The 72,089-nt window shown below is 42.8% G+C and overlaps 1 protein-coding gene and 1 long non-coding RNA gene across 2 annotated transcripts; both read right to left on the bottom strand.

Annotated features, from left to right (window-relative positions):
- Positions 1–29,802: 29,802 nt before the first annotated feature.
- Positions 29,803–31,499, bottom strand: LOC119315153. The gene is made up of 2 exons (XR_005152597.1): positions 30,757–31,499; positions 29,803–30,301 (listed from the first exon to the last, which is right to left on the bottom strand). It is a non-coding gene; the product is annotated as an uncharacterized LOC119315153 (long non-coding RNA).
- Positions 31,500–39,258: 7,759 nt separating this feature from the next.
- Positions 39,259–46,911, bottom strand: LOC119315152. Its single transcript, XM_037589824.1, has 8 exons — positions 46,780–46,911; positions 46,263–46,522; positions 45,571–45,745; positions 44,764–44,835; positions 43,747–43,849; positions 40,014–43,062; positions 39,759–39,929; positions 39,259–39,670 (listed from the first exon to the last, which is right to left on the bottom strand). Exons 2-6 carry the CDS (start codon positions 46,468–46,470, stop codon positions 43,042–43,044), a joined length of 579 nt encoding a protein of 192 aa, XP_037445721.1. The 5' UTR covers positions 46,471–46,522; positions 46,780–46,911; the 3' UTR covers positions 39,259–39,670; positions 39,759–39,929; positions 40,014–43,041.
- Positions 46,912–72,089: the final 25,178 nt, after the last annotated feature.

Below are 72,089 nucleotides of genomic sequence, written 5' to 3'. Positions count from 1 at the left end.
TACCTAACATATTTATCAATGTAATCTTCTTTATTATGGCTAGAATATTCAGATCCATAAGATTCAAGACAAAAGTTTAATATTGACATAAAAATAATAATACTTCAAGCATACTAACAAAGTAATTATGGCTTCTCAAAATAACATGGCCAAAGAAAGCTGTCCCTACAAAATCATATAGTCTGGCTATGCTCCATCTTCACCACACAACATATTTAAATCATGCACAACCCCGATGACAAGCCATGCAATTGTTTCATACTTTTGATGTTCTCAAACTTTTTCAATCTTCACGCAATATATGAGCGTAAGCCATGGATATAGCACTATAGGTGGAATAGAATGGTGGTTGTGGAGAAGACAAAAAGGAGAAGATAGTCTCACATCAACTAGGTGTATCAATAGGCTATGGAGATGCCCATCAATAGATATCAATGTGAGTGAGTAGGGATTGCCATGCAACGGATGCACTAGAGCTATAAGTGTATGAAAGCTCAACAAAAGAAACTAGTGGGTGTGCATCCAACTTGCTTGCTCACGAAGACCTAGGGCATTTTGAGGAAGCCCATCATTGGAATATTCAAGCCAAGTTCTATAATTAAATATTCCCACTAGTATATGAAAGTGACAACATAGGAGACTCTCTATCATGAAGATCATGATGCTACTTTGAAGCACAAGTGTGGTAAAAGGATAGTAGCATTGCCCCTTCTCTCTTTTTCTCTCATTTTTTATTTGGGCCTTTCCTCTTTTTTATGGCCTCTTTTTTTAGTCCGGAGTCTCATCCCGACTTGTGGGGGAATCATAGTCTCCATCATCCATTCCTCACTTGGGACAATGCTCTAAAAATGATGATCATCACACTTTTATTTACTTACAACTCAAGAATTACAACTCGATACTTAGAACAAGATATGACTCAATATGAATGCCTCCGGCGGTGTACCGGGATGTGCAATGACTCATGAGTGGCATGTATGAAAGAATTATGAATGGTGGCTTTGCCACAAATACGATGTCAACTACATGATCATGCATAGCAATATGACAATGATGGAGCGTGTCATAATAAACGGAACGGTGGAAAGTTGCATGGCAATATATCTCGGAATGGCTTTGGAAATGCCATAATAGGTAGATATGGTGGCTATTTTTAGGAAGGTAATGGTGGGTGATATGGTACCGGCGAAAATTGCACGGCACAAGAGAGGCTAGCAATGGTGGAAGGGTGAGAGTGCGTATAATCCATGGACTCAACATTAGTCATAAAGAACTCACATACTTATTGCAAAAATATATTAGTTATAGAAACAAGGTACTACGTGCATGCTCCTAGGGGGATAGATTGGTAGGAAAAGACCATCGCTCGTCCCCGACCGCCACTCATAAGGAAGACAATCAATAAATAAATCATGCTCCGACTTCATCACATAACGGTTCACCATACGTGCATGCTATGGGAATCACAAACTTCAACACAAGTATTTCTCAAATTCACAACTACTCAACTAGCATGACTCTAATATCACCATCTCCATATCTCAAAGCAATCATCAAGTATCAAACTTCTCTTAGTATTCAATGCACTTATATGAAAGTTTTTATTGTATCCCTCTTGGATGCCCATCATATTAGGACTAAATTCATAACCAAAGAAAATTGCCATGCTGTTTAGGACTCTCAAAATAATATAAGTGGCGCATGAGAGTTCATCTATTTCTATAAAATAAAACCACCACCATGCTCTAAACAGATATAAGTGAAGCACTAGAGCAAATGACAAACTACTCCAAAAGATATAAGTGAAGATCAATGAGTAGTCGAATAATTATGCAACTATGTGAAGACTCTCTAACATTTAAGAATTTCAGATCTTGGTATTTTATTCAAACAGCAAGAAAAACTAAATAAAATAAAGTGACGCTCCAAGCAAAACACATATCATGTGGTAAATAAAAATATAGCTCCAAGTAAAGTTACCGATGAACGAAGACGAAAGAGGGGATGCCTTCCAGGGCATCCCCAAGCTTAGGCTTTTGGTTGTCCTTGAATATTACCTTGGGGTGCCTTGGGCATCCCCAAGCTTAGGCTCTTGCCACTCCTTGTTCCATAATCCATCGAATCTTTACCCAAAACTTGAAAACTTCACAACACAAAACTGAACAGAAAACTCGTAAGCTCCGTTAGTATAAGAAAATAAATCACCACTTAGGTACTATTGTGAACTCATTCTAAATTCATATTGGTGTAATATCTACTGTATTCCAACTCATCTATGGTTCATACCCTCCGATACTACTCATAGATTCATCAAAATAAGCAAACAACACATAGAAAACAGAATCTGTCAAAAACAGAACAGTCTGTAGTAATCTGGATCAAATGTATGCTTCTAGAACTCATAAAATTCTCAAATAAATTGGTGGATCTGAGGAATTTGTCTATTAATCCTCTTAAAAAAGAATCAACTTAATAGCACTCTCCAGTAAAAAAAATGGCAGCTAATCTCGTGAGCACTAAAGTTTCTGTTTTTTACAGCAAGATCACAAAGACTTCACCCAAGTCTTCCCAAAGGTTCTACTTGGCACAAACACTAATTAAAACATAAAACCACATCTAAACAGAGGCTAGATGAATTATTTATTACTAAAAAGGAGCAAAAAGTAAAGAACAATAATAAGATTGGGTTGCCTCCCAACAAGCGCTATCGTTTAATGCCCCTAGCTAGGCATGATGATTTCAACGATGCTCACATAAAAGATAAGAATTGTAACAGAGAGCATCATGAATAATATGACTATCACATTTAAGTCTAACCCACTTCCTATGCATAGGGATTTTGTGAGCAAACAACTTCTTGGAACAAGAATCAACTTGCATAGGAAGGTAAAACAAGGATAACTTCAAGATTTTCAACGCATAGAGAGGAAACTTGATATTATTGCAATTCCTACAAGCATATGTTCCTCCCTCATAATAATTTTCAGTAGCATCATGAATGAATTCAACAATATAACTAACACATAAAACATTCTTTTCATGATCTACAAGCATAGAAATTTTATTACTCTCCACATAAGCAAAATTCTTCTCATTCAGAATAGTGGGAGTATCATAAGAGACTCGAATACTATAAATTGTTGCCACATTAAAAGAGTACTATTCAGGAAAAGGGTAATCATAGTCATGACAAGTTTTAATATAATCATCACTACTTTTTATAGCATATGTATCATCACAATAATTATCATAAGCAGCAACTTTGTTCTCATCATAATTGATTGAAACCTCTTCCAAGATAGTGGAATCATCACTAAATAAAGTCATGACCTCTTCAAATCCACTTTCATCAATATAATCATCATAAATAGGAGGCATGCTTTCATAATAATAAATTTTCTCATCAAAACTTGGGGGACAAAAAATATCAACTTCATCAAACATAGCTTCCCCAAGCTTGTGGCTTTGCATATCATTAGCATCATGGATGTTCAAGGAATTCATACTAACAAAATTGCAATCATGCTCATCATTCAAATATTTAGTGCCAAACATTCTAATGCATTCTTCTTCTAGTACTTGAGCACAATTTTCCTTCCCATCATTTTCACGAAGTACATTAAAAAGATGAAGCATATGAGGTACCCTTAATTCCATTTTTTGTAGTTTTCTTTTATAAACTAAACTAGTGATATAACAAGAAACAAAAAGATTCGATTGCAAGATCTAAAGATATACCTGCAAGCGCTAACCTCCCTGGCAACGACGCCAGAAAAGAGCTTGATGTCTACTACACAACCTTCTTCTTGTAGACGTTGTTGGGCCTCCAAGTGCAGAGGTTCGTAGGACAGTAGCAAATTTCCCTCAAGTGGATGACCTAAGGCTTATCAATCCGTGGGAGGCGTAGGATGAAGATGGTCTCCCTCAAACAACCCTGCAACCAAATAACAAAGAGTCTCTTGTGTCCCCAACACACCCAATACAATGGTAAATTGTATAGGTGCACTAGTTCGGTGAAGAGATGGTGATACAAGTGCAATACGGATGGTAGATATAGGTTTTTGTAATCTGAAAATATAAAAACAGCAAGGTAACTAATGATAAAAGTGAGCGTAAACGGTATTGCAATGCGTTGAAACAAGGCCTAGGGTTCATACTTTCACTAGTGCAAGTTCCCGCAACAATAATAACATAATTGGATCATATAACTATCCCTCAACATGCAACAAAGAGTCACTCCAAAGTCACTAATAGAGGAGAACAAACGAAGAGATTATGGTAGGGTACGAAACCACCTCAAAGTTATACTTTCTGATCGATCTATTCAAGAGTCCGTAGTAAAATAACATGAAGATATTCTTTCCGTTCAATCTATCATAGAGTTCGTACTAGAATAACACCTTAAGACACAAATCAACCAAAACCCTAATGTCACCTAGATACTCCAATGTCACCTCAAGTATCCGTGGGTATGATTATACGATATGCATCCCACAATCTCAGATTCATCTATTCAAACCAACACAAAGAATTTCAAAGAGTGCCCCGAAGATTCTACCGGAGAGTCAAGACGAAAACGTGTGCCAACCCCTATGCATAGGTTCATGGGCAGAATCCGCAAGTTGATAACTAAAACATACATCAAGTGGATCAATAGAATACCCCATTGTCACCATGGGTATCCCACGCAAGACATACATCAAGTGTTCTCAAATCCTTAAAGACTCAATTCGATAAGATAAATTCAAAGGGAAAACTCAATTCATCACAAGAGAGTAGAGGGGGAGAAACATCATAAGATCCAACTACAATAGCAAAGCTCGCGATACATCAAGATCGTATCACCTCAAGAACACGAGAGAGAGAGAGAGAGAGAGAGAGAGATCAAACACATAGCTACTGGTACATACCCTCAGCCTCGAGAGAGAACTAGCTCCCTCCTCGTCATGGAGAGCACCAGGATGATGAAGATGGCCACCGGTGAGGGTTCCCCCCTCCGGCAGGGTGCCAAAATGGGTCTAGATTGGTTTTCGGTGGCTACGGAGGCTTCTGGAGGCGGAACTCCCGATGTATTCTGCGCCTTGTAGTTTTTTAGGGTATATGGGTATATATAGGAGGAAGAAGTACGTCGGTGGATCTCCGGGCTGTCCACGAGGTAGGGAGCGCGCCCCCCACCCTCGTGGGCAGCCCGGGACTCTCCTGGTCCATCTCCGATACTCTGTGGGCTTCTTCTGGTCCGAAAATAAGTTTCATGAAGTTTCAGGTCAATTGGACTCTGTTTGATTTTCCTTTTCAGCGATACTCTAAAACAAGGAAAAACAAAAACTGGCACTGGGCTCGGGGTTAATAGCTTAGTCCCAAAAATAATATAAAAGTGTATAATAAAGCCCATAAACATCCAAAACAGATAATATAATAGCATGGAACAATCAAAAATTATAGATATGTTGGAGACATATCAGTAACGGCCCGAATACTGGGTGGCGTCGAGGTTAACTCACCAACAACTGCATAAAAGAGATTTTCGATGTCAGCGAACTCAGGTATTCCAGAACTGCAACGATAAAATTGTGACAACAACACCTCGGAGCTCAACTCCCCGGGACACTGCCACAACCCCTAAATGTCAGGAGGCACCAAGAACAATGTTCTCGTCACAAACCATTGGAACGATTCAATGATACCCGTGTGATCCCAAAAAAATCGTGAAATTTGAGGAGAGAAGAGTCAAAACTCTATGTTAGGAGGCCTCACCAGAGCGACGAAGGGACTGAGGAGTAAAAAGAATCCTACTCTCCAATATATATAATCCTAAGACTCAAAACATTTTGTTCTAGACTCAACAACGTCAGCGATTCGATCAAGCAGGGGGCTCCTAAGTCGGGGAAGGCTCTGATTACCAACTTGTAACACCCACGATGCAGTTATATCTCCCACGTGTCGGGGCACGACTTAGAGGCATAACCGCATGGTAGGCATGTCGCAAGAGGGGTAATCTTTACACATCCCATGTACTGAATAAGAAAGGGCTAAAGAGTTGGCTTACAATCGCCACTTCACATAATACATAAATATGTCATACATCATCCAAAATACAATCAAGATCCGACTACGGAACCAAAATAAAGAAAGACAACCCCAAATGCTAGATCCCCAATCGCCCCAACTGGGCTCCTCTACTGATCATCCGAAAAAGAAACATAGTAACGGCCCGAATCCTCGTCGAACTCCCACTTGAGTTCGGTAGCGTCCCCTGCACTGGCATCATCGGCACCTGCATCTATTTGGAAGTATATGTGAGTCACGGGGACTCAGCAATCTCACACCCTCACGATCAAAACTATTTAAGCTTAAGGGTAGGAAAGGGTGGTGAGGTGGAGCTGCAGCAAGCACTAGCATATATGGTAGCTAACTTACGCAAAAGAGAGCGAGAAGAGAAGCAAAGCACGGTCGAGAAGCTAATAAGTGATCAAGAAGTGATCCTGAAACTACTTACGTTCAAGCATAACACGAGACCGTGTTCTCTTCCCGGACTCTGCCGAAAAGAGACCATCACGCCTACACATGCAGTTGATTCATTTTAGTTAAGTGATGTGTCAAGTTATCTACAACCGGACATTAACAAATTCCCATCTTTCCATAACCACGGGCACGGCTTTCGAAAGTTCAAAACCCTGCAGGGGTGTCCCAACTTAGCCCATCACAAGCTCTCAGGGTCAATGAAGGATATTCCTTCTCGTGGGAAGACCCGATCAGTCTCGGAATCCCGGTTACAAGACGTTTCAACAATGGTAAAACAAGACCAGCAAAGATGCCCGATGTGTCGACAAATCCTGATAGGAGTCGCACGTATCTCGTTCTCAGGGCACACCGGATAGGTCAAGCTACGAGTAAAACCAACCCTCGAGTTGCCCGGAGGTGGCCCCGCAGGCTGCTCGTTTCGGACCAACACTCAGAGGAGCACTGGCCCGGGGGGTTTAAAATAAAGATGACCCTTGAGTCTGCAGAACCCAAGGGAAGGTATGTGGTGGTAGGTAGGCAAATGGTAAAACCAAGGATGGGCCTTGCTGGAGGAGTTTTATTCAAGGCGAACTGTCAAGGGGTTCCCATAACACCCAACCGCGTAAGGAACGCAAAATCAAGGAACATAACACCGGTATGACGGAAACTAGGGCGGCAAGAGTGGAACAAAACACCAGGCATAAGGCCGAGCCTTCCACCCTTTACCAAGTATATGGATGCATTAAAGTAAACAAGATATAATAATGATATCCCAACAATATCCATGTTCCAACATGGAACAAACTTCATCTTCACCTACAACTAGCAAAGCTATAAGAGGGGCTGAGCAAAGCGGTAACATAGCCAAACAATGGTTTGCTAGGAAAGGTGAGTTAGAGGCTTGACATGGCAATATGGGAGGCATGATATAGCAAGTGGTAGGTAGCGCGGCATAGCAATAGAATGAACAATTAGCAAGCAAAGATAGAAGTGATTTCGAGGGTATGGTCATCTTGTCTGCAAAGTTCTCAGAGTTGACGAAAGCTTGCTCCTCGTTAGCGTACTCAACAGGTTCCTTGATCACGTACTCGGCTCCCGGCTCTACCCAAGGAAAGAACACAAGCAAAGGAACAACAATCAACCATGTTGCAATGCACAAGCAACATGATGCAAAACATGGCATGACATGCGGGATGTGATATGCAATGCATATGCGTGCTTTGGAAGGGTAAGATTGAACCAGGCATCAACTTAGCAAACCAAGTGTGCCGCTGGAAATATGAGATGATTTCGGTCGAAATCGATATAAAGATCACCGGAATCGGATGCACGGTTTGCAAATGACAAGCAAAACAAGAATGGCACAATTCTGCTATTAACAGCATGATGCCACCTAGAATGCAACAAGAAACTAAGCTACTGCACTCCAACATAGCAACAAGGCATATGGCAGTGATGTACTCAAGATGCTTGACAAAACATGAACACTGAGCTACGGCTAAAACACACAAGAGTAGGTTCAAACAAGCATGGCAAAAGTGCAAAATATATCAGCTTCACAGCCTTGGTGAAAAAAACTAACATGCCAGAAATTAACATCAAGAAGCAATGTTTAGAGCAAGCAAACAACATGCTACAGGAACAGATCATAGCAAACAAAGGCATGGAATGAAACAACTAAATGCATAGAACAAAAGTCCCTTACTGATCATGAGCCAAAAGGGCACAGAAGATATGATGGCACCCATGTAAACATAGCAAGTTTAATTAACAGATTCAGACTTAGCAGAAAACTGAGCATGGCATAAATAGAGTTATGAAGGCATATTTGCGAGCTCGATTCACTCACCACAAGACATTGCATGACAAAAAAAGCATAGAATAAGCAAGAATACATGTTCATGAAGCTAATCATGGCAAGATAAAAATCATAGCATGCTTGGATCAACTATAACAACCATGGCAAAATTGATTAACATGTAAACAATCTGCTAGGAACATTTTATAGCAAAAGTAGAGCAAGCTAAAGACATGCTAGAGCACTCCATAATTGCAAACAGGGGCATGGATGGATGGAGCACAACCATATGACCAAATCATCCTTACTGAATATACTCAAACAAAGCATGGATCTCACTGTAGCATCATGGTTACATGGCATAAAATAACATCAGGAAAAGGACTTAGCAAAATCCTAAGTCCCTGAAATCAGCAATATCACGAAGGCTACTTTGCATGCTTGTGCTAGTCACCACATAGATCACAAAAATACATGGCAAACACCCCTGGAAAGATGGCATGGCATAGATCAAAACACATGTAGAGCTCATGTCCATATGAATCACACAACAAATGTGACAAAAATGACAAATCAGCATAACCTGCTAAGTAACAGCACCTAACAATTTAAAGCACTCTTGCATCAGTGATTTGGGCATCAAGATGGACTCAAACAAGCATGCCACAATGGAATGAATTGAAGAGCATCTCACAATGAACATTTTGATATATCATGCATGTATAATGGAGCAAAATGCACATAGATATGCTATCATGAACATGCACTCATGAGATGGATTTTTTCAGACTTAGACAAAATTACATGGGCGCAGGATAGCTAAAGTGTGCACGGGCGAGGACTTAGGTGGGCTCGCTCACCTTGGGCCACTTGGGCCAGAGAGGAGGGAAAGGCGGATCGGGCTAGCACGGAGCAGGCCGGCGGGGATGGGCCGCGGGGCCCACGTGGCCGACTTCACGTGTGCCCGCACGCAGGGACGACGATGGAGCCGCGATGGTGAGGGAGCTCGGCGAAGGCGGAGAAGAGAAGGCCGGGGCAGTGGGGAGCCGGCAGATTCGGCCGCGGGGATGCGTGATCCGGCCGGATCCGGAGCAGGACGGTCGGCGGCGAGCATTGACGCCGAGGCACGGCGCGGGCTCCAGTGGGGAAGCGAGGCGGCGCGGTGAATGAGGCGGCGGGGCGTCGCCGGAGCGGAGATCCGGCGTGGGGGCGCGGCTCGGGGAGCCCGCGGGCCGGCAGCGACCGAGCGCGGGCCGGGGAGGGCCCTTCCGGGGCCCCGGCGGGCTGGCGTGCGGAGGCGCGGTGATGTGGGTGCGGGCGGCGCAGCGAATCACGCGCTGACACATGGCGGTGGTGGAGGCAGCGGACACATCCATCGGTGGGGAAGAAACGTCCAGCGGTGTGGGGAAAGGGAGAGCTAGGGTTTCGTCCGCGAATTTGAGGAGGGGTGCACATATATATAGCTAGGAGGAGGTAGGAGTGTCCAAACGAAGTGTAGTTTTCGCCCACGCAATCGTGATCCAACGATGGAGGACATGGGAGTGGTTTGGAAGGGTTATTGGGCCGTTTTGGAGGGGTGTTGGGCTGCAACACAAAAGAGGCCTTTACGGTTCCCCGGTAAACCGTTGGAGTATCAAACGGACTCCAAATGGCATGAAATTTGACAGGCGGTCTACTAGTGGTGTACCAAGGCCGCTTGGCAAATCTCGGTCCATTACGAGAATGTTTAACACCCGCTCACGCAAAGAGACAAAAGGGGGGCGCCGGTGCACATAGGAGTGTCGGATTGCAAAATGGACAAAGGGAAAATGCTCGGATGCATGAGACGAACACATATGCAAATGAGATGCACATGATGACATGATATGAAATGCATGACATGAACAAAAGCAAAACAAAGACAAAACCCAACCACAAAGGGAATATCATAACTTAGAGCCGACAATGGCCTGAGTCGGAGTAGAAAGTTGCATCCGGGGCGTTACAACACTCCACCACTACGAGAGGATCTCATCCCGAGATCTAGGATGGCACCGGAGGAAACGGAAGAGGAAGAGAAGAGGTAAAACTAAGTTGCTTCTTTGACAAACGCGTGAAACCAAAGAACCTTGAAAGGTTAAACCATTTTGAGAAAAGAATACAACGGAGGTAAACGAAGTTGACAATCTCCGTTAGAAAAGAGGAACAAGGAAGAACAAATTCGGACAGCACTCCGGTTGAAAAGAGATGCAAGACTTGATAAGGAGAAAAGAACTTGATCAAAGGGCACAACACTTCGGTTAAATGGATAAGCAAAGGAAAGAACATGATCTTCGTCAAAAAATGGGATGACGGGTCGAAGAGTGCAACATCACAATGCCTCTGGAACAAAAGATAGAACGGATTGGAAGTAACAAAGAAGAAAACAACATCTTCTACCTCGAATGAATTTGAAAGCATCCTTCCAAGAAGGTTATAACGGAGTTGTTGGAAACCAACAATGAAAAGAGTAAGCTTGTTGTGGGCTTATGGAAAACATCTTGAAATCTTGAGGTGAAATTCTGCCACTAACGGAAACGATAGATTAGATTGATATGAACAAGGAGATGACAACTCCTTTCGCCGAGAGGATAGGAGAAAAACTTGGATCATTGATAGACACCACAATAAGCAACATTCCTTAGGGAAGGCTTTAGGTGAAATATAACCCAAGATAACTCCAATGAAGAGGTTGACGGGTTACAAAGCATCTCTTGAACGAAGAGAAAATGATGGGTTTAAAATATCTCATTCTTAACAACTTGTGAATCATGAAACATGAAAGAAAATTGTCAAGAATGGCATATCACCATCCCAAAAGATAAGATAGAAAGAATTTCACTTCGGAATGCAAGATGAAGAATACTTGAGCTCCTTTGAAAAGAATCTCGATCAACACTCGGAGAAGGAATTAATCCTTGATGAGTCATCATGTAGAGCCTCCATGAAGAACTCCGGTAATAAAAGGATGATCAAACAGAATGAAGGATGAAGAGAATAAGGTTGAATCCTTGCAATGATTAGATGGATCGACATGATGATGAGAGCTCGGAACTCCGGGAAAAAGAAAAGATGAAACAACAAAACCGAGAATTTGATGAGCCTCCGGAATAAGGAATTAATCACTTGGATGAACAAGAATAAGAATTATGTTATGTGTATCCTTCACCAATTTAAATTGATGACAAACAAAGGATTTGACATACTACTTATTCTCGTAGAAAGGATTAAGATAGATATAGCGCCAACTTGGGAAGATCTTCTGTGAACCACCGGTAGGATTGGGAAGAACGAATGAATTGATACAATAGCAATGGAATAGAATTCTTGAATGAGCCATCGTAAGAATTAAAAATGAAAGTAGCAAAGGCACAAATCACTGGAAAGAATTGGAAGACGAATGAAGATACTTGAGGGGATTTTGATACAAGTGAACGAAAAGATCACGAGCTGATTAGATAAAACTTGAATGATGCACGGTAAGATTTGGAGAATAAGAGCTGAAAGCAGTAATGAATAATTCTGAGATGATGGGCTCTAGAGAAGCAAACTAAAAAGACTCCTGAATTGCTCCGGGTGGGTGAAAAGAATATCTCACAATCGAAAATCATTGTGAGGATGGCATCAAGCTAGAATCACAAATCCTTGAAAGAATGGATAAGATTTGGAGGAAAACTCTTCTTCGGTCTTCAATTCTAAGAATGATGACGAGAAACACCACCATGCATTTGTTGAGACACTCCGGAATGAAAATTAGAAAGGTTGAACCAACGATGAAAAGAATTTGAAGGATCTTGGAGAAAGACATTTGACTGATGACAAATCATTCTTACGTCAAACTTTGAAATGAATTTTAGAATAACTCCGGAAAAAAATTAGAAGAGTCAGATAAGATCCTGGAAAAAGACCTGTGGGTTAGGGCCCACTCAAAAGATACACCGTTGAACGATTACTTGAAAGGGAGATTGCGTCGGTTGAATTAAATGGCTCAAAAGAGATAACATCCTCGAAAGAGCTTGAATGAATGCAGAGTGGAAACACGAATCTTCGAGATATCTTCAGCACTCCGAAACAATGAATAGCGAGAAGTGAATGATTAAGAGGTGCACCAGCATGAGGAAGCATTTGAGATGAGGCAAAGATATGATCGACAAAGCTTGAATTGAACCCACCGGAGGATAAATAGAACGAAGAATGATGAACTTGAAGCTCCGTTAGTATCTTCCTGAGAATCACCGGATAAGAACATTGGCGGAAAAGAATGGAGAGACTTCTCATTAATAAAAGGACATTTGATTAAGAAATCTGAGTCCTTGAAGAAAAAGGGGTGGGAGGGCGGGAAAAACAAAGACAACTTGGGAACGGATGAAACAAACAATGTTGGGAAAACTGAGAGGTGATCTTGCGAATGTTGAAAGGATCGGATCCACTTGAAGAGAAACACGCCGGTTGAAAAGGATTGACATGAAAATCTCGATTATCATAAAGGATTGGTATTCACATAGGCGTATAAGAACAACGCTTAGGAAAGGTATGGAATCAACACTTGACTTCGAAGCACCTCAAATACCACAAACCAAAACAAAAACAAAGGATTGACTTAGGAAATAAGCCAGAAACAAACATATGGTAGATCCCATATTGTAACATGTGTCTGTTGGAAAGATATCCTACGTGATACTTGAATTCCCACTTATAAAATCCCAAAACTTTCTGGTTATGCAATCAGGTGTTGGGGATACAGGGGAAGCATAATATCTCACCCAAAACTAACAAATCCTACATCCAGCTGTATCCATCCTTCAACACATAACCAAGAAACCTTCAGAAATCATTTACCTCAACCTTCGAAAAGCATTCGTTATACGAGTTATGGCGATACTAAGGAACTCCCACCCTAGTACTGGGTGGCGTCGAGGTTATCTCACCAAAAACTGCATAAAAGAGATTTTCGATGTCGGCGAACTCAGGTATTCCAGAACTGCAACGATAAAATTGTGACAACAACACCTCGGAGCTCAACTCCCCGGGACACTGCCACAACCCCTAAATGTCAGGAGGCACCAAGAACAATGTTCTCGTCACAAAACCATCAAAACAATTCCAATATACCCGCGTGATCTCAAAAAAATCGTGAAATTTGAGGAGAGAAGAGTCAAAACTCTACGTCAGGAGGCCTCACCAGAGCAACGAAGGGACTGAGGAGTAAAAAGAATCCTACTCTCCGATATATATAATCCTAAGACTCAAAACATTTTGTTCTAGACTCAACAACATCAGCGATTCGATCAAGCAGGGGGATCCTAAGTTGGGGAAGGCTCTAATTACCAACCTGTAACACCCACGATGCGGCTATATCTCCCACGTGTCGGGGCACGACTTAGAGGCATAACCGCATGGTAGGAGTGTTGCAAGAGGGGTAATCTTTACACATCCCATGTACTGAATAAGAAAGGGGTAAAGAGTTGGCTTACAATCGCCACTTCACACAATACATAAATATGTCATACATCATCCAGAATACAATCAAGATCCGACTACGGAACCAAAATAAAGAAAGACAACCCCAAATGCTAGATCCCCAATCGCCCCAACTGGGCTCCTCTACTGATCATCCGGAAAAGAAACATAGTAACGGCCCGAATCCTCGTCGAACTCCCACTTGAGTTCGGTAGCGTCCCCTGCACTGGCATCATCGGCACCTGCATCTATTTGGAAGTATATGTGAGTCACGGGGACTCAGCAATCTCACACCCTCACGATCAAAACTATTTAAGCTTAAGGGTAGGAAAGGGTGGTGAGGTGGAGTTGCAGCAAGCACTAGCATATATGGTAGCTAACTTACGCAAAAGAGAGCGAGAAGAGAAGCAAAGCACGGTCGAGAAGCTAATAAGTGATCAAGAAGTGATCCTGAAACTACTTACGTTCAAGCATAACACGAGACCGTGTTCTCTTCCCGGACTCTGCCGAAAAGAGACCATCACGGCTACACATGCAGTTGATTCATTTTAGTTAAGTGATGTGTCAAGTTATCTACAACCGGACATTAACAAATTCCCATCTTTCCATAACCACGGGCACGGCTTTCGAAAGTTCAAAACCCTGCAGGGGTGTCCCAACTTAGCCCATCACAAGCTCTCACGGTCAATGAAGGATATTCCTTCTCGCGGGAAGACCCGATCAGTCTTGGAATCCCGGTTACAAGACATTTCGACAATGGTAAAACAAGACCAGCAAAGCCGCCCGATGTGCCAACAAATCCCGATAGGAGTCGCACGTATCTCATTTTCAGGGCACACCGGATAGGTCAAGCTACGAGTAAAACCAACCCTCGAGTTGCCCCAAGGTGGCCCCGCAGGCTACCCGTTTCGGACCAACACTCAGAGGAGCACTGGCCCGGGCAGGTTTAAAATAAAGATGACCCTTGAGTCTGCAGAACCCAAGGGAAGGTATGTGGTGGTAGGTAGGCAAATGTTAAAACCAAGGTTAGGCCTTGCTGGAGGAGTTTTATTCAAGGTGAACTATCAAGGGGTTCCCATAACACCCAACCGCGTAAGGAACGCAAAATCAAGGAACATAACACCGGTATGACGGAAACTAGGGCGGCAAGAGTGGAACAAAACACCAGGCATAAGGCCGAGCCTTCCACCCTTTACCAAGTATATAAATGCATTAAAGTAAACAAGATATAATAATGATATCCCAACAATATCCATGTTCCAACATAGAACAAACTTCATCTTCACCTGCAACTAGCAACGCTATAAGAGGGGCTGAGCAAAGCGGTAACATAGCCAAACAACGGTTTGCTAGGAAAGGTGGGTTAGAGGCTTGACATGGCAATATGGGAGGCATGATATAGCAAGTGGTAGGTAGCGTGGCATAGCAATAGAACGAACAACTAGCAAGCAAAGATAGAAGTGATTTCGAGGGTATGGTCATCTTGCCTACAAAGTTCTCAAAGTTGACGAAAGCTTGCTCCTCGTTAGCGTACTCAACAGGTTCCTTGATCACGTACTCATCTCCCGGCTCTACCCAAGGCAAGAACACAAGCAAAGGAACAACAATCAACCATGGTGCAATGCACAAGCAACATGATGCAAAACATGGCATGACATGCGGGATGTGATATGCAGTGCATATGCGTGCTTCGGAAGGGAAAGATTGAACCAGGCATCAACTTGGCAAACCAAGTGTGCCGCTGGAAAGATGAGATGATTTCGGTCGAAATCGATATAAAGATCACCGGAATCGGATGCACGGTTTGCAAATGACAAGCAAAACAAGAATGACACAATTCTGCGATTAACAGCACAATGCCACCTAGAATGCAACAAGAAACTAAGCTACTACACTCCAACATAGCAACAAGGCATATGGCAGTGATTTACTCAAGATGCTTGACAAAACATGAACACTGAGTTATGGCTAAAACAACAAGAGCAGGTTCAAACAAGCATGGAAAAAGTGCAAAAGATATCAGCTTCACAGACTTGGTGAAAAAAACTAACATGCCAGAAATTAACATCAGGAAGCAATGTTTAGAGCAAGCAAACAACATGCTGCAGGAATAGATCATAGCAAACAAAGGCTTGGAATGAAACTACTAAATGCATAGAACAAAAGTCCCTTAATGATCATGAGCAAAAAAGGCACATAAGATATGATGGCACCCATGTAAATATAGCAAGTTTAATTAACAGATTTAGACTTAGCAAAAAACTGAGCATCGCATAAACAGAGTTATGAAGGCATATTTGCGAGCTCGATTCACTCACCACAAGACATTGCATGACAAAACAAGCATAGAATCAGCAAGAATACATGTTCATGAAGCTAATCATGGCAAGAGAAAGATCATATCATGCTTTGATCAACTACAACAACCATGGCAAAATTGATTAACATGTAAATAATCTGCCAGGAACATTTTATAGCAAAAGTAGAGCAAGATTAAGACATGCTAGAGCACTCCATAATTGCAAACAGGGGCATGGATGGATAGAGCGCAAACATATGACAAATCATCCTTACTGAAGATACTCAAACAAAGCATGGATCGCATTAAAGCATCATGGTTACATGGCATAAAATAACATCAGGAAAAGGACTTAGCAAAATCCTAAGTCCCTGAAATCAGCAATATCACGAACGCTACTTTGCATGCTTGTGCTAGTCACCACATAGATCACAAAAATACATGGCAAACACCCCTGGAAAGATGGCATGGCATAGATCAAAACGCATGTAGAGCTCATGTCCATATTAATCACACAAAAAATGTGACAAAAATGACAAATCAGCATAACCTGCTAAGTAACAGCATCTAACAATTTATAGCACTCTTGCATCAGTGATTTGGGCATCAAGATGGACTCAAACAAGCATGCCACAATGGAATGAAATGAAGAGCATCTCACAATGAACATTTTGATATATCATGCATGTATAATGGAGCAAAATGCACATAGATATGCTATGATGAACATGCACTCATGAGATGGATTTTTCCAGACTTGGACAAAATTACATGGGCGCAGGATAGCTAAAGTGCGCATGGGCGCGGACTTAGGTGGGCTCGCTCACCTTGGGCCACTTGGGCCAGAGAGGAGGAAGAGGTGGATCGGGCCAGCATGGAGCAGGCCGGCGGGGACGGGCCATGGGTCCCACGTAGCCGACTGCGCATGTGCCCACACGCGGGGACGACGACGGAGCCGCGACGGCGAGGGAGCCTGGCGAAGGCAGCGAAGGGAAGGCCGCGGCAGTGGGGAGCCGGCGGATCCGGTCGCAGGGACGCGGGATCCGGCCGAATCCGGAGCAGGACAGTAGGCGGCGAGCACTGACGCCGAGGCATGGCGCGGGCTTCGGTGGGGAAGCGAGGCGGCGTGGTGAACAAGGCGGCGGGGCGTCGCTGGAGCGGAGATCCGGCGCGGGGGCGCGGTTCGGGGAGCCCGCGGGGCGGCAGCGACCGAGCGCGGGCCGGGGAGGGCCCTGCCTAGGCTTTCTTCATGACTTATACATATTCCTTTAGCTTAGCATAATGATCGTTGAGTTTTATTGTTATTGCTTTCTTCATGACTTATACATATTCTTTTGACTATGAGATTATGCAACTCCCCAATACCGGAGGAATACCTTGTGTGCTCTCAAACATCACAACGTAACTGGGTGATTATAAAGATGCTCTACAGGTATCTCTGAAGGTGTTTGTTGGGTTGGCATAGATCGAGATTAGGATTTGTCACTCCGAGTATCGGAGAGGTATCTCTGGGCCCTCTCGGTAATGCCCATCATGATAAGCCTTGCAAGAAATGTGACTAATGAGTTAGTTGCGGGATGATGCATTACGGAACGAGTAAAGAGACTTGCCGGTAACGAGATTGAACTAGGTATGAAGATACCGACGATCGAATCTCGGGCAAGTAACATACCGATGACAAAGGGAATGACGTATATTGTCATTACGGTTTGACCGATAAAGATCTTCGTAGAATATGTAGGAACCAATATGAGCATCACGGTTCCGCTATTGGTTATTGACTGGATAGGTGTTTTGGTCATGTCTACATAGTTCTCAAACCCGTAGGGTCCGCATGCTTAACGTTCGATGACGATTTTGTATTATATGAGTTATGTGATTTGGTGACCGAATGTTGTTCGGAGTCCCGGATGAGATCACGGACATGACGAGGAGTCTCAAAATGGTCGAGAGGTAAAGATTGATATATTGGATGATAGTATTCAGACACCAGAAGTGTTTCGGAATGTATCGGGTACATATCGGAGTACCGGGGGGTTACCGAAACCCCCCGGGGGAAGATATGGGCCATATGGGCCATAGGAGGGAGGCACACCAGCCCACATAGGGGTGGCGCGCCCCCCACAAGGGAGGAGTCCGAATTGGACTAGGGGAGGGGCGGCGCCCCCCTTTCCTTCTCCCTCTCTCTCCTTCCCCCTTTCCCCCTCCGATAAAAGGAAGGGGGGCCGAATCCTACTAGGAGCCCAACTAGGAGTAGGACTCCTCCTACTTGGGGCGCGCCTAGGGCCGGCCTCCTCCCCTCTCCCTCCTTTATATACGAGGGTTGGGGGCACCTCTAACACACATCAATTGTTCCAAGTCGTGTGCGGCGCTCCCCTCCACAGTTTACGCCTCCAGTCATATTCACGTAGTGCTTAGGCGAAGCCCTGCGCGGATCACTTCACCATCGTCGTCACCACACCGTCGTGCTGACGGAACTCTCCCTCGACACTTTGCTGGATCAAGAGTTCGAGGGACGTCATCAAGCTGAATGTGTGCAAAACTCGGAGGTGTCGTACGTCGGTGCTTGATCATTTGGATCGAGAAGACGTTCGACTACATCAACCGCGTTAAGCTAACGCTTCCACTTTCGGTCTACGAGGGTACATGGACACACTCTCCCCCTCTCGTTGCTATGCATCTCCTAGATAGATCTTGCGTGAGCATAAGAATTTTTTTGAAATTGCATGCTACGTTCCCCAACAAAGGGGAGGGCATTGCAGGAGTCCACCAGCTTGCAGCACTCGTAACAAGGCAGGAAGGAGAGGGAGGGGTGGACGAGAGCCCCGCATCCCTGCTCCGGGAGGAGGCTGGCGAAATGGCGTACCTCCTAGGGGGAGTGCCACTCGCCCCTGGTGAGGTAGAAGACGCCAGCGAGGGTCTGCGGGAGCCTCCTGCGGTGGTGGGGGTCCGAGATGAGGCGGTGCCAGCGCCTGGACACGCACTTGGCGCGACACAGCGGCCTAGTGAAGGAAATATTCCCTAGAGGCAATAATAAAGTTATTATTTATTTCCTTAAATCATGATAAATGTTTATTATTCATGCTAGAATTGTATTAACCGGAAACTTAGTACATGTGTGAATACATAGAGAAACAGAGTGTCACTAGTATGCATCTACTTGACTAGCTCGTTGATCAAAGATGGTTATGTTTCCTAACCATGGACATGAGTTGTCATTTGATAAACGGGATCACATCATTAGGAGAATGATGTGATTGACTTGACCCATTCCATTAGCTTAGCACTTGATCGTTTTAGTTTACTGCTATTGCTTTCTTCATGACTTATACATGTTCCTATGACTATGAGATTATGAAACTCCCGATTAACAAAGGAACGCTTTGTGTACTACCAAACGTCACAACGTAACTGGGTGATTCTAAATGTGCTCTATAGGTGTCTCCGATGGTACTTGTTGAGTTGGCATAGATCGAGATTAGGATTTGTCACTCCGATTGTCAGAGAGGTGTCTCTGGGCCCTCTCGGTAATGCACATCACTATAAGCCTTGCAAGCAATGCAACTAATGAGTTAGTTGCGGGATAGTGCATTATGGAACGAGTAAAGAGACTTGCCGGTAACAAGATTGAACTAGGTATTGAGATACCAACGATCGAATCACACGCAAGTAACATACCGATGACAAAGGGAACAACGTATGTTGTTATGCGGTTTGATCGATAAAGATCTTCGTAGAATATGTAGGAGCCAATATGAACATCCAGGTTCCGCTATTGGTTATTTACCAAAGACGTGTCTTGGTCATGTCTACATAGTTCTCGAACCCGTAGGGTCCGCACGCTTAACGATCGGTAATATGAGTTTATGTGATTTGATGTACCGAAGGTAGTTCGGAGTCCCGGATGAGATCGGGGACATGACGAGGAGTCTCGAAATGGTCGAGACGTAAAGATCGATATATTGGACGAATATATTCGGACATCGGAAAGGTTTCTAGTGATTCAGGTATTTTTCGGAGTACCGGGGAGTTACGGGAATACGGGGAAGAAGTATTGGGCCTCATGGGCGAAGTGGTGGAAGAGATGAGGCAGGGCGCGCGGCCCCTCTAGCCCAAACCGAATTGAACTAGGGGGCCGGCCCCCCTTTCCTCCTTTCCTCCCTCTCCTTCCTTCTCCCTCTCTCCTTCCTTTCCTCCTCCTAATAGGAGTAGGAAAGGGGAGTCCTACTCCTACTAGGAGGAGGACTGCTCCTCCTGGCGCGCCCTACAGGGGACGGCTAGCCTCCCCCCTTGCTCCATTATATATGGGGGCAGGGGGCACCCTAGAACACACAAGTTGATTGTTCCAAGACGTGTGCGGTGCCCCCCTCCACCATAATTCACCTCGATCATATCGTAGCGGTTTTTAGGCGAAGCCCTGTGTCGTTAGCAACATCATCACCGTCATCACGTCGTCGTGTTGACGGAACTCTCCTGTGAAGCTCTGCTGGATCGGAGTTAGTGGGACATCATCGAGCTGAACGTGTGTTGAACCGGTGTCGTGCGTTCGGTACTTGGATCGGTCGGATCTGAAGACGTTCGACTACATCAACCGTGTTCTCATAACGTTTCCGCTTACGGTCTACGAGGGTATGTGGACGATACTCTTCCCTCTCATTGCTATGCATCACCATGATCTTGCATGTGCGTAGGAAATTTAATTTGTGGACTTTTTTTTCAAATTCGTGAACTTGTTTTCAAATCAATGAACTTTTTTGTTTTTTTTTCAAATTCGTGAACTTTTATTCTAATCGATGAACGTTTTTCAATTTCGCGAATGTTGTTCCTCCTTGGAGCTGGGAGTGTTCGTGTGTTCCAGGGCCAATCCATCAAAATCGAGGTCCCTGTGTCAAAATCTAAGTTGGCCCTATCTTGTTAGAGAAAAATGTCCGACTGGATCAAGTTGTCGTCTATGGCAGGTTGCGTGCATAAAAAGTATTTTGAGGTGTTCTTTTTAATTGCTTTAATATAGATCTTTTCAAAGTATTTTGATGAAACGCCTCCAAAATGCGAAGGCTTCACTTTCCTTACCTGCCTCAAGTGAATGGAGGCATTTTGGCATTTTAGAAAATATCTCCACAAATGATAGGAATCCTACTGTTGATAATTTTATATACTTATAGAATGTTGAAGTCATAAAGGTTATTTCACTTTCTCTAACCATAAACTACTGTCTAGTTGGTCGCCCCAAGTTTTTTACAAGCTTTATTATTCGAGAGGTCAGTAGATCAAGCCCTTAGAAGTGCGCATAAAACACATAACGTTTTCTTGGGAGATCGGGATTGATGGGCCGATGGACTGGTCTTACGCTTCGGCCTAGTTTGTTCTTATAAATTTTGCGCTATTTTTTAACAAAAGAGCAGCGTAGTGGAGCGGCAAAGCATCATGCCCATCATTATAAAGGGGTATAGGATAATCACAGCCGTGTGTTTAGGGGGGTATCGAAGCGGAAGTGTATATATATATTGATTATTCTTCATGTGAAGTAATTTCCGATGTGCATAGATAGATATTCTCAACGGTGCACCATATCTTTCCAGCACATGGCAATACATGTAATTCATTACTTTTCGCAGCAGCACATGCCGCCATTATCTGGTGAGCAATAGCTTTTATCCTTATTATAACGTTGGCCTACACAATAAGCCTTGCACAGAATGTTGCCACTTGGTTGGATTGGGGGCGCACAACCTTTTGCGGCTACACACAATTTCGTAAAAGTGCTTGTTATACCCAGACCTGTTGTACCTATGAACAATGGCGTGATAACCACGTTAATGCATTTATATTGCATAGCAATCGATTACCAGGGTGCTTCCGTCCTTCCAGAAAATAGTTATAATTCCAACTTTATCTTAAGTCAGACTTCTTTAAGTTTGACCAAGTCTATAGTGAAAATTTCAACATCTACAACACCAAATTAGTTCCATCATAAAATATGTATCCATAGTATATATTTGATGTCGTAAATATTAGCATATTCCTCTATAAACTTGATCAAAATTGAAAAGATTTAACCTTGGACAAAGCTAGAATTTTGATAAAGTTTTTTTTTGATAAAGCTAGAATTTTGATGAATTTAGATTGAAGAAAGTAATTCATTTTGCACATGAAAGAGAGAATAAATACACCACGTGGCAAGCGTGGTAAAAGCATTCTATGATGACTTTTTCTGATTTAAATATATATGGGTGCATTTTAATATGTTTGCTCACTTATTTCAGTCTGTATGTAGTATGCATAAAAATATATATAATATGTTACATTTGTGAATGAAGGGAGTAGGTACCTGCTGCATGCAGGAAATGATGGTGGTAGACATGGCCACGAGAGCCATCAAGCACAGAACGCGAGTGTTGTCTCTGGTGCTCGTCATGTTGGGATACTTCTCTTCGTAGCGTTGTTGTCCTTCTGTAGTAACGCTGTCACCGGAATAGGGCGTGCTAGTCTTTATATAGAGATCGGAGAATGGATTTAATGTCATTTTATTATTTCCTATATTAATGTTTTGGCCAATACTTTATAATCATTTTTTGCCTATTGTATCTTCATGTATTTATTCTTTCCTTATCAAAATGTTCTAGAAGTAATTTTTACCTATTATATCTTCATGTATTAATCAGTTCCTTGTTAACGCGTGGGCAAATGAGATAGCCTCCTGGATTATGTCTTGCATTTTTTTAGTTACTGGTTAAATTGTCCTCTCCCGCAAAAAAAAGTTAAATTGTCTGTGCGTATCAATGTGGGGCATACTTATTTTAGTGGTTCAAATATCAATCGTGTCTATCGTATAATAGGCATTGGTGGGGTTCTTCTTTGACACAAATAGTAGCAAGTTCTATTCAATAAAACCACCTTAGTGATTGTAAACAACGTAACTCTAAGTCCAGTGACCAAACTGAGTTTTTCGTCCAAGTTGAGTGAACATCCATGTAAGGTAATCAAAACTTTCGTGATGCTTTAGATTTTTGTAATCTTAAAGACCTTGGTTTTGAGGGTGATGTTTTCACATGGAGGAATAACAATTATCGCATTGATGGTTATATCCGTGAGCACCTTGACAGAGTGGTGGCTACCCCAACGTGGTGTGCGCGTTTTCCCCACTATAAAGTCGTTAATGGTTATCCTGAACACTCGGACCATAGACATATTTCTCTATGGGTTGATGGCAGTAGGCGGATGATGAATAAGGGAGGTGGTACATAGATGAAGCGATTTGAAGCCCGGTGGTTACTTGAGGAGGATTGCGACAACTTGGTTCGTCAGTAATGGGAGAGAGCTTCTGGTCCTTCAGTGTCTAGAAGACTTGCAGCCGTCAATAACGCATTACATGTATGGAGTCGGGATGTTTTGGGTGATTTACAAAAACGAGCAAGGATTCTGAAACTGGAACTATAGGAGATCCGGCGGCTACCTTTGTCACAGAATATGATTCGGAAGGAGCTAACAGTCAAATACAAGCTTGAGAGACTTGAGGAACAGATTGATGTGGCAAGCCGGCAAAGGGCACATGCCGATTGGTTGTCTAAAGGAGACTGCAGGTGTATGCGTCTGAACGAAGGCGGAAAAATACCATAACCAAGCTGGTGAGGGAGGACGGGGTGGTGGTGACTGGGGAGGAGGGCTTGAAGGCCCTCATTACTAATTATTTTTCTAGCTTATTTACCCCCATTGCAGGTGCTGACGCTGCGGTAATTCTAAATAACATAGCACCAAAAGTCTCTGCCCAAATGAATGAGTACTTAACGGCGGATTTTACTGCAGAGGAGGTTAAGAAGGCTCTAGATAACATTGGTGATCTCAAAGCACTGGGCATTGATGGCTTACCAGCGATCTTCTATAAGCACTATTGGCAGCTGATTGGTGATGATGTTGTTGTGTGCGAGGTTTTACAAGTATTACGAGGCGGCAGTATTCCGGAGGGATGGAACGACACCCTTGTGGTGCTTATCCCAAAGGTCCAGAACCCAAAAAGATTGAAGGATCTACGCTCTATTAGCCTTTGTAATGTTGTGTATAAGCTCATGTCCAAGGTTTTGGCCAACACACTGAAGTGCATACTGGGAGATATCATATCACCAAACCAGAGTGCATTCGTGCACGGCAGGCTCATTTCTGATAACACTATTTTGCCTTATGAGATGATGCACTTTTTGAAGAGAAAGAGAACTAGAGCCACTAGCTATGTGGCACTCAAACTTGATATGAGTAAGGCCTACGACAGGGTGAACTGGGATTTTATGGAGAAGATCATGACACGGTTGGGTTTTGATAGTGCCTTTGTGGAACAAATCAGCAAGTGTATGCATATTGTACGCTACAGATTTAAGGTAAATGGGTCTTGTATCGAGACGGTTATTCCAAGACAAGGTTTGAGGCAGTGAGACCCAATTTCTCCATACTTGTTTCTTATTTGTGTTGAGGGTTTCTCCGCTTTGCTTGATCATGACGAATCCATTGGTTCGATTAGAGGCATCAAAGTAGCACCTGAGGGCCCTACCGTCACACACCTGCTTTTTGCCGATGATTCCTTGCTGTTGTTGGAGGCCACCGAGGAGAGTGTGTCCATAGTGAATGAAATTCTTGAAGTATATGAGAAGGGGTCGGGCCAAATTATTAATCGGGACAAGTCTTCTATGCTCTTCAGCAAGAACATGTTGCAGCTTAGGAAACAAACCTTACTGCATCTTCTCGGCCTACAGAATGAAGGTCAACAGGGCAAGTATTTGGGGCTGCCTCGCTATGTGGGCAAGGCTCGTCAAGCCTGCTTTTGAATACCTCCGAGACAGAATCCGGGACCTACTTCAAGGTTATAAAATCAAGATGATGTCAAAGAAGGGTAAGGAAATCCTAATAAAAACGGTTGCCCAAGCAATTCCAGCCTATGCCATGGCCTGTTTTGATCTGACAAAGTCCTTGTGTGAGAGTATAAGCCACATGATCTGCCGTTTTTGCTGGGATAACCAAGAGATGAGCATAAACATCACTGGGTTGGCTGGGAGAAGATGACCCATCCAAAGGAACAGGGAGGGCTTGGGTTTAGGGATCTACACGCATTCAATATTGCAATGTTGTCTCGCCAAGTTTGGAGGTTGATCCAGGCACCAGACTCGCTCTATGCTCGTGTTCTACGTGCTAAATACTACTCGGACGGTGACATTTTTGCAGCTACAGCGACCCGGGCATCAGTTATGTTTGGCGGAGCATCCTTCAAGGGGTGTCCGTCATGAATGAGGGGATGGTGTGGAGGGTGGGTTCGGGTGAGCATACCCGGATCTGGCAGGACCCCTTGCTCCCTGCTGGTGTTGTTCGGTTTCCAAGGTCTCCCCATCGCAATACCATCCTGACTAAAGTCTGAGAGCTTATCGACCCATATACACACTCCTAGGATGAGCTGTTGGTTAGACAAATGTTTAATCCGGAAGAAACTGATATAATACTAAAGATTCCAATTTTTGAGCAACATGAAGACTTCTTGGCTTGGCAATTCGACGGCAAGGGCTTATTTTCAGTGAGGTCTGCGTATAGAGTTCACCTTGACATGAAGAAACAGCTTACCCCTAGGCAGCAGGCTGAGGGCGTCGCCGGTGATACAGCTTATGGAAAAATGTGGCAGAACCTCTGGAAGATTAGATGTCCCGGGAAAGTGCATCATTTTTTGTGGAGAGTCGCTCATAATAGTCACCCTATGCTGAGGAATATTGAACGGATTGGGATCGAACTCGATACTAGCTATGTCCTTTACCATAGATTACTGGAGGATGGCGGACATCTTTTTTCAGATGTAAGGAGGTCAAGAAGATTTGGCGTGTGTGTGAGCTGGAGTCGTCCCGGTTAAACCGGCTGCAATGTCAGTCACCGAGCGAAATCCTCACCACCATATTTGCCCTTTCAGAGGATAGGAAGCTAAGAATCATATGCTTTCTATGGCTGTGGTGGACGGAGAGGAATAAAGGCAATCATAAGCAAAAGAGAGCTACACCTGAGGAGTTCTGCTTCCTTTTGAGAAGCATTTTGCTGAATGGTGTGTATTTTATGCAAAAACAAAGAAAGCGCAGATTTTGAGCAAACCTCTGTGGAGTAAACCGATGGTGGATAAGGTTAAAATAAATATTGACAGTGCTTTCGATGTTGCTAAACAGACCACGGGTTGGGGCTCTGTGGCTCGAGATCATATAGGTGAGGTGTTGTTTGCTGCTGCTAGAAGGCTTGTGCACATAAGTGAAGCTCTGCACGCTGAAGCAACTGCGCTATTGCATGGCATACACTTAGCTGAGGAGCATGGTATTTGGCGTGTCATTTTTGAGACAGGCTGTCTTGGACTTGCTCAAGCCATTAACTCCACGGTGCATGACCGCTCCAACCTTGGTGTTGTCTTCCGTGAGGCTACATATCTCCTACAACGAGTTTTAACAAGTGGAGCATTGTTCACTTCCCAAGAGATTGTAACAAGCCTGCCCATGAGTTGGCAACTATAGGTAGATGCATCGAACAGCGGCTGTGGCTATCAGATTTCCCTCACAATGTAACTGTGGCTATGACCGACAATTTGGTCGGTCCAACGTAATTTGAAATGCAAGGTGTTCCAGTTATATATATATATATATATATATATATATATATATACATAAACACTATTCTGATCACGGGATCAGAATAATATTCTGATCACAACCTGACCTGCCCCGCTAGTAGTACGTTGAACTTCCCTGTGAACTAGGTTGAACTTCCGCCAACATTGCCCAAATGGGGCTTGCGATATACCGTTGGAAAGCTATGGACACCAATATCATGACCCAATTTAAATTTTTCGCAAAATATAAGCGGTTTAAGAGCAGTTTTGAAAACCGTTTTTTTCTTCGCACAAAAACGTGAATCGTATTTTCGATCGCATTTCTAAACCGTTTATCAGAATGAGGCATATAATATGACGTTGGAAAGCTGCTGCAAAACCGCTCCTTCCACATGTTGAAAGTTTTCTCTAACTCCCTATGGTTAAAGAGTAATTTGAAAAAACGTAAAATTTCGTAAACCAAACAGCTGAGTTCGTTTTTTCGATGACATTTCTAAACAGCTAATCCAATGGAGGCATATGATACGGCGTTGGAAAGCTTATGAAAGTGCGCTACTTTTTCATCTTGAAAGTTTTTTCTAATTTTAAATGGTTTAAGAGTAATTTAGAAAATGGTCCCAAGTCCTACCGAGTTCGTATTTTTAAGCTAATTTTTTAACCGTGTGTCCGATTGCAGCAAATGATATGGCATTGGAAAGCTTGAACAAATACGAAACTTTTTTGTATGTGTTGTTTCTCCCAATTCTTTACGTTTTTAAGTCAGTTTTGAAAATGGAAAAAAACGTATTTTCGTCATAATTTCTACAAACTTTATCGAAATGGGGCAAATAATATACCGTTGAAAAGCTACAGAAAATGCGAAACTTTTTCATGTTGATGGTTTTCTCTGATTCCTAGCAGTTTTCAAGTAATTTCAAAAACGGCGGGATCATGCGTTCTGCCTTTATCGCGAAACAGATTCTTCGAAAATGCACCGCGTGAAGAACCTCAACTTCTCGGCACGTGTACCTGAACTTCACTCTGTTTTTCACATGATTTTTTTTGCTCGTAGGTCTCCATCCACTGCTCGTAACTCTCCATCCATTCACCGTAATTGAGCAGGTGATATACGGATGGAAAGATGTTGTAAGCACGCAAGTTTCCCGTGTTGATCATCTTTTCATACTCGCGATGATTTTAAAAGTTTTTCATCTAAAATTCATTCAGCATAGTAGTTGAACTTCCTGCTGTTTTCATGTTGAACTTCTGTGATGTATTTTTGTTTGTAATTTTCTCATCCATTCGTTAGTGTTACACAAATAATATTCCTTTTGTACAAACGTCTCTCACAATAATTTTTAACTTTCTCCGACCGAGGACTTGAACTTACACAAATGATATTCCTGTCGTTTTGAGGTAAATTAAAAAATGGCGAAATCATGATTTATGCATTCATCGCGAATGAAAATGCACTGTGTGAAGTAGTTGAACTTCTGGGGCATGTTTGTTTGAACTTCACTATGTTTTTGACATGTTGTTTTTTGCACCGCGTGAAGTAGTTGAACTTCTGGGACATGTCTGTTTGAACTTCACTCGGTTTCACTTTATTTATTTTTCTTATATGAAATACACACCATGTAGTACATGAACTTCTGGTTGTTATCACTTTGAACTTCTCTCTGGTTTGAGAGAATTATTTTAAAACACAAAAAACTACATTTTTTATGTATTTTGGACATCTAAATTACATGGTGAACCTCTCTCACAAGAATTTTTTGAACTTTTCCTCGCCGAGCACTTGAACTTCTAGCAACCATTTTTTCCGTTTATGAGTTGTTTTTAAAAGTGCAAAAAATGGCGTTGTGTTTTTTATTTTTTGAACAGGTAAATCCTAGGTTTTAATAAACTCCGAACTTCTGTGTTATTTCAGTTTGAAGTTCACCTTTTTATATTTTGATTAAAGAATTGTATTCGATTTTTATACGAAAAAAATCGAGCATGGAAATACAAGGTGAACCTCTCGCACAAGAATTATAAATTTTTCTCGGGCCGATCACTTGAACTTCTAGCAACAAAATTTGTAGAGTTTGCCTTTTAATTCTTCCTTTTGTTCTCGTTTGAACTTCGTCTTTTTTTAATGATGAACGATGTGATAATTTCTTCCTTTTGTTCTCGTTTGAACTTCATCTTTTTTTAATGATGAACTTCTTTCTGATTATTAGTGACGTGATACTTTCTTACTTTTGTGCTCGTTTGAACTTTGCCTTTTCTAATGATGAACTTCTCGCGTGAATTTTACATGGCTTTTCCCATGTGTTTAGAAGTGAGAGAGTGAATGAAATCTGCTTGTTTATGTCATTGAAGTTTTTGACTTTTTTGAACATTATTTTTCTTCTTTATTGTCAAGTATTACATATCTTGAAATTTAACTATTCTTGTTTTTGAACTGTAAGTAGTGAAAATATTAGAGCAAATAATTTCAAATTATTTTATAAAGTTCTAGTGTGAATCAGAGTTAAGAAAAGTTCAAGAAGTTCAAGCTTTATAGCTGATCGTGAGCACTAGGTAAATAGAATGTTACTTTTTCTCTAAACCACAAGTTATTTTTATCACTGAATAGTAACACACATCCCTTATCCTCTCACACACCACATCTTTCATATCCACACCATGTAGGCACTCTACTCTTGTATCTCTTTCACTCCATAATTTTCTCTCTTTGTCTTCTTCCTGGTAACGCCCAAATTGGTTGTGCAAGCTAAAACAAGCAGTAGCAACAGTAGCTCGGTGCTGGCCTTTCTTCTCCTCTATTGGCGGTAGGAGAAACACATAAATTAAAACAATTTCAAGAGGAAAATGGTCCTGCCGCCGCAGCCTACACCGCACAGCGAAACGTTGTTGTTGCCTTTTCTGAACCTGAAGATGTAGTAGAAGAGCAACAACAACAACATGATATCTTGGTCTTCCTTGTGGTGTGGAGGAGGGGTGCAGTGAGACGCTGGCAGCAGTGGGGCACCACCTCGGTAGGCTTCGATGACCGGCGCAGGCAACCCAGTAGATCATACAGTCTAGAACTCCAGATTTAGACGACCTGAAACAACCTGACAAATTGTACATGTTTCTAACCCAATAGAACTCCGAACCTTCTGAAGAAAAATCACTGTTTGAACAAGACTGTACGATAAGCTGAGTTCGCCTTAACCCAATAAAACTCTGAACCTTCTGAAGAAAAATCACTCTCCCACGGTCCCACACAACACAAACACAGAAAGCACACCCAGTTCGCCATCTCACCTGGCATGCGGCAAAAAATGTATTACATGTTGAAACAATTTATCGCGGCGCAAACTGAGCCCAGGGCGCATACAAGATTACTCTCGAAATTACTTGCTAATCCTGATGTGTTCCCGACGCCATATCTCGTTCCATCAAGTGATGCAGCAGCTCAAGATACACAAGGATGTTGTTTCTCCGTGGGTTTGTCTATTTGCGGTCTTGAAGCTTCATCAGGCACTGTGGTTAGTCTGGGTACAAACAACATCAGCTAGGTAGTGGAAGGAACCAATCTGGCATGCACGCCTACTTATGTGCTATAGAAGATGAGTCCATGACGCTGCATTGATTTGTCCAGGAACTGCAAAATGGGTACAAGAAATGAAGGAGATCAGTACTTGGCGAACAAGTAGGCCGATAACAATCAGAATTCAGAACATCCAACCACGTATATCTAAGCATTCCAACAAGGAGTAACTAATGGAACTTATCATGCTTTGCTTGAAAGTATACACTAAAAGTAACTTCTGAGATGCTTCACTCAGCTGATCAGCTACAAGAAACCAAAAGTAATACACAGCAATCTAATATTTTCATGTTTAGGGGAGTAACATCTAAACACTAGGAAGTGCATAAACCAGAAAAATTTGTCAGCCACAAGTGTTTTTGTGTTCCCCTACATACACACAACAATCATCATCTTCCATATACATGGACTTCATTTTTCTGACAACATGAAATTTGTTGTTGTCGCTGTATATGAACTTCTCCTGTAAACAAAGAGAGAGAATGCACTGAGCCAAGGTAGAATCTTACAAAGAAAACACACTTTTTGTTTGAGGCATATACACAAATAGCTTGTGTGCACTGCCAGTTGAAGGAGAGGGCAGCTCAATGCGGAGGCTATGGAGTGCGGGGGCAGAGTCGAAGGCAGCAGCAGCATGGAGGAAGAGGGCAGCAACAGCATGGAGGAAGAGGGGCGCTAATGCTGACTAGTGTAGTGCGCGGTGGCACTGCTCTGTACAGGAGCGCCGGATCCAGGAGGTCGACCGGGAGGAGCAAGGTGGCAGCGTGGGGTGGCGTGGGTAGCTCTTAGGCCAGCGATGGAGGGAAGAGAGTGAACTCAGGGGGAGGGTCACCGGTGGGGGAACGTGCATCGCGTCGCCGATCTGGGGAGGCACGTGAGGGAAGAAGGCCGCAGTGGCAGAGGTGGAAGGTCGCGGCAGCAGAGGAGGAAGGCCGCTGAGGGGCGAATTCCGGCGACGCGGGAGGTGAGTTGGTGGCTGTCGCCCGACGGCAGGATCCCGACGATGGGAGGTTGGGTTGGTGGCGGTTGTGCAGCGGCAGGATCCCGGCGGTAGGGAGGTGGATTGGCAGCTGGATCCCGACGGCGGGGCGGTGGATTCGTGGCTGGATCCCGGCGGCGGGGGAGGTAGGTTGGTGGTGTTCGCCGACTCACCGTTGGCTGGATCCCGGCGGCGGGAAGGTGGGATGGTGGAGTTTGGGACGGGAGGTGGAAGAGATGGGGTGCGGGGACAGTGGGGGCGCTGTTTTTTTTCTTTCCCACCGTTCGGGAGTTCGGGAACACCTAATCGGCCCTATATATGGTGATCGTGATCCAAATAGTTATTCTAATCCTGGGATTAAAATAGTGCTACTATATATATATATACTAGCACATATGCCCGTGCTTCGCTACGGAGGAAACATGATTGCTATGAACCAGGCGATAATGTAATGAATTAAACACATGATTAAAAGCAAACACAATGTCTATAAACAAGAGCATTTATTATTCCAAATCATAATATTTATCCTTCACGAACACTCTCGATGAAGAATTATAGCGTGTGGCAGCCCTAGGATCGGCTGGCATCCGTTTCATGTCCGTGAACTGCACGGATCATGGTGCGTGCGGTCAACAACAATAATATAATGATTGGCGATGTCTAGGAGGTTGGCAGAATCTAGATGAGTAGATGGATGCGAGCAATTGGAAAAATCTCTCACCGATAATGTTGTAGGCTTTGGTTAGTGTAGATTAAACGGTGAAATTCGTCCTTCACAATGCATTGAACTGCTCATAAAATATCCGTGCTATTTATTTTCTTATTCATCCTAAAAAAAGCTAATAGTTGTAAACATATATGTATGAGCGCTTGCGTCTGTACTGTGTTAAAAAAAATCAATCAGTGCGTGTATGGATCAGAAAAATAAAACATTCATAAACTCCTTAATCATGCTTGAGTCACAAATGCAACCACGAATGCTTACCCAATTCAATGGCTAAAGAACATGCCAGTGGCACATCTGGAAGCTTTTCTGCATAAATGGACGAACAAATACCATCAAATGTGCAAACAAACCCGACGCAAGAAGCATAATCATCAATGGGCTCATCAGAGTTAAAAAAATAATCAATGGGCTCATCAGCCATGGGACACTCCTGTTGCTCCTCGACAATGGGAGGCTCTTGTACAAATTGTATCCTCGATCATGTGTGCTTAGCAGCTTAGGGATTGGCCAGTTAATGGTCACCTTCCGCTGGAGCGGCCGCTACTACCTCGCCTCAGGCGGCATCCTCATTTCCTTTTTTCCGGGACAGCTTCTTGATATGTGGAAAACTTAAAGAAGTATATAAATTGGATGAATTATATGCAAGGGGGCAATGTGGGACTATTTAAGAGTATTGACCTTCATCTTTGAACATAACGTTGCCTAGGTCAATTGGCAGCTTTGTCCTGTATCGACCAGGTGGTCATGAGTTCGATTCTTCATAGCTGCTCTTAATTTTTTGCCTCCGCTTGGCTCATCAGGAAAGGTGGACGTGATTTGTTGGGCCACTGGCCACAGTAGATGGGCCTGTCTCAGAAATAGGAAAAAACCGGCCCAGGCACCCAGCAACGGACAAAAAATTTAGATCAAGGAGCGTTTAGTACCACCTCGTACGTGAGCAAAATAGAACGTACGATCCAGCAAAAATTAACGGAAAAAAACTAATCGTGGGACGAAACCAAGAATATCACCTTGCTTTAATAGTAGGTATAGATATAGATTGGGAAAATCATACCTATTGTGTTTCTCTCTAGAGATGGCAATCTCAGCCACATACTCGTCTTGGGATATGGTCTCATTTCTTTCCCTCCAAACTTTTCCATCATTTTGAGAGTGTGGAATTTATTTTCTCTTTGGGCTGGTAGTGGTCCACAAATGCATGTATATATACATATATATATACACATATACATATATATATATATAGTAAGTTAATTGTGGTAAGAGGCAGAAAATAGGCCTATTAGAGGCTTCTTTAGAATCATGAAGATTTCATAGATGCACATGTTTCTCCTTAGGTGTCGTTCTAATAAATCTTCATAGCCGCTAACCTACGCGAGCTAACCTAGTAGCGGCGTCGCTGCCGCCCGCCGCTTCCTTCCTTCCTCTCCCCTCCGACGCCCCTCGCGCTGGCGGTTGAGGGCCCCCAACCTTAGTCACCGGTCACTCCCCCTCCCATCCCTCCCCTCTCCCGCCGCTGGAGGAAGCAGCCGGGCTAAGCCCGGTGGCTGATGGCGGTGGCGGAGGAGACTCTCCTTCTCGCGCACGAGGGTGGCACGGGGCACCCGGGCGAGCGGAAGTGCACCCTGGATCCGAGCCTCCGCGGCGGATGGCCGTGGCGTTGTGGCACCTCGGATCGGCGGCGGCGTGGAGGGCTTTGGTGCACTGGTCGGTTGCAGACATGGTTGGCCCTTCGATCAGATCTGATCTGTCCAGAGTGGCTTGATCGCTCCGAGGCGACGGAGATCGGTCGTGGTCTGTGCGCACGATGCGAGATGGAGGTTCGTCGAGCAGATCCGAGTGAAAACCTAGTCCTCGTCTTGTTGCCAAGACCGGAGATGGCGGCACTCTTTCGTGTCGTTATCTTCTTGAAGGCGTTGCCATGGAGAAGCTCCAGACCTCTATCTGCTACCTCCGGGGGAGACCCTAGATCAGTAGATTGGATGACGGCGGTGCTCTGGTGTCGTTTCCCCCTTGGGGGCGTCATTCATGGAGGTGTAAATGAGCTTGAGGGACCAGTGGACGGCTTCTTTAGTGGAGTGGTGCTTCATCTTACTCATTGATGGCGGCGGATATCGACGGTGTGGCGCAGTGGAGACTCGGCATCCGATGCACAGAGATGGACTCGCGCAGGAGGAGGACGTTGTCTGGCGTCATGGTGGCGTCGATGACAGAGAGGCCTGGCAAAGTCGGTGCGTTAGTTTCTGCTCTAAAGATGGATTGGTGGAAGATGACGACGATGACACATGAGAGTGCGTTGGACCGGTTTGTACCCCAAACCCAGTATGTGGCTCGGTTGGGGCCTTTGCTTTAGATATTAGGCTTTGGCGCGATGTCTATTTGGTATTAGGCTCGGACTATCGACATCCCTTCATCAAATGGATAGGAGTAGCGACAGTTGTTGCTAAGATAGTGGTTTCAGACTACCTGATGTACTACTTTATAAGGTCTTTGTGAAAAATTAATGAAATAGTTGCATGCATCACCCAGATGCAGAGGCCAGGGTGATCCTCCTTTTCAAAAAAAAACATGTTTCTCCTTAATTTTTTAGATGGTTGAAAAATTGCCCAAATGGACTGGTGCGCTTGGACTCCCTAATTTCATGTGGTTGAACATTGTTATTGGTGTGCGTTAGCTATGGCTGCTGGGAACTGACACCTCTAGACCTTACAGCTTGTTTGGCAATCCAAGGGAAAGGGAATGAGAGTTAAATGCTAATTCCCTTTCTCCATCTGAATTACCAGGACTCCCCCAGGTAAGTAATTTGAGGGAGTTTAATACATGAATTCCCCTCCCTATTCCCTCCTTAACTCCCGTTACCCCTAAACAATCACAGCGTGTTTGGTTGGGAGAGTTGGGGGTAGGAAATGGGAGTTTAAGATTAGTAAGACTAAAAATACGTTGATTGGTTCAGGGGTTTGGGAATTAGCAAGGGAAGGGGAAGGGGAATTAGGAGGGCCAACTCCCATCGATCTCTACCCAGGGGCACCTTGGTAATTCAACGGAGGAATGGGAATTATACGTCTAAAAACATATCATTACATATTTGGTGGCCCACCTCCCGCAACAAAATTCCTCCAAACTAACCGGCCAACGCTAACTACTCCCTGATCTGCAGATGCAACGCCAAATAGGAGCACATCTCACGTAACCTACCCTTTATTTTCTTTGTTCATGGAAATTATTCCCATAAATAACCCCACCCCATACCAAATTACTGGGACTAACTTGCCACTTCCCAAGCCTAATCCCTCAGCCAACTCCCTCTCATAAATTCCCAATCCCTTTCCCTTAAACTACCAAACACGCTGTCAAAGGATTAAAAGTCTTCACACCCAAAACTCCCACTTCCTATCCCAAGATGGTAGATCATCGTTCTTTTCGGAAGACATGAGATTGCATGGATTTTGGTTCCAGGAATTCGGCCCACGCCTTTACAAGAGGATCAAACCTCGGGTGCGGGCCACCAGGATAGTTCATGACACCGTGCACCTGGCATGGCCGCTTGATTTGGGGCCAAATCTGGAGGCCACGAAGCTAGGAGAGTAATTTTCATTGAGGGACGTAATCTCCCCAGTGGTTCTTCATGAGTGAATCTAGGAATTGGTGCGCTAGACTTGGGAACCCTCGGGATCTTAATCTGCTCACTTGCCAATCTAGAGGGCCCCTGTGATGCAATTTCTTCTCCGAGCTTGCCCTCCCTAACAGGTTTTGGACCTCTGATCGACTAGCTAGCCGAGGACTTCGCATCAGGAAGCTTGCCCGCTTTGTGACAAGGAACAAGAAAGCATTGACCACCCGGTGGTTTCCTGCGTCTTTGCACGATCGATCTAGTATGAAGTGATGTCGACTTGGGTAATAGCGAATAGACACGGGGATGGATGATTGCCTGTTGGGACGCTGAGCCCCATGCAGAAACTCAAGAAAAATCGATAGACACTCATGACCCTGGTGATGTGGGAGATATGGAAAACATCGGAAAAATATTGTGTTTGAGAATGTCTCGCTATTTGTGGTCGATGTCATTGATAAGGTCCTAGTGGAGGAGTTGTGTCAATTAGCGGACAAGTTCAAAGAGGATTTGAAACTGGTTTTTCATCGGCTGTCTAGGTGGATGTATTGCGAGCAGTCGCACTATTGTAAACTCGTGGATGGGTGTCTATACCCTCTTCATTATATAAATGTATGATATGCTTTTTATGTGTATTCGGAAGAAACAAAGGTTTCTCCTTGTTTTAATGTTGTTTTGGCTAAACTTGATCAAAACTCTAGCTTTAAATCATATGGTTGTAATTCATTCTATATATGTACATAGAAGCATACAGTTTCTGCATTACTATACGCCCTAATCCAGGGTTCATGATCAGGAGAAAAATGTCATCTGAAAAGTGCAAAATAAACCAGGATTGTTACTAACTGTTGGTAGTGTGGTGCCTTTTGAAGAGGATTTGGTATGTAATAAATTCCATGTCCATCTTCTAGCAAAACAATGGAATTGTGACTCTGTAAAGCCCCATGGATTATACTTACCATCTTGTCTATTCTAGACTTCTAGTATAAAAATTAGTATCCTCTTGTAGATATCACACACATGAATTGTTCCTATAACAATGGTTGGATGGTCAGAGGGACTGTGGTATCCCCATCCCATCAGGGTTCAAGCCCTGGTACTCGCATTTGTTCCTGAATTTATTTTAGGATTTCCGACGATGCGCATTCAGTGGGAGGAGACGCCCCCGTTGACGACGAGGTGCCTACGGCGACTTCGGAAATTTCAAGATAATATGTCGGCTCAATCTTTCGGAGGTGCTCATAGGGGTAGGGTGTGTGTGTGCGTTCATAGGGGTGGGTGTATGTGCATGTATATGAGCGCTTGCGTCTGTACTATGTTACCGAAAAAGGGTTTTCCCCCACTTTATATTATAAAGCAAACATCATCGAGTACATCCGAGATACCGAACAACGCACACACCGCACACACCCAAGGCAAGACACAAAGGTGCCAGGCACCGACACACCACCCCACCGACTACCAATAGAGAGGTGAACCGGACCAAAACGAAGCCAGGCCTCCAAAGCGGTGCCTCCAAGAAGGATACGACCATGGATAGCCGCCACCGCCCGATCAGCGAAGATCAGGTTTTCACCCGAAGCAAGACGACAAGAGTGGAAATGCCGCGACGGAGCCTTCAGGAAGGGTACGGCGGCAAAGGCCACCGCCACCGTCGGCCAGTCAAAGTACTGGATAGGTGGTGTACCCCGGCACTCACACCCCGCCGTCGAACCTGAACTCCGCCAACCACCCGCAACCACGCCACCCACGCGGCCATGGTTGCCTGCCCGCACCTGAGACGCACGCTCCGCCCACGAACGTCGCGCCTCCCGCCGCCAGAGCCGCCGCCCTACAACCAGACAACCCCAAGACCTACACAAAGGCCCCAGCTTTGGACCAACCGATGGCCCTCGACTGACGAAACCACCCACAGACACTCCGCTGGTAAACCTGCGCCAACCCGCCCGCGGCTGAGGAGAGGGGGAGAAAGGGGAGCGGACGAATCCGAACCGGCAAACCGTGCCGGCGACGGGTGACGCGACCACATCGAGTCCACCCATCCCTCCAACCAAGCTCCCCGCCGAACAAGGGGAAAGGGGAAGAAGGAGGAGCGGACGGATCCGGACCGGCAAAACGTGTCGGCGATAGGTGGCGCGACCGCATCGAGGCCACCTATCCCTCCTACCAAGCTCCCCCACCAGCACCCCCATGTCGCCCCGCCATGGTAGCCGACACACATCTCCACGAGGCCATCGGCAACCGCGAGCCCGCCGACGAGGGAGACCAAACCGACCCGCAGCTGCAGCCATGAGAGCTCACCGGAGATGTCTCCTCGCGCCGTCCGCCGACGTCCGAGCGCCCGACCAGGAAGAATCTGACGCGGACTCAACCAACACACCCCGCCAGCCACCACCACTGCGCCACCACCCCCACCAGCCCGAAGCCAGGGCAGGGGCGGCCGCCCGCAGATCCTTATCGCCTGCGACCCACACCACCGCAGCGCCTAGCCAGGAACCGGCTCAGGCCACCGGAGCCCGCCATCGATGCCCTGCCTCAACGGGACCGCCGTCACGCCAGATCCGCCCGCCGCTAGGACCGCCCGCACCAGCCGCTCGCCGCCCACGCCGCTCCATGCACCGACGCGTCCTCCAACGCCCAGCCCGTCGCGCCACCGCCACGCACAGCGCCATCACCATGCCGCCGCGCCGCAGCGCTGCCTCGCCCTGGGATAGCGAGGCACCCCGATACAGCCGCGTCGGCCTGCGCCAAGGCCGCTGGGAGGGAAGACGAGGAGGAGGGGGTGGGGATTCAAAAAAAATAACATGGAGTAATCCCATCACATATTGTCCCTCTAACCAAACAAAAAAATGGATATCACCATCCATGTAGACTTGTACATATCAGCCAAGAGATTCCATTGGCTCAGAACCATCTTTACCTTCACTGCAAAGCAGCTTCAACATTCTAGGGTAAAATGGAGCAAACCTCCAAGATGAAATATTAAGGTGAATGTTGACGCCTCCTTTCATCATGAAACATTCGGCGGTTCCACAGGTGTGGTGATTCGAGATAGCTATGGTGTGTTTATTGCCGCTGCATGTTCCTTGTTGCCCCATGTACCTGATGCTTATACAGCAGAAATATTAGCGATGAAACAGTGTCTCATGCTAGCAAATGAGATGGGGCTACACTCAATCCAAATTGAATCAGATTCGGTGGAGGTCATTAACGCATGCTCAGGTCAGGACAGAATCTGGAATGAAGCTTCAGCAATATACGCGGATTGTTTTATCCTGGCTGGCATGATAGGTTTAGTTCAGTTTTCGCATTGCTTGAGGGAAGCCAGCGTAGCAGCGCATAGTTTAGTAAAGAATTCTTTTGATAAGAATGTAGCTTGTAAATGGGAGGATGATCCCCCAGACTTCCTGATTGAATGCCTTGTAAATGATGTAACTATATTACCTATGTAATAAAGTAGCCATGATGGCATTCCCTCAAAAAAAAGCTTCAACATGCTAGGGCCTAACATCAAGGTAGAAACAAGTATCAGGTTGCAGTTACTGGAACATGAAAAACAAAATAACAACAATGAAGAAATTATTGAAAATGATCATCCAAGTGCAGTTTTGGTCCTTAGTTGGAAACAAATTGGGCTTTCAGTTTTACACCGACAGTAGGCATTAAAACGGTGAACAAGGCCGAGTCTAGTATAGTAATATGTGAAATGAAACTCACTATTTTGAGCTTGTAACATCATAACATAAATCTAGAAGATCACAATATGACTCCATACAAGTTTCTCCAAGGGCAAACGCTATACAGTTCTATTATGCATTCAATACATTTTTGTTATTTTATGAAGCATTTACACTATTATATACACCTCGAATAGCTAAGAAATACAATAACAATGGAGTCTGGCAACTAACTACTCTGTAGAAGGCACCCGGTGGAGCTTTCAACTGGCAAAAATAGTGCTCGGTATGCAACATTAGGTTCTAAAATATAGAATATCTAAACACCAGAATTTATATCTCAAAAGCCCAGAATACTTCTTTATGAGCAATGCATTTTTTCTGCAACAACTGATGCAAGCTTCCCATAACAAAAGTAAATCCAAACCTGAAAGTTCGAGCATATAAATTAAGCATTAGCATAGAAAATTTCAACCAATTTAAGGAAATAAACATGATTTCAAATGCTTGCTTACTTTCCATGACCCCCTTGGAATCACGTCCTTACAACGAGAATAATTATGGATAATGCATCAACATGAATATCCTCTTCTGAATATTGGACGTGATAACTCCAATGAAATAAGCTTACCCTTCTGAGCATGTTAAGCTATGCCAATTTTTTATTGGACAGAGTTTGGTTTTACCTATGAGAGCACAATCAAAGTTATGTCGAACAAGTATGTTTTTCAAGCCTCACAATATTGCATGACCAATAGCTATAGCAATACCTTGCAATCAAGTTCTTGAAATCGTCAACATGACCATCCTGAAAACTGAAGAAAACATGTTCATCACAAAGCCTAAGGAGTAGCCAAGCTTACCTTGGACATGTGCTTGGAGGTGAGTTGCACAGCCTCGTCATAGTGGCCACGTCCCTTTGCATGGTGCATGAAGCCCTAGGCGCATGGTGATCTCGAGACATGTCTGTCAGTTGTGGATCAGAAGGCTGGCAGTGGCAGCGGTGGATCGCCCTCAGCGTCGAGCTCTCGAGGATAGGAGCATCATCCGGACCAAATCCTGCATGAGGCACGCCCACCCACCCGATCTCACTGAGACACCAGTTCACGCAAGGCGGGAAGAGGGAAAGGGTTACAATTGATAAACATGTGAGAAAACAACGTTTCGGTAAGAAAAAAATTGTAATCATGGGAGGTGGTAAAAAATCCAAACGGGTTGGAGGCGGAAGAAAATGAGAACGCAAGACCGGAAGGGAAACCTTGGATTCCTTTTAAGTAGTAGAGATAGAGATAGAGATTTGTATTTCTAATAGGCATAGCTATAATTTATATTGGGCCGAGGATAAAATTACAAAATAACACCATAGTTGGGGATAGGATTAAAAAAACACCAATTATTAGGCATGGTGCTTCATCAAACCTTACCTACGTTTTCCTCTTCCTCTCTTTGTTTTGATTTTCCCCCTCTGATCTCTTGTTTTTACCGGTTTTTCTTGAAACGGTCTTAACTATCCCACATTTTATTGACTTACCAAATAAATTTATGTTTTTTTGTTAACTCAGTTAGTTCTTACCAAATAAAATACTAAATTTATTTAGATAGGTAAATTATGACATTGATTTGATAAACATTTATTTACATAATCACATCAATATGAGCAGGTAAATCCTGAACTAACATACTATTAGAATATTTATATCCTTACAAGGCACAGGCAATTATCTAGTTTTGTTTAAAAAGGTATAGTGTAATAGAAAAAATTCAAGTCGCGCGTTACTGGCCACTAAGCGGTCTTTGACACGGAAAAGTAGTCGTTGTGTGACATAAAGTCTGTCCCTCAGATGGTTGTTTCAAATATGTGCATTTTCATATATGGCTATAGATGTTACGATAATTTAAAACATGTATTGCTTGAGATCTAATGTTCTAATATATTTTCATAAATATGAAAAACATAAATACTACAACTTAAAAATCTAGCAGCCCAATTGTAAAACATGTATTGCATGTGCAATTGTACTTGCGTGTGGCCAATGAGGAATGTGCAATTGTAGTTGTATGCGGACACTCGCAAAAAAGAAGTTGTATGCGGACGGCAGGTGTACAACTATAGACTGTAGTTGCGCCCAGCCAACAAACGTGTACAGTTGCGTGCTCGCCCGACTTCGTGTGTAGATATAGTTAACCTCAGCCGGAGTGTGTCTGCCTTTCATGCACACTAGGGGTTGGGGCGCCACCTAGTGGCGCCTCTTGAGAGAAATCTGGGCGGTGCCAGGTTGAAAGCGCCCATTCCACTTACTTTGGCGACAAATTTCGGAAGAGCTAATAAATGACGCTTAAATACAAGGGAGATTAGGGCATCTGAAACACAAAACACTGATGGCATGAGGTAGAACCAGAAAGACAGAGAGAGTTCACACATACTCATTATCTAATGAATCAGTATATGTTGCAAGTTTCTGCAGTGGTAAGAATTCAACATTCAACCAGAAAGACAAAAAGAGCTCACACATACTCATTATCTAATGAATCAGTATATGTTGCAAGTTTCTGCAGTGGTAAGAATTCAACATTCAACCAGAAAGACAAAAAGAGCTCACACATACTCATTATCTAATGAATCAGTATATGTTGAAGTTTCTGCAGTGGTAAGAATTCAACATTCAGTTGTGACATGAAGTGCTACACCAAAACAATAAGAGCACAACGACGGAAAGTTTAAAGGGTATTCAAGCTGAATGCTCAAATTAAAATCACCATGAAATGTGAGGAAAATGCCACTCGGTTCTATGTGGATTCTACGACATGTCTTGCACGTAACCATATCATTCAATAAGCCAGAAATTTTGTAGACATCAAGTGGAGTCAAAAAGTGCTTGCAATGCTAACCGTCCGAGGAAGACAGTCTTCAGCATGTCTCCTATGAACAGAGAAACCACCACGGGTACTTGTATCCGAGGTTGCTAGTGCACTGCAGAAGGAATGTATGACGACTTTCTCGAGCTCTTGTGGTTTAGGACCCAAGCTTGTGAGATCACCTTACTAATTAAGGGGGTTCAAACGGGAAAATTAATGAACGTACATGTAAACAGAAACATGGAACATTACTAACAAAGAAGACTGCTACATGAAACAGAACTGATATTATATGTGAAGAAATGTACATAGGAAAGGACAAGGCTATGTTACAAGGTATCTACCATTATGTTTCAGAAGAGTGTCAGGTTGTAGCTCTCATTTTGAAGCTTTGCCTCAATAGTCTCAGACAATAAAGAAGGGTATTATGACTATTATGAGTAAGTCCTCTAGAATATCAACCACTACTGTGGGTACTGATGTGCAGATAATGGAATGGAAAGCAGTACTCTAATCTATCAGCACAAGAGTTACAGAATATGTAGTGTGCCTAAATCAATTCATTAAGAACTTAATTAGACCAATGTACATTACAAGAGGTCCAAAAAGGCCAAAAGGGAGTGCGGGATGATGCTTCCGTATATTCATACATTTGGATAGTCAAATTGTAGGTGACAGGTAACAAAGGTAACACAGATATACTGAGCTTACATCATATGAGAAACACACAGAGGAGGGAATACGTACCAGAAGAGCATTAACACAAAGAAAGCATTCTGGTAGAAGTTATAGAGAATCATGTATGTCATAGACCGATGGTTCCAGTGCTTGTGCGCAAGAAGCGCTCTATTAAAAAAACTGCCCCATAACAAATCTGAGGCCATCACTACTTGACAACCTTCTTGACCACATATATACCAAAACTAACATCAGCCATTTGTATCATTGAAATATAATTTGCCCCTGCAAATAGAAAACAAGATCATAGAAAACCAGACTGTCAAGATGAACATGGGAAGATGCCAAATAGTGGAGAAAATAGTTAGTCATGTCTCCAAAATTAAAGGTGACAGTAAAACTGACAAGCTCAATGTACATCAAAAACTTATATTGGCATAATTCTGCAGTATTGTTTGTTTGATCTTCAATTGTCAGAAATGACTTGTCCCTCTGTACTAATTGTGACGTTCAAAAGATAGGGAGCTTATTATTGTATAAAGCCTTATCAGTATATAACTGGATTGCACAGACAAAAATGCAATGCACATCATGTGATTCCACTCCTTCCTCTTAGTCCAGCCCCCTCTTTTCCATAACCCTCTCTCAAATACACATGTCCTCCCTTGAGGGGAAAACATAAATTAGTACGAAAACCATAGATATGGAAAGGAAAAGGAACAAAACATGTATATGGAATTTTGAAGCCATGCCTTCATAGACCTGCTTCTAACTATAGTGCTATGTGTACAATTATTTTCCTATAAAGAACAAGCCCACAAAAACTACAATATCATTGAATGTATTGTATTTGGAGAACCATAATGAGCAGATCTAGAAGAAAGCCTTTTCGCATCGGTATTTGGAGACAATATGAGGAACAGACACAGCCAGATGTCGAGAATGAAGAGTTAGTACCAAAGAGCATACCTCACATGTCGGCCGCTGCAGCAGGCGCCTGCTTGAGGTGGTCCAGGAGCCCGCCGCCACCAAGGCTGAGCTAATCGGCACTGGCAGCGATGACGTGGTCAAGCTGCAGCGAGCGTGCCGCATTTCAAGAATAATGCATTTTCTTAAGAATGGATCTAACAAAACATGCTATAGCCAAGTATTCTGGTGCATATGAGTTGCACCCAGATCAACCGCGTGCTTATCATAAGGGATTTAAGGCAGTTTCTTCCTTGACAAAATGTCATTCTTTCCAACTAAATATACCATACTTTGAAGAAAATGCATCATATATCCAGTTCATGTTTTCTTCAAAATTGTATGAGTTGAGGGTTCACAATATGTACTAGTGGGCAAGGGCACTCCGCCGCGCCAGGAAGTTACCCAGATGTTTTTTTGGCTTTTTTTGAAAGGGAAGGTTGTTTGGTTGCCTATATATTATTTTAGCTCTATAAAAAGTATTTAGTTGTCCATCACTTTGATGAGCTGGTTTATTTAGCAAATGTGGCATATTCTTAGATAGAAAACATGGCACACTGATAGGTGAAGAACACCACAATAGTTCATTTTTAGAGAGCAAAATATACGATATCCACTGTCATTATTGGAAACAAATGTTCACTGCCATTGTCTTAAAGAGAAGTTCTCAGATGAAACTAAAATTATAATATTATATGCCTAATTTAGCAAGTTACCAGCATGTTAGGCAGCTTTTGAACTGAATGCTTGCTCACAAGAAGTACTACAATTTGTAAAATTTAGCCATTTCTACATTACTATACCCTTGAGAACAGAAACCGAAGAAATATTTGCAACATGAATGTGTACAATTAGTCTTAAACAAAGAACAGACATAATCTTCACAAGGTCCAGTGTGGCAAACCATGTCTACAGTTCTCAAATAAGACGTTGCAATATCATCACCGACTTGTTGTTCCAGCCATACATTAGAAATTCCATCCATTAGCATTTGACAACATGACTCAAAGATTACCTTACCTCATCAAATCATCGTGACACCTTGTATCCTGCATGGTCAAGTAGTACACCTTCTGATGGCAATAACAAATTCTGGATAAGATTAAGGAAAAATTAGCATGCTGATCTTTTCCAGAAAATAAATAAAATATGATTCCTTGGTCTTCAAGGAAAATAGAAATCATGTTCCATAATTCCAATATGAAACGACTTTATTTGTAGAAGTAAGCAAGGCAAGCAACTCAGCCAAATGGATGCGGTATATACATGAATACATACGTAGCAAAAGGAAATCATATATGCATGGGACATGGGCACAACACAAAAAATTCTTTATGCATATTTCACATACATAACTAAAGTTAATGATCATCTCATGCAAAAATAGTCACTAATTAATTAAATCAATTCATCCAACATTATACTGCTAGTCTGATACAACTTGTACCGAGGATTATTATAAGAGAGCACTTCTAGAATTATGCAGATATAAACTGTTTGACATTTATGTCAACAAACTACAAACCACCATGCATGTTGTCTGGTCAAGTTCTAACGGGATGACTGTAAAACGATTTACCTTCAAACTAAATTGACAGAAAAATAGATCGGACTCAGCTTAATCTTTGAACTCGTGTAATTAGCACTCTGACGTTTGCAAAAACAGTTCATCTGGTTATATTTAGTACCTACAAAAGCGAGCATAGAAATGTTTATCCTCACAAACAAAGAATAAGAATACATGTGTAAGACCAATACTATAACTGGTTATCAAGAAAACTAAACAATAGAAGAAACATAAAACAAAGGATGGAAGATTGGACCTACCTAACTAAGAATGCCACAGGATACAATAGGAATTCCTTCTTTATGGCTGGCTCCCAGAGAATTTCCAAGAATGCATATTGACCAAGCTCATGCAGTCCTCGATAGAGCAAAAATCCAGGGACAACCTTCATAACTAATATCCAACCAGCTGAGTAGAAAATACAAACCTTGTTATCTGTAGTCACAACATGTAAATTGAATAGTAGGTTACTGCTAAGTTAGTAGCTTACAGTGAAAAGTTCTATCCTACAGAAAAGGGAAAAGAAATGCCACGTGTAAGCCAGAGCCAAATATATAGATGGCCAATCATTGCAGCAGCAGAATAAATGAAAATTTTCACTTTAAGAAGGAATCTTGACTCAAGATATTAGAGGTTTAAGTCACTAGTTATGGCTATCTTAACAGATGAAACGAAAGATGCCACAAAAAGGCAAAAGACCAATCTGTAAAACAGTAAAAGTATGTAGATGAGGAAAAAATACGCCATAGTAATTGACTCAGAAGATCAATTTGGATTTTGGAGTACATATATTTGCTTTCCACAAAAACAGAAGCTCAGTGAAATATCTGAATTGTACATATATTTGGATTTTGAAGATCAATTAGTTCTTTCAAAAATACTCAGTGAAACAAAGAACTCGAAGTTGCATCACACAAGAGAGAAGGGTGCTTCTCTCCATTCCTGAAAATACCTGCAGGTGATGGCGCGCACGGCGAGCAGCATCTCGTCGGGGCTGGCGACCTCGGCGTCGGCCAGCCGCACAAGCGCCCGGGCGGCGGACTCGATGGGGAAGTAGCCCCCGGCGTCCTCCGTGCAGAACAAGAGCGCCTCGCAAGGCTCCGTGAGCGACGCGAGCAGCGCGCCTCCCCTGCGCCCTCCGAGGCGACGGCCACTACCATCTGACGGAACTTGCCGCCCTCGGGCCTGCCTTTCCCGTCCCCCTCCCCGTCCCTACAAAAAGGAGCACGGCGGCAGGGCGTCTCTTCAGTCCGTGCTATCCTTCTACGTCGAGGATAAACATGATGCTGCAGAGAGGAAGAGTAGGCGGGGAGCGGGGCATAGGAGACAGCGGAGGGAATGGGGATTTTTTTCCTTTCTTTCCGATGAACCCTAGCCTAGATAGCTTGCTCACGGGGACGACTGCAGCGGCAAGACAGCGGAAGATAGGAGGAGGAGGAGGGGCGGCGGCGAGGCGACGGCTCACGTACCGGGAAGGAGAGGCAACACCGCTGGATAGAAGGGGTGGGGTGGCGGCGCCGGAGAAGAGGATGAGGCGGAGGGCGGAGAAGGGGCTGTGAAGGCGATTTTCTCCTCCTATCTTTTTCTTAGAATAAAAAGCAAACGATGTGGTGGGCCTGATAAATCTTTTTTTGTCTCGTACCGTTGCCGACGCGGCTATCGCGAGCTATCGCCTTTGATGCGTAGCTGAATGGTTTTAATAACTATAGTTGTCCTTGACATGTGGACATGCAACGGTAATTGAGCACGTGAAAGGAAAAAATTATCGACAAGACAAAGATAAAAAAGAATGATGTAAAAGTACTAAAATGAAAAGTGATACACCAAAAAGGAAAAATCCACACGAATCCTTGCAGATCCAACGGTTTAGAAGCTGATTGAGAAATTGCAATCCCAGTAATAGATAGATAGGGCTTTGTATGAAAAAGAGCAATGATGTAGATTTTTCAAACATGGCGCACATGCACCCAGATGAACAATAAAATTGAGAAAATAGCAAAAACATCAAATAATTCTAAAAAAATTGTAATAAACATGATCGAGGTGCAAAGTTTCACGAAAATGGATATCCATGGTATTCTAGGCAAGAAGATAAAATTAGAGCCATAAAAACAATTATCTGAAGCAATATGGATGTTCATTTTTCTTTTTTTTCTTTGGAAACACATGCATGTCATTTTATTCACGAAACTACGGTCGATCATATAATTGCTAAAAAATGATTAGAATCATTGATTTTCTTTTGCTATATTCAGATTTTATTATTAATTTGGATGCATATCAACATATGGTCATCGATGTATCTTTGCGTTGTCATACCACACAATCATCGGCAAGTGTGGTGAGCAATCTTCAAATCATTTAACTTAAAAAATGGCACACAATAATCAACAAGAAAAGCTTTATTGATCATCATCGTCGCGTCAATGATACACAACCGCTCAAAGATCCAAGGTTACATGGCAAGCATAATCAATGACCTTATTGTCATATCAAAGGAGAAACAACTGTCTTAAAAATCCAACATGTTACGGGGATGAACACAACCTTCTTAAGAATCCAACATGTTACATTGCATGCTCATCCCCGTAACATGTTTGATTTTTAAGACGGATGTTTCTCCTTTGACATGATAATAAGGTCATTGATTATGCTCGGCATGTAACCTTGGATCTTTGAGCGATCGTGTCTCATTGACGGACGATGAGGATCAATAAAGCTTTTCTTGCTGATTATTTCTCGTGCTCTAAGCCCCCAAAGTTTCGGACAGTTTCCTTGCCACCACTTCCCCTAAACAAAACGGAAGTTTGGGGATCTGATTGAATGACTTTATTTTGTCCGGGCTTCCGCCCATGGATAAGTTTTAAGGGTCTGGTTGAAGACTATCATAACGAGAACACACCATAGAACCACAACGTTGGGTATCTTGGCTGGAAAGGGAAAAAGGAAGTCCATGAGAAAGATATATATGGATTGCTCTATAGAGCATGCGAACTGACAAAACACTTTAGGTTTGTCTAGATATGAATGTTTCTAACAAAAATCTTGCAACAACCAGTCTGAGCCCCCAAAGCATTTTTATTTTTATTAATTTTGCTTTGAGAAACCACAACAAGCCAACTGAATCACAAACAAATGTTCAATTTTCTATCCTAAGCATGGCTATTAATCAACCATTTCCCAAAGAAACGACCATGGTAAGCAAACTCAATCAAATCTTGAAAGGAACGAACATGGTTGAAGGGCAACCATGTCATCAGTAGATTCTAACAGAACACAACAACACTATTAGCATCATCAAAGATGGTGAAAAGTAAAAAAGGACAGAATAGGGTTGTTCTCCCTCAAACTTCTAGTAAATTCAACCCTCTTTATGCTGAAAACACTATGTGTGTCTATTCATTGTTGGTCAAAACTGAAGCCTAAAAGAAGTCAGCATACCGAAGAACAAAATGGAGAAATTAACTTCAAGGCAATGTCTAATTGGGAAACTAAAGTAAAATTAAGGAGGACAAGACAAGCAACCAGTATTTAGCACAATATTATTTCTCATGGATCTATATTTAAAATTACTTTAGAAAAATGCTCTAAAACATATGCTCCCTTCGTCTGAAAAAGCTTGTCCCTCAAATGGATGTATCTAGCACCAAGCTTGGGACAAGCTTTTTCGGACGGAGGGAGTAGGTAACAATTTAATATAAAACATTAATCTTTAGTAGAAAATGGGTTGAAAATATAAACAATTTAATAAACCCGCAGCTCTCTCTCTCTCTCTCTCTTGTTCCTCTTTGTATTTCCTTTGCATACATAGTATCTTTTCCAAGCCTTGTTCAACTTTTAGAGGGAAAGCAGATGCAGAAAAGAGCATACAAGTTTAAAAAATTATTCAAAGGCGACAAAGCATTAGAAGATAACTGAGGATGAGGGATGATAAATCAATAATCTGCTCTTGGTTCTCTCTATAGCTTCAACAGAGAGTTGTCACTGGAATAACCAATGGCACTCTGGCAATATATTAGGGAGCCTTGAAAATAGCCTATTGAAACAACAAGAAAAAATATGACAAAACAGCTCAGTATTAATTATTTAAACAAAGGTAATGATTCAGTAGTACCAACACCCAGAGAAAAGACACCCACAATAAAACATGGATGTGCTTTGAAAGGACAAAATGGAGTAGCTTCATATAACATATCTAACTTCAATTAATAAGTGGGACTACAGATAAAGTGCATATAAGACCATACCAACTTCAGTAAAGTACGTAGTACAATATTACTAGTTAACTCTTCCCTACATTTAGCTGCAATAACATTCATAAACAAAAAACATCCGCTGGAATAAGCAAACTTCAAGTAGTCCACTGAAACAACCAGCCTACATCAAGCTACCTTGCAGGACATCTAACAGAACCAAACATTGCACAATGGCACAAACTAACAGACTGAAGCAGGAATCATCCAAACATAGAAAGAAATAGTCGTCACCAATTTCAAGAGGACTTAAATATAGTGCTGCTCCTGGCTGAATACCAAGCTCTTGCAATGGTCTAAATATCTTTCATGGCAAACTTCAACCAGCAATTGATTGGTGTTCTTCCAGAGTGTCCAAGTACAACGGAACATACGCCAAAAATGCTTCCCGACAACAGTCAGACCCAAGATTGCGGATAACATGCACTTCCTTTAGATCAATGTCATACTTCATCAGTGTGTTATCCTTGCCAGCAACATAGAAAATCAACCGCAATCCGGGTGAATAGCGACAATGTTGTATAAGTAGTGGTGGAAGGACGGATGATCGATCCCATGTGGAAAGTTTCTTTTCTCTAGCAACTGTTCATTGCTCATAGATGCTTCAGTATCCATTCATCTATACTGTAATCCTCGAGAACCCAGATTGACAGGCTTAGAGGATCGAGGACACTACAAACTATATTCGTGTAACAAAGGTGCCCCTAGGACTGGCCAATAAAAGCAGGCTCAAACTCTGCTTCCTGGTGTGGCACACGAATGATCCTCCATCTCTCCCCATCAGTCTCCACTGCCAGTATAGAACAGTTAGGCATGACAAGATGCAAGATGTCATTGAAGAAGACGCTTCTCATGTCAGTGCAGATTCTAAGCTCAGAGGTCATTCAACTTCTCTTGAAAGTCCACACCCCTGTTCTGGACGAGTAGATTGCTGCACCAGCCAAGCAGTATCTGTTCTCAAACTCGGAGAACTCAAACACACGAAAATGCGAGGAAATGGCTGGATCGAAAGCCAAATAGGTTGTGGCCGGCTTGGCGCGGTGGCAGCCTAGGAGGGTTCAGGCAATTTGAGCCAGGTTCCGGTGGCGGAATTGCACACCACGTAGCGGAACATCTCCGGGAGATCACCGTCGAAGAAGTAGCGATAGAGGAGTGAAGGAAATATGCTCTAGAGGCAATAATAAAGTTATTGTTTATATTTCCTTATATCATGATAATTGTTTATTATTCATGCTAGAATTGTATTAACTAGAAACTTGATACATGTGTGAATACATAGACAAAACATAATGTCCCTAGTAAGCCTCTACTAGACTAGCTCATTAATCAAAGATAGTTATGTTTCCTAACCGTAGACATGAGTTGTCATTTGATGAACGAGATCACATCATTAGGAGAATGATGTGATGGACAAGACCCATCCATTAGCTTAGCATAATGATCGTTGAGTTTTATTGCTATTGCTTTCTTCATGACTTATACATATTCCTTTGACTATGAGATTATGCAACTCCCCAATACCGGAGGAATACCTTGTGTGCTATAGAATTTCACAATGTAACTGGGTGATTATAAAGATGCTCTACAAGTATCTCCGAAAGTGTTTGTTGGGTTGGCATAGATCGAGATTAGGATTTGTCACTCCGAGTATCGGAGAGGTATCTTTGGGCCCTCTCGGTAATGCACATCATGATAAGCCTTGCAAGCAATGTGACTAATGAGTTAGTTGCGGGATGATGCATTACGAAACGAGTAAAGAGACTTGCCGGTAATGAGATTGAGCTGGGTATGATACCGACGATCGAATCTCGGGCAAGTAACATACCGATGACAAAGGGAATGACGTATATTGTCATTATGGTTTGACCGATAAAGATCTTCGTAGAATATGTAGGAACCAATATGAGCATCTCGGTTCTGCTATTGGTTATTGACCGGAGAGGTGTCTCGGTCATGTCTACATAGTTCTCGAACCCATAGGGTCCGCATGCTTAATGTTCGATAACGATTTTGTATTATATGAGTTATGTGATTTGGTGACCAAATGTTGTTCGTAGTCTCGGATGAGATCACGAACATGACGAGGAGTCTCAAAATGGGCGAGAGGTAAAGATTGATATATTGGATGATAGTATTCGGACACCGAAAGTGTTTCGGAATGTATCGGGTACATATCAGAGTACCGGGGGGTTACCGAAACCCCCCGGGGGAAGATATGGGCCATAGGAGGGAGGCACACCAGCCCACATAGGGGTGGCGCGCCCCCCACAAGGGAGGAGTCCAAATTGGACTAGGGGAGGGGCGGCGTCCCCCTTTCCTTCTCCCTCTCTCTCCTTCCCCCTTTCCCCTCCGATAAAAGGAAGGGGGGCTGAATCCTACTAGGAGCCCAAGTAGGACTCCTCCTACTTGGGGCGCTCCTAGGGCCGGCCTCCTCCCCTCTCCCTCCTTTATATACGAGGGCTGGGGGCGCCTCTAACACACATCAATTGTTCCAAGTCATGTGCGGCGCTCCCCTCCACAGTTTACGCCTCTAGTCATATTCACGTAGTGCTTAGGCGAAGCCCTGCGCGGATCACTTCACCATCGCCGTCACCATGCCATCGTGCTAATGGAACTCTCCCTCAACACTTTACTGGATCAAGAGTTTGAGGGACGTCATCAAGATGAATGTGTGCAGAACTCGGAGGTGTCGTACGTCAGTGCTTGATCGTTTGGATCGAGAAGACGTTCGACTACATCAACCGCGTTAAGCTAACACTTCCGCTTTCGGTCTACGAGGGTACGTGGACACACTCTCCCCCTCTCGTTGCTATGCATCTTCTAGATAGATCTTGCGTGAGCATAAGAATTTTTTTGAAATTGCATGCTACGTTCCCCAACAAGGAGGAGGCAGGGAGTCCGCCAACTTGCAGCACTCGTAGCAAGGCAGGAAGGAGAGGGAGGGGTGGACGAGAGCCCCGCGTCCCAGCTCCGAGAGGAGGCTGGCGAAATGGCGGACCTCCTGGGGGGTGCCGCTCGTCCCAGGTGACGTAGAAGACGCCGGCAAGGGTCTGGGGGAGCCTCCTGCGGTGGTGGGGCTCCGAGATGAGGCGGTGCCAGCGCCTGGACACGCACTTGGCGCGACACAGCGGCCTAGTGAAGGAAATATGCCCTAGAGGCAATAATAAAGTTATTATTTATTTCCTTATGTCATGATAAATGTTTATTGTTCATGCTAGAATTGTATTAACCGGAAACTTAGTACATGCATGAATACATAGACAAACAGAGTGTCACTAGTATGCCTCTACTTGACTAGCTCATTGATGAAAAATGGTTATGTTTCCTAACCATGGACATGAGTTCTCATTTGATAAATGGGATCACATCATTAGGAGAATGTGTGATTGACTTGACCCATTCCGTTAGCTTAGCACTTGATCGTTTTACTTTACTGCTATTGCTTTCTTCATGACTTATACATGTTCCTATGACTATGAGATTATGTAACTCCCGATTACCAGAGGAACACTTTGTGTGCTACCAAACGTCACAACGTAACTGGGTGATTATAAAGGTTCTCTACAAGTGTCTCCGATGGTACTTGTTGAGTTGGCATAGATCGAGATTATGATTTGTCACTCCGATTGTCGGAGAGGTGTCTCTGGGCCCTCTCGGTAATGCACATCACTATAAACCTTGCAAGCAATGCAACTAATGAGTTAGTTGTGGGATAGTGCATTACGGAACGAGTAAAGAAACTTGCCGGTAACTAGATTGAACTAGGTATTGAGATACCGATGATCGAATCTTGGGCAAGTAACGTACCGATGACAAAGGGAACAACGTATGTTGTTATGCGGTTTGACCGGTAAAGATCTTTGTAGAATATGTAGGAGCCAATATGAACATCCGGGTTCCGCTATTGGTATTGACCAGAGACGTGTCTCGGTCATGTCTACATAGTTCTCGAACCCGTAGGGTCCGCACGCTTAACGTTCGGTGACGATCGGTAATATGAGTTTATGTGATTTGATGTACCGGAGGTAGTTCGGAGTCCCGGATGAGATCGGGTACATGACAAGGAGTCTCGAAATGGTCGAGACGTAAAGATTGATATATTGGACGACAATATTCGGACATTGGAAAGGTTCCGAGTGATTCGGGTATTTTTCGGAGTACCCGGGAGTTACGAGAATACGGGGAAGAAGTATTGGGCCTCATGGGCCAGGTGGTGGAAGAGAGGAGGCAGGGCGCGCGGCCCCCCTAGCCCAAACCGAATTGGACTAGGGGGGCGGGCCCCCTTTCCTCCTTTCCTCCCTCTCCTTCCTTCTCCCTCTCTCCTTCCTTTCCTCCTCCTAATAGGAGTAAGACTACTCCTCCTGGCGCGCCCTACAGGGGTCGGCCAGCCTCCCCCTTGCTCCTTTATATACGGGGGTAGGGGGCACCCTAGAACGCACAAGTTGATTGTTCCAAGTCGTGTGCGGTGCCCCCCTCCACCATAATTCACCTCGATCATATTGTAGCAGTGTTTAGGCGAAGCCCTGCGTCGGTAGCAACATCATCACCGTCATCACACCGTCGTGCTGACAGAACTCTCCCGTGAAGCTCTGCTGGATCGGAGTTCATGGGATGTCATCGAGCTGAACGCGTGCTGAACTCGGAGGTGTCGTGCGCTCGGTACTTGGATCGGTCGGATCGTGAAGACGTTCGACTACATCAACCGTGTTCTCATAACGCTTCCGCTTACGATCTACGAGGGTACGTGGACTATACTCTTCCCTCTCGCTGCTATGCATCACCATAATCTTGCGTGTGTGTAGGAAATTTTTGAAATTACTACGTTCCCCAACAGTGGTATCAGAGCCAGGTTTATGTGTAGATGTTATATGCACGAGTAGAACACAAAGGAGTTGTGGGCATGGGTATATACATATTGCTTGTCATCACTGGTTGTTTCTTGATTTAGCGGTATTGTTGGATAAAGCGGCCCAGAACGACATTACACGTACGCTTACGCGAGACTGGTTCTACCGACGTGCTTCGCACACAGGTGGCTGGCGGGTGTCAGTTTCTCCAACTTTAGTTGAATCGGATTCAATGAACAAGGTTCTTTCTGAAGATCAAAAAGCAATTACTATACCACGTTGTGGTTTTTGATGCGTAGGTAAGAACGGTTCTTGCTCAGCCCATAGCAGCCACGTAAAACTTGCAACAACAATGTAGAGGACGTCTAACTTGTTTTTGCAGGGCTTGTTGTGATGTGATAAGACGTGATGAGATATAAGTTGTTGTATAAGATGATCATGTTTTGTTGAAGTTATCGGCAACTGGTAGAAGCCTTATGGTTGTCTCTTTATTGCATAAGATGCAAGCGCCAAATAATTGCTTTACTTTATCGCTATGCGATAGCAATAGTTGCAAGAGCAATAGTTGACGAGACGACTATGTGATGACATATTGATAGAGATCAAGATGATGGAGATCATGGTGTCATGCCGGTGATGATAGAGATCATGACGGTACTTTGGAGATGGAGATCACAGGCGCAAGATGATCATGGCCATATCATGTCACATATTTTGATTGCATTTGATGTTTATCCTTTATGCATCTTATTTTGCTTAGATCGGCGGTAGCATTATAAGATGATCTCTCACTAAATTTCAAGGTACAAGTGTTCTCCTTGAGTATGCACCGTTGCCAAAGTTCGTCGTGCCGAGACACCACGTGATGATCGGGTGTGATAAGCTCTACGTTCATATAAAATGAGTGCAAGCCAGTTTTGCACACGCAGAAATACTCAGGTTAAACTTGACGAGCCTAGCATATGCAGATATGGCCTCGGAACACTGGAGACCGAAAGGTCGAGCGTGAATCATATAGTAGATATGATCAACATAGTGATGTTCACCATTGAAAACTAATCCATCTCACAAGTATAGGGGATCGCAACAGTTTTCGAGGGTAGAGTATTCAACCCAAATTTATTGATTCGACACAAGGGGAGCCAAAGAATATTCTCAAGTATTAGCAGCTGAATTGTCAATTCAACCACACCTGGAAACTTAATATCTGCAGCAAAGTGTTTAGTAGCAAAGTAATATGATAGTGGTGGTAACGGTAGCAAAAGATAACGATATCAAAAGTAATATTTTTGGTGTTTTGTAATGATTGTGACAATAGAAACGGAAAATTAAATAAGTGAAGAACAATATATGAAAAGCTCGTAAGCATTGGATCGGTGATGGAGAATTATGCTGGATGCGGTTCATCATGTAACAGTCATAACCTAGGGTGACACAGAACTAGCTCCAATTCATCAATGTAATATAGGCATGTATTTCGAATATAGTCATACGTAATATAGGTGACTATAGACTTGCAAGATAGGATCAAGAACTCTCATATATTGATGAAAACATAATAGGTTCAGATCTGAAATCATGGCACTCAGGCCCTAGTGACAAGCATTAAGCATAGCAAAGTCATAGCAACATCAATCTCAGAACATAGTGGATACTAGGGATCAAACCCTAACAAAACTAACTCGATTACATGATAGATCTCATCCAACCCATCACCGTCCAGCAAGCTTACAATGGAATTACTCACGCACGGCGGTGAGCATCATGAAATTGGTGATGAAGGATGGTTGATGATGACGATGGCGACGAATTCCCCTCTCCAGAGCCCCGAACGGACTCCAGATCAGCCCTCCCATGAGGTTTTAGGGCTTGGTGGCGGCTCCGTATCGTAAAACGCGATGAATCCTTCTCTCTGATTTTTTTCTCCCCGAAAGCAAATATATAGAGTTGGAGTTGAGGTCGGAGGATCTCCAGGGGGCCCACGAAGTAGGGGGCAGGCATGCCCCCCACCCTCTTGGACAGGTGGTGGGCCCCCTGGTCTTCATCTTTTGCAAGGATTTTTTATTATTTCCGAATAGATGTTCTGTGAAGTTTCAGGTCATTCTGAGAACTTTTGTTTCTGCACATAAATAACACCATGGTAATTCTGTTGAAAACAGCGTCAGTCCGGATTAGTTCCATTCAAATCATGCAAGTTAGAGTCCAAAACAAGGGCAAAAGTTTTTGGAAAAGTAGATACGACGGAGACGTATCAACTCCCCCAAGCTTAAACCTTTGCTTGTCCTCAAGCAATTCAGTTGACAAACTGGAAGTGATAAAGAAAAACTTTTACAAACTCTGTTTGCTCTTGTTGTTGTAAATATGTAAAGCCAACATTCAAGTTTTCAGCAAAGATTATAAGCTAACCATATTCACAATAGCGCTTAGGTCTCATGTTTACTCATATCAATAGCATAATCAACTAGCGAGCAATAATAATAAATCTTGGATGACAACACTTTCTCAAAACAATCATAATATGATATAACAAGATGGTATCTCGCTAGCCCTTTCTGAGACCGCAAAACATAAATGCAGAGCACCTTTAAAGATCAAGGACTGACCAGACATTGTAATTCATGGTAAAAGAGATCTAGTCAAGTCATACTCAATGTAAACTAACAGTAATGAATGCAAATGACAGTGGTGCTCTCCAACTGGTGCTTTTTAATAAGAGGAGGTGACTCAACATAAAAGTAAATAGATAGTCCCTTCGCAAAGAGAAGCAGGGATTTGTAGAGGTGCCAGAGCTCGGTTTTGAAATAGAGATGAATAATATTTTGAGCGGTATACTTTCATTGTCAACATAACAACCAAGAGATGGCGATATCTTCCATGCTACACACATTATAGGCGATTCTCAAACAGAATGGTAAAGTTTATACTCCCCCTCCACCAACAAGCATCAATCGATGGCTTGCTCAAAACAACGAGTGCCTCCAACTAACAAGAGTCCCATGGGGAGTTTTGTTTGCAATTATTTTGATTTGATTTGCATAAAGCATGGGACTGGGCATCCCAGTGACCAGCCACTTTCTCGTGAGTGAGGAGCGGAGTCCACTCCTCTTGAGAATAACCCGCCTAACATGGAAGATACGGACAGCCCTAGTTGATACATGAGCTATTCGAGCATACAAAACAGGATATTTATTTGAAGGTTTAGAGTTTGGCACATACAAATTTACTTGGAACGGAAGGTAGATACCGTATATAGGTAGGTATGGTGAACTCATATGGAATAACTTTGGGGTTTATGGGATTGGATGCACAAGCAGTATTCCCACGTAGTACAGGTGAAGGCTAGAAAAAGACTGGGAAGCGACCAGCTAGAGAGCGACAACAGTCATGAACATGCATTAAAATTAATCAACACCGAATGCAATCATGAGTAGGATATAATGCACCATGAACATAAATATCGTAGAGGCTATGTTGATTTTGTTTCAACTACATGCGTGAACATGTGCCAAGTCAAGCCACTCGAATCGTTCAAAAGAGGATACCACCCTATCATACCACATCACAACCAATTTAATAGCATGTTGGCACGCAAGGTAAACCATTATAAGCTCCTAGCTAATTAAGCATGACATAAGCAACTATAATCTTTAATTGTCATTGCAAACACGTTTATTCATAATAGGCTGAATCAGGAATGATGAACTAATCATATTTACAAAAACAAGAGAGGTCAAGTTCATACCAGCTTCTCCCATCTCAATCAGTCCATCATATATCATCATAATTGCCTTTCAATTGCACGACCGAACGATGTGGATAATAATAATAGTGCACGTGCATTGGACTAAGCTGGAATCTGCAAGCATTCAATAAACAGGAGAAGACAAGGCAATATGGGCTCTTTTGTCAGACCAACAATAATGCATATAAGAGCCACTTCAACAATTTAATCATGGTCTTCTCCTTTCGACCCCCAAAGAAAAGAAAAAGAAATCAAACTATTTACACGGGAAAGCTCCCAACAAGCAAAAAGAAGAACAAGAAATCTTTTTGGGTTTTCTTTTTAATTACTATTACAAGCATGGAAATTAAAACTAGCTAAAAGCTACAACTAATTTTTTTTGTTTTTTCTTAATGTTTATTAAACACACAAGAAGAAAGCATAAAAATAGAAAATAAACTAGCATGGATATTACAATGAAAAAGTATGAGCACCGACATCTAGCAATGAGTGTGTGAACATAAATGTAGTGTCGGTGGGAAATACGTACTCCCCCAAGCTTAGGCTTTTGGCCTAAGTTGGTCTATGGACACAGTTGGCCTGGCGGATATCCATAGTAATAGTTGGGGTCGTACTGCGAAGAAGAAGACTCTGATTGCCACTGGTTGGCAATCATCTCCGGATCTCACTGGTAGTTAGACTGTCGTGGAGGATCAACTTGTGGTTCCGACTCTAGCTCTATGGCTGATGTAGGGTTCCGGTAGGCGTGAAAAGCCTCCAACAGAACAAGGTACTTGCCTGCAGATAAATCAAACAAGGAAGGAGCAGGCAGGGTAATAGTTTTAGGATGATGTTTATCAAAGAACAATTTGTATTTGAGCTCATTTTCCCTATTCTTAACAATAAAATCGTGTGCTACCATACTCCTATAATCTAAATAAACAGGAGGCGGCAATTTTTCTTCCTTCTCATAATGCCTAATAGGTATGTTAAAATGTGTAGCTAGGCGCGAGGCGAAGATGCCTCCAAAGACGGGGCCCTTAGTACGGTTAAGATTTAACCGCTTTGCAATAATAGCACACATGCTGAATGTATCATCATGAAATAAGGCGTGGAACAAAATAACAATATCAGGGGCACTCAGGTTTCCACAATTTCCGCGCACAATTAAGCATCTACTAGCAAATATAGCAAAGTAACGTAGAACAGGAAAGTGTATGCTAGTAGTTCGTGCATCGGAAACCTTCCTCGTTTCCCCTACAGTGATGGTATCAATAAACCCATCCACATCACCGCGATGTGGTTCCTCTATGATGCCCTCGAAAGGGATCAAACAAACCCGACAAAAATCACGAAGTGGCATCTTCTTATGCTCATCATATAAATAAAACTCCACCATAGGTGGTGAGCTTCTAGCATGGAAATGAAAGTTTTGCACAAAGATATTGGTGAGTAAGAGATACTGTTCGCGCTGGTCGTGGAGGAAGGCGGTGAGGCTTGCATTCTCAGCCAATTCATGGAAATCATCATAAATCCCGGCTGCTCTCAGGAAATCATCACAAGGCCATTCACACGGCCTAACCACCATGATGTGAGGCAGATTATATTTGGGCATGTTTGCTTCTTCATTTTGCTTTTCCTTCGAGCTTCGGCTCGATGAGCCCCTCAAAAATCTCTTCATTATTTTCTGAAAAATTCTGAAATTTTTAGTAACTTCAAATAAAAGTGGACCAAACGCAACAAAATTGATAGCAACTACTCCTACAAGTGCCTAGAGCCTACATCATGCATCAAAACTACTTGGAACCACATAAATTTGACATGCAAGCTCAAGAACAGGGTCACCTAAGCAGCAAAAATATGCAATGAATAAAGCACTAGAACTAAAACTAATTGGACCATTGGAGGAGTTACATACCAAGGAACAATCCCCAAAAGCAGTTTTGTGAGAGGTGCTTTGAGCAAGGAGATCGAAAATCGCAGCAAAATGAGCTAGAACTCGTGCTTGAGCTAGATAATGGTGTTTGTGGGAGGAAGGAGTGTGTGGGTGCAGGAATAAATGGAGGAGGGCCACCGTGGGCCCACGAGGCAGGGGGCGCGCCTTCCACCCTCGTGGCCAGGTGGATGCCCCTTTGATGTGTTCTTAGTGACAAATATTCTCAAATATTCCAAAAAAAATCATATTTAAATTTCAGGGCATTTGGAGAACTTTTATTTTCAGGGTATTTTTATATTGCACGGATAATCAGAAAACAGACAGAAATTACTATTTTTGCTTTATTTAATATAAATAACAGAAAGTAGAAAGGGGTACAGAGAGTTGTGTTTTCTAAATTCATCCATCTCATGATCATCAAAAGGAATCCATTAACTAGGTTGATCAAGTCTTGTTAACAAACTCATTCCGAATAACATGGAACCGAAGAATTTTCGAATAACACTAGATTACCTCAACGGGGATATGCGCATCCCCAATAATAAGAATATCATATTTCTTCTTGACAGTAGGAAGAGAAAATTCAAAACCTCCAAAAATAATCGATGGAATTTTTCCAATAGAATTGATACTGTGGACTTGAGGTTGTTTCCTCGGAAAGTGTACCGTATGCTCATTACCATTAACATGAAAAGTGACATTGCCTTTGTTGCAATCAATAACAGCCCCTGCAGTATTCAAAAAAGGTCTTCCAAGAATAATAGACATACTATCGTCCTCGGGAATATCAAGAATAACAAAGTCCGTTAAAATAGTAACGTTTGCAACCACAGCAGGCACATCCTCACAAATACCGACAGGTATAGCAGTTGATTTATCAGCCATTTGCAAAGATATTTCAGTAGGTGTCAACTTATTCAAATCAAGTCTACGATATAAAGAGAGAGGCATAACACTAACACCGGCTCCAAGATCACATAAAGCAGTTTTAACATAGTTTCTTTTAATGGAGCATGGTATGGTGGGTACTCCTGGATCTCCAAGTTTCTTTGGTATTCCACCTTTAAAAGTATAATTAGCAAGCATGGTGGAAATTTCAGCTTCTGGTATCTTTCTTTTATTAGTAGCAATATCTTTCGTATACTTAGCATAAGGATTCATTTTGAGCATATCAGTTAATCGCATACGCAAAAAGAAGCAAAGCGCACAAAATCCTCATCATCCTTTTTCTTGGATGGTTTGGGAGGAAAAGGCATGGGTTTTTGAACCCAAGGCTCTCTTTTCTTACGTTTTCTAGCAACAAAGTCTTTCTTATCATAACGTTGATTCTTTGATTGTGGGTTGTCAAGATCAACAGCAGGTTCAATTTCTATATCATTATCATTACTAGGTTGAGCATCAACATGAACATTATCATTTACATTATCACTAGTTTCATGTTCATTACCAGATTGTGTTTCAGCATCAGAAATAGAAATATCATTTGGATTCTCAGGTGTTTTAGCAATAGGATCACTAGAAGCATGCAAAGTCCTATCATTTTTCTTTTTCTTCCTTTTAGAAGGAGTAGGTGCATCTATATTATTTCTCTAAGAATCTTGCTCAATTCTCTTAGGGTGGCCTTTAGGATACAGAGGTTCCTGGGTCATTTTACCAGTTCTAGTAGCCACTCTAATAGCATAGTCCTTATTCTTACTATTCAATTCATTGAGCAAATCATTTTGAGCTTTAAGTACTTGTTATACTTGAGTGGTAACCATAGAAGCATGTTTACTAATAAGTTTAAGTTCACCTTTGACATTAGCCATATAATCACTCAAGTGTTCAAGCATATCAGCACTGCGTTTTAATTCTCTACCAAAATAAGCATTAAAGTATTCTTGCTTAACCATAAATTTATCAAACTCATCTAAGCAAACTTAGTAAATGGGATTTCAGCTTTATCATATCTATAGAGAGAATTTACCTTTACTACGTGTGTCGGGTTATCAAGACCATGTGTTTCTTTAATAGGTGATGGATTAAAATCATATATTTCTTCAACAGGCCGTAAATTAAGACCATGTATTTCTTCAATTGGAGGTAAATTCTTAACATCTTCAGATTTAATACCCTTTTCTTTCATGGATTTCTTTGCCTCTTACATATCTTCAGGACAGAGAAATAGAATACCCCTCTTCTTCGGAGTTGGCTTAGGAGTTGGCTCAGGAAGTGTCCAATTATTTTCATTTGTCAACATATTATTCAATAAATTTTTTGTTCATCCGGCGTTCTTTCCCTGAAAATAGAACCAGCACAACTATCTAGGTAATCTCTGGAAGCATCGGTTAGTCCATTATAAAAGATATCAAGTATTTCATTTTTCTTAAGAGGGTGATTAGGCAAAGCATTAAGTAATTGGAGAAGCCTCCCCCAAGCTTGTGGGAGACTCTCTTCTTCAATTTGCACAAAATTATATATATCCCTTAAGGCAGCTTGTTTCTTATGAGCAGGGAAATATTTAGCAGAGAAGTAATAAATCATATCCTGGGGACTACGCACACAACCAGGATCAAGAAAATTAAACCATATCTTAGCATCACCCTTAGTTGAGAACGGGAATATTTTAAGGATATAAAAGTAGCGAGTTCTCTCATCATTAGTGAACAGGGTGGCTATATCATTTAATTTAGTAAGATGTGCCACAACAGTTTCAGATTCATAGCCATAAAAAGGATCAGATTCAACCAAAGTAATTATATCAGGATCAATAGAGAATTCATAATCCTTATCAGTAACAAAGATAGGTGAAGTAGCATAAGCAGGATCATATTTCATTCTAGCATTCAGAGTTTTTTGTTTAAGCTTAGCTAATAATTTCTTAAGATCACTTCTATCATTGCAAGCAAGAAAGTCTCTTTTAGTTTCTTCATCCATAACATAGCCCTCAGGCACAACAGGTAATTCATATTTATTAGGAGAGCCTTCATAATCACTTTCATCAGTATTATTAGTTTCAATAATTTCATTCTCTCTAGCCCTAGCAAGTTGTTCATCAAGAAATTCACCAAGTGGCACAGTTGTATCAAGCATAGAAGTAGTTTCATCATAAGTATCATGCATAGCAGAAGTGGCATCATCAATAATATGCGATATATCAGAATCAATAGCAGAAGCAGGTTTAGGTGTCACAAGCTTACTCAAAACAGAAGGTGAATCAAGTGCAGAGCTAGATGGCAGTTCCTTACCTCCCCTCGTAGTTGAGGGATAAATCTTGGTTTTTGGATCTCTCAAGTTCTTCATAACGATAAGCAGATATAAATCCCAAGTGACTCAAAGAATAGAGCTATGCTCCCCGGCAACGGCGCCAGAAAATAGTCTTGATAACCCACAAGTATAGGGGATCGCAACAGTTTTCGAGGGTAGAGTATTCAACCCAAATTTATTGATTTGACACAAGGGGAGCCAAAAAATATTCTCAAGTATTAGCAGCTGAGTTGTCAATTCAACCACACCTGGAAACTTAATATCTGCAGCAAAGTGTTTAGTAGCAAAGTAATATGATAGTGGTGGTAACGGTAGCAAAAGATAACGATAGCAAAAGTAATATTTTTGGTGTTTTGTAATGATTGTCACAATAGCAACGGAAAAGTAAATAAGCGAAGAACAATATATGAAAAGCTCGTAGGCATTGGATCGGTGATGGAGAATTATGCCGGATGCGGTTCATCATGTAACAGTCATAACCTAGGGTGACACAGAACTAGCTCCAATTCATCAATGTAATGTAGGCATGTATTCCGAATATAGTCATGCGTGCTTATGGAAAAGAACTTGCATGACATCTTTTGTCCTACCCTCCCGTGGCAGCGGGGTCCTAGTGGAAACTAAGGGATATTAAGGCCTCCTTTTAATAGAGTACCGGACCAAAGCATTAACACATAGTGAATACATGAACTCCTCAAACTACGGTCATCACCGGAAGTGGTCCCGATTATTGTCACTTCGGGGTTGCCGGATCATAACACATAGTAGGTGACTATAGATTTGCAAGATAGGATCAAGAACTCTCATATATTGATGAAAACATAATAGGTTCAGATCTAAAATCATGGCACTCGGGCCCTAGTGACAAGCCTTAATCATAGCAAAGTCATAGCAACATCAATCTCAGAACATAGTGGATACTAGGGATCAAACCCTAACAAAACTAACTCGATTACATGATAAATCTCATCCAACCCATCACCGTCCAGCAAGCCTACAATGGAATTACTCACACACGGCGGTGAGCATCATGAAATTGGTGATGGAGGATGGTTGATGATGACGATGGTGACGGATTCCCCTCTCCGGAGCCCCTAACGGACTCCAGATCAGCCCTCCTGAGAGAGTTTAGGGCTTGGCGGCGGCTTTGTATCGTAAAACGCGATGAATCTTTCTCTCTGATTTTTTTCTCTTCGATTTTTTTCTCTCCGAACATGAATATATAGGGTTGGAGTTGAGGTCGGAGGAGCTCCAGGGGGCCCACGAGGTAGGGGCGCGCCACCCACCCTCATGGCTAGGGTGTGGGCCCCCTGGTCTTGATCTTTTGCCAGTATTTTTTATTATTTCCAAAAATAGTCTCCGTGAAGTTTCAGGTCATTCCGAGAACTTTTGTTTCTGCACATAAATAACACCATGGCAATTCTGCTGAAAACAGCGTCAGTCCGGGTTAGTTCCATTCAAATCATGCAAGTTAGAGTCCAGAACAAGGGCAAAAGTGTTTGGAAAAGTAGATACGACGGAGACGTATCATCTATCTAAGTGGGAGTTCTTAAGTAATATGATTAATTGAACTTTAATTTATCATGAACTTAGTCCTGATAGCATTTGCATAACTATGTTGTAGATCAATAGCTCGCGATGTAGCTCCCCGTTTATTTTGATATGTTCCTAGAGAAAAACTAAGTTGAAAGATGTTAGTAGCAATGATGCGGATTGGATCCGTGATCTGAGGATTATCCTCATTGCTGCACAGAAGAATTATGTCCTTGATGCACTGCTAGGTGGCAGACCGATTGCAGGAGCAGATGCAGACGTTATGAACGTTTGGCGAGCTCGTTATGATGACTACTTGATAGTTTAGTGCACATGATTTACGGCTTAGAATCGGGGCTTCAAAGACGTTTTGAACGCCACGGAGCATATGAGATGTTCCAAGAGTTGAAATTAGTATTTCAGACTCATGCCCATGTTGAAAGGTATGAGACCTTTGACAAGCACTTTGCCTACAAGATGGAGGAGAATAGCTCAACTAGTGAGCATGTGCTTAGAATGTCTGGGTACTAAAATCACTTGAATCAAGTGGGAGTTAATCTTCTAGATAAGATAATGATTGACAGAGTTCTCTAGTCACTACCACCAAGCTACTGGAACTTCGTGATGAACTATAATATGCAAGGGATAACGGAAACGATTCCCAAGCTCTTCGTGATGCTGAAATCGGCGAAGGTAGAAATCAAGAAAAACATCAAGTGTTGATGGTTGACAAGACCACTAGTTTCAAGAAAAGGGCAAAGGGAAGAAAGGGAACTTCAAGAAGAACGGCAAGCAAGTTGCTGCTCAAGTGAAGAAGCCCAAGTCTAGACCTAAGCCCGAGACTAAGTGCTTCTACTACAAAGGGACTCGTCACTGGAAGCAGAACTGCCCCAAGTATTTGGCGGATAAGAAGTATGGCAAAGTGAACAAAGGTATATTTGATATACATGTTATTGATGTGTACTTTACTAGTGTTTATAGCAACCCCTCAGTATTTGATACTAGTTCAGTTGCTGAGATTAGTAACTCGAAATGGGGGTTGCAGAATGAACAGAGACTAGTTAAGGGTGAAGTAACGATGTGTGTTGGAAGTGGTACCAAGATTGATATGATCATCATTGCACACTCCCTATACTTTCGGGATTAGTGTTGAACCTAAATAAATGTTATTTGGTGTTTGCGTTAAGCATGAATATGATTTGATCATGTTTATTGCAATACGGTTATTCATTTAAAGTCAGAGAATAATTGTTGTTCTGTTTACATGAATAAAACCTTCAATGGTCATACACCCAAGGTGAATGGTTTATTGAATCTCGATCGTAGTGATACACATATTCATAATATTGAAGCCAAAAAATCCAAAGTTAATAATGATAGTGCAACTTATTTGTGGCACTGTCGTTTAGGTCATATTGGTGTAAAGCGCATGAAGAAAATCCATGCTGATGGGCTTTTGGAATCACTTGATTATGAATTAGTTGATGCTTGCGAACCATGCCTCATGGGCAAGATGACTAAGACTCCATTCTCCAGAACAATGGAGCGAGCAACAGACTTGTTGGAAATAATACATACTGATGTATGTAGTCCGATGAGTGTTGAGGCTCGCGGCAGGTATCGTTATTTTCTGACCTTCACAGATGATTTGAGTAAAATATGGGTATATCTTCTTGATGAAACATAAATCTGAAACATTTGAAAAGTTCAAATAATTTCAGAGTGAAGTGGAAAATCATCGTAACAATAAAATAAAGTTTCTACGATCTGATCGTGGAGGAGAATATTTAAGTTACGAGTTTGGTCTTCATCTGAAACAATGCGGAATAGTTTCGCAACTCATGCCACCTGGAACACCACGGTGTAATGGTGTGTCCGAACATCGTAACCATACTTTATTAGATATGGTGCAATCTATGATGTCTCTTACCGATTTACCATTATCGTTTTGGGGTTATGCGTTAGAGACAGCTGCATTCACGTTAAATAGGGCACCATCTAAATCCGTTGAGACGACGCCATATGAACTGTGGTTTGGCAAGAAACCAAAGTTGTCCTTTCTTAAAGTTTGGGGTTGCGATGCTTATGTGAAAAAGTTTCATCCTGATAAGCTCAAACCCAAATCAGAGAAATGTGTTTTCATAGGATACCCAAAGGAGACAGTTGGGTGCACCTTCTATCACAGATCTGAAGGCAAGACATTCGTTGTTAAGAATGGATCCTTTCTAGAGAAGGAGTTTCTCTCGAAAGAAGTGAGTGGGAGGAAAGTAGAACTTGATGAGGCCACTATACCTGCTCCCTTATTGGAAAGTAGTTCATCACAGAAATCTGTTCCTGTGACTCCTACACCAATTAGTGAGGAAGCTAATGATGATGATCATGTAACTTCAGATCAAGTTACTACTGAACCTCGTAGGTCAACCAGAATGAGATCCGCACCAGAGTGGTACGGTAATCCTATTCTGGATGTCATGTTACTTGACCATGACGAACCTACGAACTACGAGGAAGCGATGATGATCCCAGATTCCGAGAAATGGCTTGAGGCCATGAAATCTGAGATGGGATCCATGTATGAGAACAAAGTATGGACTTTGATTGACTTGCCCGATGATCGGTGAGTCATTAAGAATAAATGGATCTTCAAGAGGAAGCCGGATGTTGATAGTAGTGTCACTATCTACAAAGCTCGAATTGTCGCAAATTTTTTTAACAAGTTCAAGGTGTTGACTACGATGAGATTTTCTCACTCGTATCGATGCTTATAAGTCTGTCCTAATCATGTTAGCAGTTGCCGCATTTTATGAAATCTGACAAATGGATGTCAAAACTGTATTCCTTCATGGATTTCTTAAAGAAGAGTTGTATATGATGCAACCAGAAGGTTTTTTTGATCCTAAAGGTGCTAACAAAGTGAGCAAGCTCCAGCGATCCATATATGGATTGGTGCAAGCATCTCGGAGTTGGAATATATGCTTTGATAAAGTGATCAAAGCATATTGTTTTATACAGACTTGCGGTGAAGCATGTATTTACAAGAAAGTGAGTGGGAGCACTACAACATTTCTGATAAGTATATGTGAATGACATATTGTTGATCGGAAATAATGTAGAATTTTCTGGAAAGCATAAAGGAGTGTTTGAAAAGAGTTTTTCAAAGAAAGACCTCGATGAAGCTGCTTACACATTGAGCATCAAGATCTATAGAGATAGATCAAGACACTTGATAAGTTTTTTCAATGAGTACATACCTTGACAAGATTTTGAAGTAGTTCAAAATGGAACAGTCAAAGAAGGAGTTCTTGCCTGTGTTGCAAGGTGTGAAGTTGAGTAAAGACTCAAAACCCGACCACAACAGAAAATAGAAAGAGAATGAAAAGTCATTCCCTATGTCTCAGTCATAGGTTCTATAAAGTATGCTATGTTGTTTATCAGTCCTATTGTATACCTTAGCATCATTCTGGCAAGGGAGTACAATAGTGATCTAGGAGTAGATCACTAGACACCAGTCAAAATTATCCTTAGAGGACTAAGGAAATATTTCTCGGTTATGGAGGTGATAAAAGAGTTCGTCGTAAAGAGTTACGTCGATGCAAGCTTTTTACATCGATCTAGATGACTCTAAGTCTCGATATGGATACATATTGAAAGTGGGAGAAATTAGCTAGAGTAGCTCCGTGCAGAGCATTGTAGACATAGAAATTTGCGAAATACATACGGATCTGAATGTTGTAGACCCGTAGGCTAAACTTCTCTCACAAGCAAAACATGATCACTCTTTGGGTGTTAATCACATAGTGATGTGAAATAGATTATTGACTCTAGCAAACCCTTTGGGTATTAGTCACATGGAGATGTGAACTAATCACATAAAGATGTGAACTAGATTATTGACTCTAGTGCAAGTGGGAGACTAAAGGAAATATGCCCTAGAGGCAATAATAAAGTTATTATTTATTTCCTTATATCATGATAAATGTTTATTATTCATGCTAGAATTATATTAACCAGAAACTTAGTACATGTGTGAATACATAGACAAACAGAGTGTCACTAGTATGCCTCTACTTGACTAGCTCGTTGATCAAAGATGGTTATGTTTCCAAACCATGGACATGAGTTATCATTTGATAAACGGGATCAAATCATTAGAAGAATGATGTGATTGACTCGACCCACTTCGTTAGCTTAGCACTTGAACGTTTTAGTTTACTACTATTGCTTTCTTCATGGCTTATACATGTTCCTATGACTATGAGATTATGCAACTCCCGATTACCAGAGGAACACTTTGTGTGCTACCAAACGTCACAACGTAACTGGGTGATTATAAAGGTGCTCTACAGGTGTCTCTGATGGTAGTTGTTGAGTTGGCATAGATCGAGATTAGGATTTGTCACTCCGATTGTCGGAGAGTTATCTCTCAGCCCTCTTGGTAATGCACATCACTATTTGCCTTGCAAGCGATGCAACCAATGAGTTAGTTATAGGATAGTGCATTACGGAACGAGTAAAGAGACTTGCCGATAACGAGATTGAACTAGGTATTGAGATACCGACGATCGAATCTCGGGCAAGTAACATACTGATGACAAAGGGAACAACACATGTTGTTATTCGGTTTGACCGATAAAGATCTTCGTAGAATATGTAGGAACCAATATGAACATCTAGATTCCACTATTTGTTATTGACCGGAGACGTGTCTCGGTCATGTCTACATAGTTCTCGAACCCGTAGGGTCCGCACGCTAAACGTTTGGCGACGATCGGTATTATGAGTTTATGTGATTTGATGTACCGAAGGTAGTTCAGAGTCCCGGATGAGATCAGGGACATGACGAGGAGTTTCAAAATGGTCGAGACGTAAAGATCGATATATTGGACGACTATATTCGAACATCGGAAAGGTTCCGAGTGATTCGGGTATTTTTCGGACTACCGGGGAGTTACGGGAATACAGGGAAGAAGTATTGGGCCTCATGGGCCAAGTGGTGGAAGAGAGGAGGCAGGGCGCGCGGCCCTCCTAGCCCAAACCGAGCTGGACTAGGGGTCCGGCCCCCCTTTCCTCCTTTCCTCCCTCTCCTTCCTTCTCCCTCTCCTCCTTCCTTTCCTCCTCCTAGTAGGAGTAGGAAAGGGGAGTCCTACTCCTACTAGGAGGAGGACTCCTCCTCCTGGCGCGCCCTACAGGGGCCGCCCGGCCTCCCCCTTGATACATTATATACGGGGGCAGGGGCACCCTAGAACACACAAGTTGATTGTTCCAACCCGTGTGCGGTGCCCCCCTCCACCATAATTCACCTCGATCATATCATAGCGGTGCTTAGGCGAAGCCCTGCGTTGGTAGCAACATCATCACGCCATTGTGCTGGCGAAACTCTCTCGTGAAGCTCTGCTGGATCGGAGTTCGTGGGACGTCATCAAGCTGAACGTGTGCTGAACTCGGAGGTGCCGTGTGAAAGATCGTGGATGTCGCCTAGAGGGGGGTGAATAGGAGCTTTAAAATAATTACGGTTTAGGCTTGAACAAATGCGGAATAAACCTAGTGGTTAATTTGTCAATCACAAAACCTACAACAACTAGGCTCACCTATGTGCACCAACAACTTATGCTAAGCAAGATAAACAACTAAGTGATAGCAAGATATATGACAAGAAACAATATGGATATCACAGAGTAAAGTGCATAAGTAAAGGGCTCGGGTAAGAGATAACCAAGGCACCTGGAGACAACGATGTATCCCGAAGTTCACACCCTTGCGGATGCTAATCTCCGTTTGGAGCGGTGTGGAGGCACAATGCTCCCCAAGAAGCCACTAGGGCCACCGTAATCTCCTCACGCCCTCGCACAATGCAAGATGTCGTGATTCCACTAAGGGACCCTTGAGGGTGGTCACCGAACCCGTACACTTTGGCAACCCTTGGGGGCGGTCACCGGTACCCGTCAAATTGCTCGGGGCGATCTCCACAACCTAATTGGAGACCCCGACGCTTGCCCGGAGCTTTACACCACAATGATTGAGCTCTGAACAACACCAACCGTCTAGGGCGCCAAGGTACCCAAGAGGAACAAGCTCTAGGGTGCCCAAACACCCAAGAGTAATAAGCTTCTCAAACTTCACTTCCACGTATCACCGTGGAGAACTCAAACCGATGCACCAAATGCAATGGCAAGGGTACATGGAGTGCCCAAGTCCTTCTCTCTCAAATCCCACCGGAGCAACTAATGCTAGGGAGGAAAATGTGAGGAATAACAAGAAGGAGAACACCAAGAACTCCAAGATCTAGATCCAAGGGGTTCCCCTCACATAGAGGAGAAAGTGATTGGAGGAAATGTGGATCTAGATCTCCTCTCTCTTTTCCCTCAAAAACTAGCAAGAATCCATGGAGGGATTGAAAGTTAGCAAGCTCAAAGAAGGTCAACAATGGAGGCAAAAACGAGCTCAAGAGATAGGGAACCATTGGGGAAGAAGACACCCTTAAATAGGTCCCCACGAATCTGCCCGTTATGTGCAGAAAAACATAGGAGCGGTACAACCGGTAACAGGCAATAAGCGGTACAACCAGCCCACAACCGCCCAACAACCGCACCACAACAGAGACCAGTCCGGTGGTAGAGCGGTACATGACCGGTACAACCTCTGGACCAATTCTGGAGCGGTACAACCGCTCCAAACACCAGTTGTACCGGTCAACCGGAACAACCTCTCCATGGGGCGGTACAACCTCTCTATGTAAAACAGGCAATATCAAAACAGCCACAACTTTCGCATACGAGCTCTGAATTCGACGAAATCAAGTTTGTTGGAAAGCTAGCGACAAGGGCTAACACAATCTTGATAGAAATATCAAGAAAAGGAAAATTAGAAAAGGCCCATAAGAAAATGGTGAGAACCCTTCATCGGATAAGACCGGTAAAACCTCCAACACCGAAAACGCAAAAGAAGATGCAAATGAAATCGGTTTTCGATGAACTCGAGCTTGTCAAGAAGATGACCATGAGATCCAAATCTCACAAGAAGAAGAACCAAACAAGAACCAAGAGAGATGATGCAAGGATGCAATGGTTTGAACTCTCGACGAACGATACGATCAAGCTACTCACTATAGAGCCCCCCTTGATAGTACGGCAATCGATCCTACAACCCGGTCTACCAACTACCACCATGAGACCGGTAAAATATAAAACCTATCAAGGGCAAATCTTTGTCTTGCACATAGTCCACTTGAGCTAGATGATGACTA

The sequence above is a fragment of the Triticum dicoccoides genome, chromosome 6A, assembly GCF_002162155.2.
Source record: "Triticum dicoccoides isolate Atlit2015 ecotype Zavitan chromosome 6A, WEW_v2.0, whole genome shotgun sequence".
Lineage (NCBI taxonomy): Eukaryota > Viridiplantae > Streptophyta > Magnoliopsida > Poales > Poaceae > Triticum > Triticum dicoccoides.
The sequence above is the reverse complement of the archived record's forward strand: the minus strand, read 5'-3'. Positions and strand labels throughout refer to the sequence as shown.

Bases quoted from the DNA above. Each gene is read 5' to 3' on its own strand.
- LOC119315152 (XM_037589824.1), bottom strand. From the start codon at position 46,470: ATGGTAGTGGCCGTCGCCTCGGAGGGCGCAGGGGAGGCGCGCTGCTCG. The intron at 45,746-46,262 runs GTATTTTCAGGA...TTGTGACTACAG, and splicing joins GTGCGCGCCATCACCTGCAG to ATAACAAGGTTTGTATTTTC. The intron at 43,063-43,746 runs GTATGCTCTTTG...TTCTATTTGCAG, and splicing joins TGCAGCGGCCGACATGTGAG to GGGCAAATTATATTTCAATG.